The sequence below is a fragment of the Pipistrellus kuhlii genome, unplaced genomic scaffold (assembly GCF_014108245.1).
Source record: "Pipistrellus kuhlii isolate mPipKuh1 unplaced genomic scaffold, mPipKuh1.p scaffold_m20_p_60, whole genome shotgun sequence".
Classification (NCBI taxonomy): Eukaryota; Metazoa; Chordata; class Mammalia; order Chiroptera; family Vespertilionidae; genus Pipistrellus; species Pipistrellus kuhlii.
The window spans coordinates 387493-458507 of record NW_023425563.1 but is presented as its reverse complement, the minus strand read 5'-3'; the positions used below and the strand labels follow the sequence as shown (position 1 = coordinate 458507).

The 71015-nt window shown below is 51.2% G+C and overlaps 1 protein-coding gene across 1 annotated transcript; it reads right to left on the bottom strand.

The window, feature by feature from the left end:
• Positions 1-39186: 39186 nt before the first annotated feature.
• CDH26 (cadherin 26) lies at positions 39187-70669 on the bottom strand. The gene is made up of 15 exons (XM_045574995.1): positions 70297-70669; positions 62685-62741; positions 61387-61491; positions 59600-59761; positions 53374-53521; positions 50567-50733; positions 50257-50385; positions 48613-48798; positions 47431-47702; positions 45812-45954; positions 44951-45190; positions 43696-43920; positions 42942-43072; positions 39824-39901; positions 39187-39192 (listed from the first exon to the last, which is right to left on the bottom strand). The coding sequence occupies exons 1-15, from the start codon at positions 70360-70362 to the stop codon at positions 39187-39189; spliced, it is 2115 nt and encodes a 704-aa protein (XP_045430951.1). The 5' UTR covers positions 70363-70669.
• Positions 70670-71015: the final 346 nt, after the last annotated feature.

Here is a 71015-nt window from a genome sequence, read left to right as displayed (position 1 = left end):
CTGGAGCCGGCGGGAAGGTCCCGGAGCAGGTCCACTGGTGCCCAGACAGTCAGGGCTCAGGGAGCCCCGACCTCCAGTGCCGCCAGGGGCGGAAGACTCCCCTCCAAAGCCACTTCCGGGTCACACCCTGAGGTGCCACTTGGGAGCCAAGCGGCCTGAACACCACCAAAGACGCAGCTGGCCTTGGCGTCCATCCTGTGGCTGGTCCCATCAGGTTCTGAGCCCCCCCCCCCCCCCCCCCGCCTCGCTGCGGGAGATGATTGAAAGAATGGCAGCAAAGGGTTTCTGTTTGTAGCCTGTTTTAAAAAAGAAAGGGCACGGAGCCTCATGATCATCACTCTGCTGCCAGTGTGGTGACGCCAGGCCACCTCGGAGTCTGACCAGATGCCCTGGGGCCTCACAGACAGGTCATGTGGCTCCCACCTCCAGGCAGCAGAGTGAGCCTGGCCCTGTGGCTGGGCCTCCCCAGCTCCTCTGAGCTCCAGCTCACCCCGCACTCATGTCAGAAAAGCAGCCACGTCCATCAGCAGGGATCTCTGTGGTGTGCCCCTGTGCCCGGCCTCCCTTCGTCCCCGCAGCCAGCGCACAGGGCCGAGTCGCCATCATGAAAGTCCCCGGGGAGGGTCCTCGCAGTCCAGAGCACAGGCCTGGCCCCGAAGGCCCAGGGTCCAGCTCCCTCTGCCACCTCCCAGTAAGAGGCAGACTAGGAGATAGCCGGGCCCCCACTTCCTCTGCAGCTGGTGGGGATTCCTGCTGCGCTGGGGGCCACTGAGATGATGGCCACAAGCTCGTGGCTTGGTGCCTCGCAGAGAGCCATCCATCCCAACAGACTTGTCCAGGGAGGTCCCAAGAGCCACCTTTGCCGCAGTTAGGCAACCTCATCACCAGAGTGCACGATGGCAGACGTGAGTGCCCCCTGGCTGCGGCCCCGCTCCCAGGTACAAAGTGGCCACAGGACAGCAGAAGCGCCAGTCCAGCCTTGAGGCTGGTCTCTGGCCTATCCGTCTCAGGACACACAGCCTTTCTCATTTTATTTGGTTACAGGCATTGTGAGAGCACAGTACCACCACCCAGGTCACCTGTCATATACAGGAGCTGCATGTTCTAATGGAAGGTTCCTCAGGCCACCTCTGCTCAGCCCAGTGCTATTGGTTATCGAGTGAGAGTCTCCTGTGAAGCCGCTGGGAGCACTGGCTGACTCTCCCTCCCTGTGCACCCCCAGCCACACTGCCTTCACACCAGCTTTTGCTGGACAGGCTGGGCTGGGCGGCCCTAAGGATGGATCCCCTTTATTTTTATTTTACTTTTGGCTTTTTTTTTTTTTTTTTTTTTGTCTAAAGTTTTACATGTCTCCTTTTTCCCCAGTTGACACCCACCACACATACCCCTAGCCATTCCCACCCGGGCAAGTGGGTCCCCTTTTAAGAAGGCACCCACTCCAGGTGTCCCCATGGACTGCAGGGGGGAGGCCAGCATAACTGAATAAGCATGCTGACCACAGTCACTAACAGGATGACCCCGCCAAGGACCAGCTCTCCCTGTGCCCCTTCCCTCTCGTCACCATGGAGCCCCTCAAAGGTGAATGGCAAAGTGCCCACTGCTGGGGAGCGGAGTGAGGGTGGTGCCAGGCACTGGCTTCACCTGAGAAGGGTCCCTGAGGGGTCATTACCTGTCTCATCCTGGCCCCAGAGGGGAATGTCGTTGGATGGGAGACTTGGAACTGGAAGAAGGACAGCACCTGGGTGAGCAGGGAGTGGCCATCACCGTGCCAGCACCTGCTGTGTCCCAAGCCCTACAGAGACACCAGGTTCCAGAGACTGGTAAACATCAGGGATACCCTGACCGCCACCAGGTGTCCCCAGTCTACCCTCACATGCAGAATAGCTGACTGTTCCCCAGGCCTCGTGGCTGAGCCTGAAGAGCCTGAGAGACTTTCCCCCGCTCCTATCCTGACAGTTCATTCAGTGCCCGCAACCTTGGCTCTCAGCTTCTACCCTCGGCCGCCCCGGGACGAGGGCGACTATTAAAATCACAAGTGCTCTCCTCCAACTCCACCTCCCAACTTCATTTCAAGGTGGTTGTGACATCAATAAGGTCAGGCAGGACGAGCAGGTTGCAGGATGGGCAGCTCCCCAAGGGACATTCCTCACAGGCACCTTCCCAGCTCAGTGTCGGAATAGGCCTCCCTCCGAGAGGAAGGGCCTGGACTGTGGGAAGTAGAGTCCTCCGCCGCGGTGCCCGTGTGAGTTCACTCCAGGAGAGCAGGCTTCTCATCTCAGCTTAGCAGGGGACACAGACAGGTCATTTAGTACCCCTCACTTTTCTCGGCTCTAAAGTGAGGTATCAGGAAAGTCTCAAAGAGTCTAGTTGCCAGATCTCCTATCATATTATTATTGAAAGAAAAAACTTAATAAGATGATAGTTAAATAACTTATTTCTTCCATGTATCTGTTTTTTAAATATATTTTTATTGATTTCAATGAGGAAGAGAAAGAGAGATAGAAACATCAATGATGACAGAGAATCATTGATCAACTGTCTCCTACATGCCCCACACTGGGGATCGAGCCTGCAACCTGGGCATGTGCCCTGACTGAAAATCAGACTGTGACCACCAGGTTCATAGGTAGGCCAACGCTCAATGACTGAGCCATGCTGGCCAGGCACATGTATCTATTAACATGTCATTATCAACTGTTTATTTGAAAAATAACTAATCCTTAGAAAAATAGAGCAACCAAGATGGCAGCATAGGTAAATACCTAAACTGTTGCTTAGAACAACAATTTCAAAACTACAACTAAAAGACAAAATGGACATCATCCAGAACCACAGGAAAGCTGGCTGAGTGGAAATTCTACAACTAGAAGGAAGGAGAAAAGCACATTGAGACTCAGAGAAGCTGCAGAAGGCAGAGGTACTGAGAAGCACATGCATAGAGAGGGCGGACAATTGAGTGTGTGGCTACTTTTCTCAAACAAGAGAAAGACAAAAACTCCCAACCGCACTGAACTCCAGTACCAGGCGAGACTCTGGGAACCCACTCATTCAGGGGAAAACTGGACTGTCTGGCAGCAGGCAAAACTCAAGGATGGATTTCTCTCAGAGGTTCTTGCAGTGATTACTGTGGGACACTAAGACCCAGGGGCTTCTTAGGGCAGGGCTGACAGGGAAACCAATGCTGTCTGCTCCGCCCTGATACTCCACCCCATTCAAGCTGAGCACAGAGGCTTTTGCAAGTCTTTTTCCATAAGGGTGTCTCCAGCACAGAAGTTCTCCCAGTATAGACACAGCTGTTCCTCACAGCCAGTTGGCCTGGAGGTAATCCTCCAAATGATACCAACAACAATCAAGGCTTAACTACAACAAGACTGTTCACACAGCCCACAAAGGGGTGCACCAAGAGTGTCTACCTCAGGTAACTGGGGAGGCTGAGCCACTGGGCCCTATAAGACACCTAGCACACAAAACCACTCTATCAACTCAGGGAAGCAGCCAAAATGTGTAGGCAGATCACAAATGAAAGAAATGGAGGCAAGCAAACGACTAGATATAGAGTTCAAAACCACAGTTATAAGGTTTTTAAGAATTTTCTAGAAAAGGCTGATAAATTTAGTGAGACCCTCGAGAATATGAAAAAGGACAGGACCAACTAAAAATTAAGCATAAATTGACTGAAATATATATATATATATATATATATATATATATATATATATATACACACACACACACACACACACACAGAGATCTAACAGCAGACTTGAGGATAGTAAGAATCAAGTCAATAATTTGAAATACAAAGAAGCAAAAAACACTCAACCAGAAAGCAAAAAGAAAAAAGAATCCAAAAATATAAAGATAGTGTAAGGAGACTCTGGGACAACTTCAAGTGTACCAAAATCAGAATTATGGGTGTGCCAAAAGAAGAGAGAGAGCAAGATACTGAAAGCCTACTTGAAGAAATAGCCCAAGTCCAGGAAGCCCAGAAAACCCCAAACAAAAGGAATCCGAAGAGGACCACACCAAGACACATCATAATTAAAATTCCAAGAGCAAAAGACAAAGAGAGAATATTAAAATCAGCAAGAGAAAAACAGTTAGTTACCTATAAGGGAGCACCCATATGACTGTCAGCTAATCAGACTATGCAACACAAACTATGCAAGCTAGATGGGAGTGGCAAGAAATATTCAAAGTAATAAATAGCAAGAACCTACAACCAAGATTACTCTATCCAGCAAAGCTATCATTCAGAATTGAAGGTCATACAAAGAGCTTCACAGATAAGAAAAAGTTAAAGTTTATCACCACCAAAACAGTATTATATGAAATGCTGGAAGGTATTTTCTAGGAAGAGGAGGAAGAAGAAGGTAAAGATAAAAATTATGAACAACAAATACATATCTGTCAACAAGTGAATCTAAAAATCAAGTGAATAAAAAATCTGATGAACAGAATAAACTGGTGAATATAATAGAATCAGGGACATAGAAAGGGAGTGAACTGACAATTCTCAGGGAGGGGAACAGTGTGATGGGGGAGGTGTGGGAAGAGACTGAACAAAAATCATACATCTATGAACGAGGACAGTGGGGCGGGGTAAGGATAGAGGGTGGAGTGGGAACTGGGTGGAGGGGAGCTATGGGGGAAAAGGAGGAACAATTGTAATAATCTGAACAATAAAGGATTATTAAATTAAGAAAAATAAAACAACACAGAATTGCTGGGCTCTGGTATATATTAACATGGACTTTAGATAAAATGTTAAAAATTTAAAATCAATGCACAGGTAGGAACATTAGGTTTAAATGACTAATAACTTAAAACAAGTTGTTGCCTTTGGGTAAGTTATACTTATTAAATGGAATTATTTGCAATCCATTGCAGATAGACAACCATTGACATTAGTTTAAGATCTGGAACCTAAAATAACACAAAGGATAAGAAAGTCTAAATGAGCAGACCTCCAAAACTCTGGTCCCGCGCGAGCTCTGCCACACTGGGTGCTCCCCGCTCCCGGCTGTTCTTATAACTAATTCCTGCTCACTCTCTGAGCAGACCACATGTGCAGACCTAGCATGGCACCAGTGAATATCTACCCTGTTTCCCCAAAAATAAGACAGTGTCTTATATTAATTTTTGCTCCCAAAGATGCGCTAGGTCTTATTTTCAGGGGATGTCTTATTTTTCCATGAAGAAGAAAATGGTACGCATTTATTGTTAAATGAAAATAAGGGAAATTTATTACCTGTATATGGTATGATAGTACTGTAGTTGTCAACACAAACCAGACAAACTGTGAATCCTACAGTATCAAGAATTTACTCATTTATTCAATGACAATCATGTCATCATCTTCTGGAACATCATCATAACAATCCAATTCCTGAATTTCCTGGTGAATTTCTTGTGACTCCATTTCTTTCAGAATCAGTGGACCAAATCTCTCATGGTTAGCCTGGGGGGGGGGGGCTTATTTTCGGGGGGATGCCTTTTATTTCACTCAGAAGGAAACCTGTAAGTAGGCCTTATTTTTGGAGGATGTCTTATTTTCGGGGAAACACGGTAGGTGCATTCCTTAAGAAAAAACATCAATGACATGAATGACTACAATAACAAAATGTAACATCTAGCGAGTAGCCAGAGCTGCTTCATATTCACGATGGGAGACTCCGAATCCTATTGTAATGGCTACCAGGAAAGGCACAATCCTAGGCATCAACCCTATAAAAACCCACGTGCTGCCTCGTTCATAGAGCTAGGAGAGACTCTGAGGGGGAAACGCTCGCAAAAGCACTTGGTGAGCTATGACCGCTGCCCACCCCATGGTGAAATAGCCCTTCCCCAGAGAATGTTCCAGAACACCTCTGCAGTAGGTCCTAGAACACAGCAGTACCCCAGGTGGCCAAGTTTTTGCATAGATCACATTCCAGCAAGTAGAAATTAGTAGAAATGAACTGCAATATGTTTTACTTCTCTCCACAAACATTCACAGGGATTCTGTTAGAAAACCAAGGTACCCCTTCTCCAAATGTCCTCTTTCCAGTTAGTATATATCCTCCGTATTTCTCACTTGCCAAACCCCAAAATACATCTTCTGATCCACAGAGTCCCCCTCCCTGCCTCCATCTGCCTCATTATGCACTCTCTCCAGTCTCTGCAACATTCCTGTGTGACCGCAGCCGGATTCCACCTGACACAGGAAACCGGGGCCCCAGCTCCTTCATTGTCCTGCCGCTGAGTCCTGACTTCTCAGCCCCTCTCCGGAGCCATGGGGAGGGGAAGAGTCTGGGCCAGAAGGTCACAGTCATCTTTAGTGGGTGAAGGTCCACCAAGGAGGGACTCTGAGAGGGCTCAACCCCAACTAGTCACACCTCGTCACCAGCCCTCCTCACTCCACACGTGCTCTCTGCAGCCCTCGCCCTGCTGCCACCCAGGCACCCGGAGGACAGGGGCCCACACCGCCGTCTGCCCAGCCGGCCCAGCCCTGCTCTGGAGCCACGGCTGCCGCTGCCTCTGTCAGCTCACCACGGCCGGTGTCTGCGGGCAGGTCACAGGGGCACCTCTGCCTCCACCTGGTGGAGTTCCAGGCCAGGAGCAATCCCCCACGGGCTTCCTTTTCATTTACTTTAACAGCCTCAGACATTCTCTAGTTTCTCGAAGACTTCCATTTGATTAGGGAAGAGGAACAAGAAAGATGGCTTCTCCCAGGACTCCAGCACCCATACAGGTTACTGAGCTTGGCCCTTGGGGTCAGACAGACATGTGTTCAGTTCCCTGCTCCTTCCCGTGTGCCTCGAGGGACTGTGGGCAGCTGGGGCCCCCACGCTTCTGGTCCCTCTGCTGTGGATGGAAGCAGGGGAGCTTGTGAGGGGCCGAGACTCCTCTTGCCGGTGGGGCCATCAGTGGAAGCCAGCACCCATGACCCCTCCTGGGTGGGGCATGAAAGCAAGTCACATTTTCTTGTGAGCAATAACCCACCTGTTCACCCCTACCGCTCCTGGCCCAGCTCAAAACTTAGACCCAAAGCCATTCACACACCTGTGTCTCCCCCACACCCTCTCCCTCTCCCCAATTCCCATATGCTACAGTCTCTTGAAGGGTCAAGAAAGTCTTTTTCCCAATCAAAAGGGGGGATTCTTAAGTCTCGACGCTGCCTTGAGAGGTCACCTGCTGTCCACCCTTGACCACTTCTCACTGAGCCAGACAAATGGGTTTTCTCTCCACATTTGCTTCACGAGGATGCGCCTGCCTCTTTCTGTGATTTAGAAAAAGACTAATTTTAACACATCAGATGCGATATTTAAAGGACGAGCCGTGTACAGTAAGGTGCTCATAACATCTGCATGTAACTCATGATGAACAGCTGCATTTACAGGTGACCATCTGGGTCGGGTCTTCACAGACCATAAGGGTCAGCCTTTCTTGTTCTCAGGTTTGTAAGTCGGACGCTGTATTCTACACATGCAGACAGGAACCTGAAGGCATGATGAAACAGATTAGTTACATTGATCTGTACGTGGTACTTCCAGAAAAAGGACCGGGCATAATCGCTCCCTCATCAAAAGCCCCTCACTGAGCAGCGAGTGCACCTCATGCGACTGGCGACCCAAACCCTCACGTAGCTTTGGTCTTGTTCCATGAGTCCCTTAAACTCGCCCCAGTGAAGGCAGCGCGGAGCACTGGAGCTGACAGCCAACAAGAGGAACATCTGCCGAGGTCAGCACCTGCTTTGAATTAGCCCTTGGATGCCTGAGCCCTTGGACCTCTGAGCTGAGGGCCTTGGGGCTCCCAGAAGAGTGATGGACATGATAGGTGAACTGTCCCCACAGTCAGGACCTTCTGCCCCCGAAAACTGTGATCAGAACGGGCTGTGCTCAGACCTGACTCTGCAGCCGGGGGGCCTGTCCACAGCCGGACCCCCAGCAGCTGAGGGGGCATCCGTGGTGGGGTCAGCAGCCGAGGGACATCTGTGGTGGGGTCACAAAGGCTGCTTCCTTCACCTCAGTTCACTAGGCCTCTCCTGGGCTGACCTCTCTGAGTCTCTGATTGTTGCTGAGCGGCCTGGCTCTCGCCTGCACAGTCTCCGGTGGGAGGCAGTTTGGACTTCCAAGGACATGTGGTTAGTCTGGGGCATTCTGGGTTGTCACTAGAGAGGTGTTGCTATTGGCATCGATGGGCAGAGGCCAGGGCTGCTGCCCGTAAACACCCATGATGCCCAGGCGGCCCCTCTGCAAAGAACGACCCAACCCAGGGTCACGAGGGCTGAGGAGTCCTGACCTGGGTCCGGGAGCCTCTCTTCCCAGGCTCCCCGCAGTGACAGGCCGGAGGCTGGAACGCTGGCACCAGCTGTGAGTGGACAGAGCAGTGAGCAGAGGAGGGAGGCGGCCAGGCCTTCCTGCTGCCACCACAGGGACCTGGAATCCCGCGGCAGCAGCAGGGATACGGCTCTGGGCTGGGACCGGAGACTCTCCAGCCCCCAGGCTGAGACAGCTTTCTCTCTCTCTCTCTCTCTCTCTCTCTCTCTCTCTCTCTCTCTCTCTCTCTCTCTCTCTCTCTCTCTCCTCCTTCTCCTTCTCCTCCTCCTCCTCCTCCTCCTCCTCCTCCTCCGCCCCCCATTCTCTGGAATAGAAGGAAGTGGATGAATTGAGCCCCATGGGGCAGGGAAGAGGTATGATGGAGGAGGCACGGACATAGACATAGCAAGTCTCCGCGCCGCAGCCCACACCACCCGTGGCCTTGCTCGGGCAGGAGGCCAGGTGGGGAAGGCTGGCGCCTCAGAAGCCAGCCTGCTTTCTGGTGGCAGCCAGTCAGCAGGCCCGCGTGGGTGTGAAGCAAGTCGGGGGCACAGGGGCTGCAAAAGCATCCGATGAGGAAAACAGAGCGATGGAAGGCTCCGTGAATCCACTTGCTCCCAGCCCAGGCCCTGGCTGCCAGCAGCTCTGCGTGGGGCACCTGAGGGAGGGATGGGGGCAGGGTGGGGGTAGTGGAGGTGGTGGCTCCTGTGAGGCTGAGGCCCTGCTAGAGGGGCAGCTAAACTCTGAGCATCTTACCTTGGCATCTAGGAGCCTTTTCATTCCCCTGGGCCCGGGCCATGGAACTGTTCTGTCCTCCACGTTTTTAGAAGCGGAACTTTCTTGCTGTGGAGGACACCAGCTCCAGGTCAGCGCTCCGGGCTCTCAGGTGGCTGCTGTTGCCCAGCCCTGCACCCGCAGAGGGTGAGCCCGGCCCTGCACCGGCAGAGGGTGAGCCCGGCCCTGCACCCGCAGAGGGTGAGCCCGGCCCTGCACCCGCAGAGGGTGAGCCCGGCCCTGCACCCGCAGAGGGTGAGCCCGGCCCTGCACCCGCAGAGGGTGAGCCCGGCCCTGCACCCGCAGAGGGTGAGCCCGGCCCTGCACCCGCAGAGGGTGAGCCCAGCGCCCTGCACCCGCAGAGGGTGAGCCCGGCCCTGCACCCGCAGAGGGTGAGCCCAGCGCCCCGCACCCGCAGAGGGTGAGCCCGGCCCTGCACCTGCAGAGGGTGAGCCCGGCCCTGCACCCGCAGAGGGTGAGCCAGCGCCCTGCACCCGCAGAGGGTGAGCCCGGCCCTGCACCCGCAGAGGGTGAGCCCAGCGCCCTGCACCCGCAGAGGGTGAGCCCGGCCCTGCACCCGCAGAGGGTGAGCCCAGCGCCCTGCACCCGCAGAGGGTGAGCCCGGCCCTGCACCCGCAGAGGGTGAGCCCCGCCCTGCACCCGCAGAGGGTGAGCCCAGCGCCCTGCACCCGCAGAGGGTGAGCCCGGCCCTGCACCTGCAGAGGGTGAGCCCGGCCCTGCACCCGCAGAGGGTGAGCAGAGGGTGAGCCCGGCCCTGCACCTGCAGAGGGTGAGCCCGGCCCTGCACCCGCAGAGGGTGAGCCCAGCGCCCTGCACCCGCAGAGGGTGAGCCCAGCGCCCTGCACCCGCAGAGGGTGAGCCCGGCCCTGCACCCGCAGAGGGTGAGCCCGGCCCTGCACCCGCAGAGGGTGAGCCCAGCGCCCTGCACCCGCAGAGGGTGAGCCCGGCCCTGCACCCGCAGAGGGTGAGCCCGGCCCTGCACCTGCAGAGGGGTGAGCCCAGCTGCAGCCCAGCGCCAGCAGGACGGCACTCAGGTGACCATGTGCAGCCACGCCGGCATTAGCCACAGTCAGCCTGGCCACGTAAGTGGTGTTACCCTTCCCTTTGCGGAGAGGAACGGAGGCCCAGAGAGGTTACAGGCTGGAGCAGGGTCATGCTGCACGGCCACAGTGGACCCAGCAGTCTGGAGTCCAGCAGGCACCACTGAGGCCTAAGCTTGGAGACTGTGTGTGACTCTCCCTCTCTCACTGAACACACCCCTGGAGGCGTGTGCTGATGGGGGAGATAAGACAGGGTCCTAGGCTGCAGGCTATACTTGGTGTGGAGAGAGGAGCGAGAGGGAAGGTGCAGCAGGAAGCGTCACAGAGGAGGGAAGCTGAGGCCTGAGTTGGAGCCCCCAGGAGGCTGTGGGCAAAGGGAGCCAGAGGCTGAAGCAGAGGGTTGAGCAGCCCAGAGCAGGGGAACCTTTCAGCGGCCCCGGGAACGTGTGGGAAACAGAGGCTGTGAACACCCAGGGCGCCCGTGGCTGGCCACCCGCCAACACCCTGTCCTCTGCTGCGGGAAGGATGAGAGGCAGAGAGGATGGCACTGGGCAGGGCTGGAGAGCGGAGGGGAGGGGGCGGTGGCAGGGCGGTCCCACCTCCTTGTGGCTTAGGACAGAGGCCTCTGGGAGCACACGCCAAATCTTCAGGGGGCGCCATCTCCACCCAAGCCTGGAATCGCCACAGACCAAGGGGCACACCCCAGGTTGTGGCTTTCTACCCAGGCAGGTGGAGCAGACAATCCGGGGGTATGGGAACAGAGCCAAAGCGCCGATGCTGATGACACCACCTAGCATTTATTGAACACCTACTGTGCGCCAAGCACTGTGCTGGCCAACTCCAAGTACAGAAAGAGTAGCAGTGGCCACTATCTGCCTCATCTCCACATCTGAGAGGAGGGTAAATGGGAGAAATGAGGAGGCACAGGCGCTGAGGACACTGTCCTTCAGCCAAAACCAGGTGAAAACTAACCAAGGGGCAAAGATAGTAAGGCCCAGAAGACGCGATCACTGTCACCGATGCCCACGTCCCATGGCTCAGCCTGTCTGTACCGCACCTTAGGTTTAGTGAATCGAATACTACCAAGACGTTTGAAGCACCATGCCTGTGTTTCTCCATCCTGTGATACTCCAACCTGTGATTCTCATGCCTTTGATACTCCCCGATGGAAATCGGTGAGTATCCCTCCATTCCTTTCCTGTTTTTGATGATACAGGTACATCTAAAAATCAGAGATAGCATTGATTCCTGTGTTATTTTTATACAAATTATATCAAAGTTTATTTTTTTCATTTTCTTCCTCCTCTCCCCAACATTAGTTTTGAGAAGTTTCCAGGCCAGTAGAGGGAGATCTGATTCGATCACTTTACTTTCCACAAATTAGCCTATTGTGTGAACTGCCTTACCCAGTCTCTTCCTTAAGAGCATTCAGGTCCTTTCCAATTTGTTCACCAAAATAGCAACTGCAGGGAAATTCTAGGACACACCTCCTTATGTGCACAAGCAATCTCCTGTCAGGTACAGATGCGGGAGTGGGCTTGTGGGATTACAGGGCATAAATGTTTTCAACTTAACTAGATATTAACCAATTACTTCCCAGCATGGCTGAAACAGTTCGCACTCCCGGAGTGGATGTGGATGGCTGCTGCCAGAGCCTGCCTTCCTCACCGCTCGGAGGAGTGAGTCCTCCCGCATGATTTAAACAAGCCCAGACCTTCCGAGCAGACTGAGTCCCCGGCTGCATTATGAAGCCGGCATAACTGGGATGCTAGGCCTAAAGCGGAATCCCACAGTAAAGGGAGCTGGAGAAGGTATGTGCAGAAAGCTTAAAGCATCAGCAAACAGAAGCAAATTAGCCGTGATAGTGAGTAACCAATTCTCTCCATTTAAGAACTGTTCAGTTTGGGAAACTTTTAAAACTTCCTTTATTATATTAACAGGACAATTAAAAAGAAGCATATAATCAATTTGCTTATAAAATACTAGAGGTCCAGTGCACAAAATTTGTGCACAGGGGTGGAGGGGGGTGTCCCTCAGCCCAGCCTGCATCCTCTCCAATATGGTACTCCTCGAGGGATGTCTGACTGCCCATTTAAGCCCATCCCTCTCACAATCCAGGACTGCTGGCTCCTAACTGCTCACCTGCCTGCCTTCCTGATTGCCCCTAACCCCTTCTGCCTGCCACCCTGATCACCCCCTAACCACTCCCCTGCCAGCCTGATTGATGCCTACCTGTTCCCCTGCCAGCCTATTTGCCCCCAACTTACCTCCTCTGCTGATGTGGTCACCCCTAACTGCTCTCCCCTGCAGGCCTGGCCCCCCAACTGCCCTCCCCTGCTGACCATCTTGTGGTGGCCATTTTGTGTCTACATTGGGCAGCCATCTTTGATCAATGGAAGCAGCCATCTTGTGTGTTGGAGTGATGGTCAATCTGCATTTTACTCTTTTATTAGATAGGATAGAGGCCTGGTGCATGAGTGGGAGCCAGTTGGCTTGAAGGGTGTCCCAGATCAGGGTGGGGATTCCCTTAAAGTGTGGGGCGGCCTGGGCAATAGGCCTATGGTGGTTTGCAGGCTAGCCACACCACTGTGGCGACCCAAGTGGAGGCCCTGGTATCTGGGATTTACTTATCTTCTATAATTGAAACTTTGTAGCCTTGAGGGGAGGCCAGGGCAGGCCAGGGCAGGAAGAAAGCTTGGCTTCCTCCATCACCAGGGGCAACCGAAGCCTCCTGCTCTCTCCAGCTCTGTGGCTGCCACCATATTTTTGGGTTAATTTGCATACTCTGTCCTGATTGGCTGGTGGGCGTGGCTTGTGGGCATAGCAGAGGTATGATCAATTTGCATGTTTTTCTTTTATTATATATTCAATAGGATGTCATAAAATTTAATATCCACTTCTGATACTTGAAATGGAAATGGTGAATGCCTCCTATAAAGATTTTTAACAATATGCATTTCAATCCAAAAATTACAATCATCATTAATTGTAGAATTCCTAGGAGAATTCCATTGGAGCCCTGGCAGGTGCAGACAGAGCAGTGAGATAGGAATAGAAAAGCAGTTGCATGCTGAGAAAGGGCAAAGCAATCAATATATACCGTAGATGATTAAGCTGTACTCCTGGAAAAAGTCAAAATAACAGAAAAAGTATTAAAAAAATAAAAACACAGTAGTGCAATCAGTTATAACATAGAACAATCAACATAATTTACAGTCTCATCTATAAATTATAAAAAGTTAGAAATTCATTTGTAATAGAACCCAAGCCCTAAAACACCTTAGAAATAAACAAGACAGCTACGACACAAACACACACACAAATTTTCTAATGAAAACCATTAAAAAAATTTAATATGTGGAAATTCACATGTATTTTTATTGGATAAGAAGACTCATAATAAAGATATAATTTTTCTAAATGAGTCTTTAAGTTCAATATGAACACAATGTGGGATATATTTTAACTTGGGGGGGGGGAAAAACACACGAATTATAAAGTTTATCTGGAAGAATTACAAGACATTTGGTAAGATATTTATCTCACAATAACCAGCAAAATCCTCTGAAAGAGTGTTACTGAGAACCTGTCCTGCCGACAGGACAAATGTGGCGAATGGTGACCAGTGAGTGGCAGTGTCCTCTGTCCTTGAGATGAAAGGGGATCTGGAGGAGCGGCCCTCGTGCTGGCCAAGTGGCCACTTCCAGAAGTGAGAGGTCGACCTGCAGTAGCTGAATGGCCACGTGGAAAGTGTAAAACTAGGCCTCAGGTATTCCTTACCAAAAGTGAATTCTTAAAAGGAAAAAGGGTTTGCATTAAAAGAAAATAATAAAAGAAGCCCAAAATGCTAAGAGAAAACAGGACTGCTGTGAAGGTGACATAGCCGGGGATACACACTCAGAGCCCTTCAGACAGGCGCAGCGGCCAAAAAGCTGGTCGCTGGGCTGTCGCTCACCTGAGTCCAGGTTCATGTTCACAGACCACCGTGTGCTGGGCTCCCCACCTCGCCCGTGCAATGTGCATGTGTGCTTCTAGCCAGGAAGTCTCACCAAGAAACAACTTGCGCTCTGCAATTAGAACCCAGCCATGACCTGCACTTGGCTTTGCACCCAGAGCCAGTGGCTCTGCCCCAGACACACCTGCCCCAGACAGCCTCCCCGCACCGCACACCGCCAGGCCCCGTGCCAGCCCATTGCAGGGCACGGTTCATGGAAAATGCCACCTGCCAGGAGTGGATCCTCCCCCTTCTCCCTGCAGGAAGGTTTTCCTTTATTATTGGGACTCATTACTTTAAACCCCTCCAGTGTGGCTCTGCACGCTCCACTGGCGTTCTTTGAGAGATCAGAAAAAATATAATTTCTTTCCTGAGGAAAGTGGCATTTCATGTGAACTGACTCTGGGTAGCACAGCCTCGGCCCTGTGATGAAACCCCGCCATCCACAGCCTCCTAACTAGGCATGAGACGCCCAGGACTGGCAGGGGGTCCTGGGAAGGCAGGTGAGGCCCTGGGCTGGTTCTGCCCCCATTCCTCAGGAGCTCATGCAAGAGAGGCTACAGGGGAACAGGGGTGCCCCAAAGCAAGCCAGAGGCGGCCTGAGCCCACCTGCTGGTTTATTTCCCACTGTGACCTGTTCTCCACGGTGCCTCATGGAGCACTGGGCAGCCAGCGCCAGTATCGGGAGGCCTGTGGCCCCGCTAACAGCACTCCGCAGCCGCAGAAGGCACCACTTATCCTGAGTCCTCGCTGCTGTTCCGCAAACATTAGTTCCCAGAAGTGAGAACGCGGGGAAAATATAAAGGGAGCTGCCAGGCTGGCTCCGGGGTGTGATCGCCCCGCAGCTCCCACCGTGGACTTTCAGCTGCTCTGACCTTCCCTCCTCCACCCTCCCCCGGTGCTCAGCCAGCATCCCGCCCACCCCTCTGTCCCCAGGCTCCTCTGCGGAAGCCAAAGCCATATGTTTGGGGCCAACGGGCCATGGACAGACGCTGTGTGTGGCTTCCAGCTGTTAAAAGGCAGAGGCCCCATTTTTCTCTTGACTCCCCTTCGGCAAACCCGGCCCTCCACACAGTCCAGACAGGAGGTGACGAGGCAGTAGGACCTCCTTCGACTGGAGTGTGGGCAGCGCAGGTGCCTGCCATCCTCACCGAGTGGACCACGTGGGCAGAGCAAACCTTCCTGATCAAGGCCATCGATTCTTAAGGCAGCGCCGTCTACACACACAGCCTGTGAGTCCCATGTCCAGGAGGTGTTTCCATAGCAACTACCCTCACTGCACCCCAGTCCCAGCTTCAAGCTTTAAATGAGTAAATGAAGGAGAGAGGCGGAAATTTGGTGTTTTGTAGACTAAGACGAGGAAGGAGGACCCGGAGGAAGGGTAATTCCACACGTTAGCTCAGGAGCCTGAGGAGTCGCCTCCCTGGAGCAGGCTCCCTCCCCCGGAGTGGGCTCCCTCCACCACACAGTCCCCGGGCTGCACCACTCACCTGCTTTCTGTGCTCTGGGTCACAGCCCCCCAATTCTGGGCCTTTTGAAATCACTCCAACTTGTCTTCTCGAAGCAGCCAGCTCGGCCAGCCTGCGATGGTGCCAGCTCCAAAAAGCCCTCAGCCTTCAGAGCAGGGACTTGGGCCGGGGACTCCTCCATGTGACTGATGGACTCCACATACAGCCAGTCCCCCGTCACTGCCACGGCTCCCCTGTGAATCCCGGTTGACAGGCGCTGCCGCTGTGGGTGGCTGTTCCAGGGGCCAACAGGCTGCACACAGCTGCCTGCTCAGCACGTCCTCGAGCAGCTGCTCAGCAGTCCCCGGTCCTGGTTCTTCCGAAAAGTTTGGCTGTCTCCTCCTGCTCAGGCCCAGGCCCGGGGTGGGCGCCTGGTCCATGGCCAAGGCCAGCCCCTCTCCCACTCGGCCTCCAGGCACTGCGCTCAGTGGTTACATAAGCCCACGGAGTTCAGTTAGCCTTCAGCTTTCCCTGGCCGGGCCGCCCCCGTAGCACCTCCACAATAAGATTTCTGTGTTTCCTGTTTCCTGTCCCCGGGTGCCATGGCTCGATTAACAGCACCACCGAGCCTCTCCCTGCGGGCGGTGGGGAGGCCAGGGAGGCCGTGGAGGGGGAGCCCCTCCTGCACATGCCCGCATTTCAGACAAAATGACTGCAGGAGCTTTCAGCCGAGAGATTCTGGCGGAAACTGGTCCACGTCCAAAGCACCACAGGCAGGGCCGAGGCTGTTCTGTTTGCTGCGGGAGAGGCTGTGGCGAAATTCCGGCCACAGAGGCTCCCAGGTGAGCCCGTGACACTTTGGCAGGACAGACCTACCAGCCCCGAAGCCCAGCTTGAACGCCAGTCCTGAGAACAGCAAGCAGCAAGCAGCGGCCACTCTAGCTGGTGACATGCTCTGCTCGCCCCGCCACAGGCCCCTGAGAGGCAGACCACGTGCTGGTAGGCGAGGCCTCGCCATGGGCTGCCACCAGCCAGCTGTCAGGGGGACCCTAAGAGAGGCCACTCCTCAGGCAGCTTTGCCCGGTTAATGACAAGGGGAGGTGGACTCCTGCCAGCCGGGCCTCTCCCTGCTCCCAGCCTGCTTGACGCTGACCCGCCACCAGCTATGGTATCACGTGGTAGGTGGACACCCCGGTATCCGCATGCTGTCCACCCCTGGAAAGGCTTGGAGAGCACGTTCTCAGAATGTGATATGAGGATGTGATGGAGAGGCGGGTTAGATCCAGGCGGGGATGCGGCCGGTGCCCGGCGGCGGGGCAGGGTGCTGAGGAGGGCTGACCCCACAGGGAGGGTGCTGAGGCCACTGAACAGCCCGGACGCATGGTCCCAATGGCAGGAGAACAGCAGGTCTCCGCAGCGAGCGCCCAGCCTCACTGTCCCCCGGGCCCGTGTGTCTTCTCTGGGACCTCCACACGGATACGTTACGGGACATTTTTATCCTATGAGCAAATATGGATAAAATGTTTACCAGCATTTATATATGGGCATGTGTATGTGTATAATTATATGTGTGTAGGTTTCTATGTGTGCATGTCTATATCTCTATGTGTGTACGTGTGTGCGTACCTATAATACATACCTATGTGTGTTTATATATATGTATAAATGGGTTCCCATTCTCTCTGAGGCTGCCAGGACCTTCCGTGCTTCCCGTGCCATATCAGGGCCACAGGAGGGCAGGAGGAGCAACCCGGAGGCCCGCCTGGGGACAGAAGCTGCCTCCCAGCCGCTCAGTGGCAGGGACAAGGCTCTGGAAGGAAATGAAACCCCCTCACTTAACAGCCTGATGGGGCTTTGAACTTGTGTCTGCGGGGAACTGCCAGTTTGACTTTCTCCAATGTGAAGAGCCCGTGTTGGCTCCAAGCACCCGGAGAAGCTGCGACAAGCAGGACATGGGAGGTGGAGCCTCCGGCACTGGCCCGGGGCCTCGGTGTCTGAGAGGCCCCAGCGCCAATGCGGCCTCCCCAGGCTGGGGCGGGCCTCCGGAGCCGGGCACGCACAGGAGGCAGAGCCCGCTGAGGCATGACGTGGGTGGTGCAGCTGGGAGTGGGCTTGAAGAGGTTGCCAGCTGCCGTGGGTGACCTGGTGTTGGGGGGCGGGGAGGGGACCGCGGTGTCTGTGAAGCTTATGACCCACGCCTCAGGGACACCCGTCCATGGTCAGGATGAACCATGTGCCCTGGATGCTTGGCCATTGGGGTAATTTAAGTTCTCTACCACATGGAACCCCAACTCTTGGCCCTGCTCACAGAGCCGGCCCTGGCACCCACCCGCCCTCCCGTATTCTGCTCGGCCACAGGGCCTCCTTTTTCGTCCTTCAGTCCTTCAGTGCTGGCAGCCCTCCATCCCTCTGTATGATGCCCTTGCCCCTCCCCAAGCCTCGCAGCTCGCTCCTTCTGCTCATGCTGGTCCCAGGCTTCCCTGAGGTGCCCCTCGAGCCCCCATGTCACCCTCTGCCCCTGCCCCTCCCTGGTTTCTCTCCTGCACCTGGCACCGTCCTCCTCTAACTTCACTCCTTCCCAGACATTGTCCTTCTCCCTGGTGGCTATAGTGCGTGCCGTTCCTGCTGCGCCCTCAGTCTGGAAGAGCCCGGGCCGATGGCCGCAGCTCCCTAAGTGCTCCCACCCCCGGGACTGGCCTTGTCAGGAGTCCCTTACTCAGTGACAGGGACATCTGTCGCCACGTCTATCCTGGGCCTTGAGCAGCCCTGGAGCAGAGAGAAGCCGCAGCCTCCCTACAGGCCGCTGGGTTGTGGGGACAGGTGGGCATCAGGGCCCACTGGGCACCAGTGGGAGCTCCTGGCTGCCCATGCCAGCCACAGCGCCAATGCTGGATTTATTGAGTGCCCTGCCTAGAAGGAAGGTTGGCTCTTAAGCTGCTGATCTGATACAACCAACACAAAGGCTCTGGCACCCCTCCCAGGTGTGGTCCAGGCTCCAGTTCCTGGCTTACGTCTGCCATCTGCTGGCCACTCATTAAAATGCACCCGAGAAGAGTTATTTTTCCAGTCTAACACATGCTTTTGTCCCCTTCTGAGGACTGGTTGCCACCTTTACTGATCTCTTGGCAAGAGCTGCCTGGCTGACCCAGCCCTTAAGTAGGGTGGACTCTAGACCCCAAGTAGGTTAGGGAAAGTCACCTGGTCTTATCTTATGCGTTTCCTGCATTTCATATAAATTAACTCTACTAACTCTTGATATGAAACATGTGTAAGGGACAATTTTCATCACTATTTACAGATGAAGACATTAAGACACAGAGAGGTTAAGTAAGTTGTTCAAAGTTGCACAGCACAGGTGGTAGAGCCACAATTTGAACCCAAGCAGGAAGGCACCTGAGGGCACGTTTTACCAACCGCTGTGCAAAATCGCCCAGGCGCTCCCTCAACTCTGCTTGGGGTGCATCACACACACCCCCCCAGCCTCAAGGGGCCCAAGCAGAGCACCCAAGAGAGATATTGGGAGACTGGGTCCAATCAAAGCTTTTGGCACTTAGTCTGAGTGCTTAATAAATGTCAGCTGTCATTCTAGCTACACTAACGGCCCTGAGAAGCCCTGCAGGAAAGAACTGCTACTTTGGCTCATTCTTTCTCCAACCTGGCTGTCACAGCACCCACTGGCCCTCCTCAGTCTAAACTGCTTCCTAAGAGGGGTAAGAGCCTCAGGGCCCACTGAGGCAGAGTGAGGGTGCGAACCCGAGAGGCCTGACCAACAGCTCTCAGCTCTCTGCTCTTGCCTCCACAACCTCTCTCTACCCAAAAAGCAGCTCTTTTTTCAAAAATATTTTTTATTGATTTCAGAGAGAGATAGAAACATTAGTGATGAGAGAGAGTCATTGGTTGGCTGCCTCTTGCACACCCCCAACTGGGGATGGAGCCCACAACCCAGGCATGTGCCATTGACTGGAATTGAACCGTGACCTACTGGTTCATAGGTCAATGCTCAACCATTGAGCCATGCTAGCTGGGCTAAAAAGCAGCTCTCCTGGCTCCTGGGATTAAATGTCACATTCGAATTCTGTGCTAATTTGTCAGCTCTACAGGCCAGAAGCAATGAAGTCTGAGACCAGGAAGACTGTTCTAATAATTCCGTCATTATTCTCAATTTTCACCAGCACCAACATGAGAACCCCATTTCCTTTTTTTTTTTAAGCTGCTAAATGGCTTCACACTGTTGTGAACGTTTACATCAGCCCAGTGGTTGCAAAACAGGCGTGGTCTCCAGGCCCTGGGCCGTGGCAGCATCTGGGCAATGCTCTCCATGTTCCGTTCCCAGCACAGGCGATTTGCTCATTGAGAACTTCTGGGCAAGCGCTGCTGTGTGTTGCCATTCGCGGGATTTCACAAGCCCTGGGCTTAGAGACTCAGCCGGCCGATGCTCCGCAGGAAGTGAACAGGAAGCCAGGCTTTCCTGCTGGGTCAACACCCCAGAAACTGATGGAGAACCTCGGTGACCGGCTTCCCTGACAGTGCGCAGAGTCCAGAGGGGGAAGTGAGTCGGCACCAGTGGGGCCGCTGTGAGGAAGGCACTCGAAGAAGGCAGGGTCAAGGTGGCCAGGCCCTGGAGGCCACTGCGGGGAGCCATTCCTTTTCAGGCATTGAAGCTCCGGGACCCAAAACCTGAGCTTTTACAAGGGGCCAAAATCTGGGAAAGGCACCAATGAGATAGGAAGACAAGTGTTTAAGTGAGTGAGTGAATGAGTGAATGAATGAATGAATGAACAGTCTGACAAAGAATGAGCAAAGGGGCTAAACTCCCAGGGCCAACCCTGCAGCTGCCTCCTGTGTGTCAGCCAGTGTCCCTGTCACTCACCAGCTATTTTAGAAGCACAACGTGCAGAAAACCAGGGCTTGTTTGTGCTGGCGCCCTATGTGTTTGCCTTCTGGATCACAGAGTTGGCTCATTAAGAGATAGAGTGAAAAGGAGGCAGCACCTCTATTTGGTGACAACATAAAGTAAAGAGAGGGGAGGATGGCCAGGGCACCCTATTCCTGCTCACAGTCTTAAAGAAGTGTCTGGTTTTCCTTGAGAATTTTTTTTTCTCTTTTCACGCTCATCCTTAGAGACAAGGGACATGGCTGATGTCCTCTGGAGTGGCAGTGAGCTTCCCAGCTATATTTCCCTGCCCTCCCTATTCCCCCGAGTCTGTGCGGGTACATCTCAGCTAACTTGGTGGGACCTGATGTGAATTTAGTTAATCCTCAGGACACGCCCTCCAAGTGGAAATTATTATTGTCCATCTTACCCAGACAGGAAAGCTGAGACCAGAGAGGTGATACACGCTGCTCAAGGTCACACAGCCATCAGGGGCAGAGCAGTCAGTGGCAGGGCCTGGATTTAGACCTGGCAGCCTACTCCATAGCCTGGACACCAGTTAATCCTCAAATGTCAGCATGCTGACTTCTGAAGAAATGTCAGCACATTCCTGCACCTGCTATTTCCAGGGGTAAAGTGCCTGTAATTTAGTGAAACCTGTTATTGGAGGTAATACAGCAAGATCATCAAGTTCAGAAATTAGGAGAGTAAGGTGCAGTCACAGTGTGGCTTGAATCAGGGGTTGGCCTTCTTGGAAGTGGGGGTGCTAGTTAACGGAGGCTCTGAGAAGACAAGGAGCTATGGAGGATGGCAGTTTGAGGCTGCAGTGGGCCTGGGGATTAAGGCATGCAGATGTGCAGGCATGCAGGTATACATGTGTGCAGGTGTACATGTGTGCAGATGTGCAGGCATACAGGTGTGCAGGTATGCTGGTGTTGGGTGGGCCCAGGATCTCTGCAGACAGAGGGTTCAGTGAGCCTGTGCCTGCCGGCTATGACGTCACTGCTGTTCCTCAGGCCTTTCCTTTCTGCTCAGGTGGGACCAGACAGGTAGAGGGGCCGGAGTGGGGTGTTTCCCTTCCCAGTGAGGCTCGGATAACCCCAGGTCAGGCTCAGGTTCACTAGCCCACTGAGGGCACACTGAAGAGCAAAGTGCTCGGGCAGTTCAGAATACTCGCTGGGCAAATCTGCCCATGCTCCCGCGGTGAGATGCACAGCAGTGCCAGGGCCTGGTGACTGGGTCCTCCTGGAGCTCTTGTTTCTTGGGCTCGTCCCTGCTGAGCCTCCAGCCGGCCTGGGGTATGGCTGTGTTCTCTGCACAGGCACTGGTTCCCATGGAAATTTCTGCTTCGTAGGCTGTGACTCTCGGCACATGTGTGTTGGGCTCTCTAACTGGGAGCCGTGGTTTGCCCTGCGACCTCACTTCGCTGGTGGGTCTGAGAGAGAGTGGCTTCTTGTCTGCCTGACCAGCAACCACAACTCTGGCTATATTCTTTGAGGTTTACGCCCATTCGTAGCATGTGTTACTAGGTTTCCATTTACAAGAGCATTGGGCAGTCTACTTTTAAATACACTGACTTTAAGAAGATAAATAAGTTGGTTTGCTTTAATGAAGTAATTAAGGGGACCAGCATTCCACAGACATGGCAAAGATCTTGAAAGTGGTTTGCATGACAGCAGCTCGGGAAGCAGAGACAATCGTTGTCATGAGGGAGAGGCATGGTGAGGGCCTGTAAATCCGTCCTGCCATTATTCTCAGTAGCCCGTTAGCCTCCCAGTGTGAGGGCAGGGCCCTTTAGGCTAACTGCCCTTCAGCGGGCACCCCTGACCTCCAGCGGGCACCCTTCAGAAAAGAGACGGAGAGAGTGGCTCTGACGCAGTGTGTCAGTGGGGATAATTACTCGGACCCTTGCTGCTCTACCTGGCGACTAATCACCTGCTCTCCAGAAGCTTCCAAACCACCCCTGCTGAGGGTCGTAATCAGATCCCACAAGCGGGGCTTCCTTCCAGCCACAAAAAGTACCCCTTGTGGCTCAAATGATGCCCCTTGGGATTCAGACTGAGGCAAATTAGTGGCCTAATCCATCTAGCTCCCTCGAAGAGAGTGTTTCAATCCTATCAACAGCCACAGACTCCCCTGGCAGGTGAGACCACCCACTGCTCATGATCGCCCAGGAGGCAAATTGCATCTTTTGCCTGTGATTGTTGAGTGGAACCTTTGGTGAGGAGCCTGAGGGGGTGGGGGTGTGCAGGCTGAGCTCAGGTTCAGCCCCATCTCCAGGGCTCAGTGCCAGCCAGGTAAGCCCTGCAGCCTCAGCCAACTCAGCCCAGGCAGGAGCTAGACACGATGTCCAAAGCACAGCTGGGCAGGGCATCAGCAAGGCTGGTTCTCATGACACTGGAAAGCAAAATGGCTCTATCTACGCAGCAATAAGAACTGGTAAGGAGAAAGCAGCAGGTGAGGCGTGCTTGGTCTGGGCTGAGGGACGTTTACCCCAGCGCAAGAGGTAACGTCACTGCTACTCCTGCTGTGACCCAGAGGGCTGTATGCGGGGACTCTTGCAAGGGTCTTTTCATTATGATTTTTAAATGGTCCAGGATTCAGTATCTCAGTTATAGGAGGATGCCATTGAAGCAGTGAAAGGACAGAAATATAGACAAAAATAAAGACAAAAAAATAAATAAATAAATAAAGACAAAACTGGGATTCAGGCTGGGAATGAGAAAGTGGGTACTCCAGGCAGCTATCTTTGACCACGTGGGGCAGCCATTTTGTGTGTTGGAGTGATGGTCAATCTGCATATTACTCTTTTATTAGATAGACTAGAGGCTTGGTGCATGCATGGGGGCCAGCTGGTTTGCTCTGAAGGGTGTCCAGGATCAGGGTGGGGCTTCCCTTGGGGTGTGGGGAGGTCTGGGCCAGGGGCCTGTGGTGGTTTGCAGGCAGGCCATGGCCCCTGGTGACCCAAGTGGAGGTCCTGGTATCTGGAATTTATTTATCTTCTACAACTGAAACTTTGTAGTCTGGAGCAGAGGCTAAGACAGGCCAGGGCTGCAGAATCTTGGCTTCCTCCATTTCCAGGGGAAACCCTGGCCTTGTGCTCTCTCCACTTCCATGGCTGCCCGGATTTATTTATCTTCTATAATTGAAACTTTGTAGCCTTGATTGGAGGCCTGGGCTTGTCAGGGTGTGTGGAAAGCTTGGCTTCGTCCATCACCAGGGAAACCCAAATCTCCTTCCTGCTCCCTCCATGGCCGCAGCCATCTTGGTTGGGGTTAATTTGCATACTTGCTCCTGATTGGCTGGTGGGTGTGACTTTGTGGGGCATGGCTTGTGTGTGTAGCAGAGTGATAGTTAATTTGCGTATTACTCTTTTATTTGTTAGGATGTGCTGAATTTTAAAGCCACGTTCCCTTTGATGTCCAGTGTGCTGAGGGTGTGCTGGGAAGCATCAGAAAACAGCAGGTGAGGCAGTTTGTTTCCTATTTCTCCTGACATTCAAATAAGACTTGGGAATCTGTCCCCGAAGTAGAGAAAAAAACTCTTATATGTGTTATACTTTTGACCCAGAGTGATGGGCTGGGTGTCTGGGTGAGCTGTGGTCCTTGTCCTAACACATGGCATAACCTCAAAGTTAACCAGATCACCATCACAGGAAGAGAAAGCTGTGAGACAATGACACAGTGCAATGGAACACAGCCAGCTGGCCACATTGAACAGGAGGAGCACGGGTGCCCAGAATGGAGGCCACATTCCCTGCTCCCCACGGAGTCCCATTCTGTATGCACTCAGGGGACTGAAGTCAGGCCCTGCTGCCACCAGGCGTGACCCCTGGATGGAGGACCAGCCTCCTGAGGACCAGCGAGGGGCTGTGCTCCCTGGTCTGTCACTTTAACGCACTGGTGAAGTGTCTACCTCATGCCAGGTACTGTGTAAGTGCAGAGGCCACAGAAAAGGCTAAGAAAACTTGCCCCCAAAGGGCTCCCCTATAGCTGGAGGGAAGGCAAAGGCCAGGAGGGGGTACACTTGCCCAGCACCATGCAAGGGGGCACGGGAGGAGCTCTGGGGGTCAGAGGAGAAGCTGATCTAGGCCTGGATGCTGGCTGAGGCCACCTCAGCTGCACCTGCAGGTGGCGGAAAAGGGAGCCCGAGAAAGCTCAGCTTGACTGGGAGACACAGGCTGGAGGGCATGCCCGCAACCTGGTCTTCCACCTGAGAACACGCGACGCTGGGCCTCCCTGCTGAGCTCCTGGGCTCCTCCTGTGAGTAAGGTGCCAGCTGCCTTGGGAAGTGCTGGAATATCACCCAATCTGTAGAACCTGGATGAATATCCATCTGAAGACAATCGGCAATAAAATAGTCTTTACACTTACTGAGAGTTTGCCCTGATCCTGCCAAGCTCATGCTTGATTTATAATCCTTCCATCTGGAATTATTAGTTAAAAGTGAAGATGGATGGGGTAAGGAGACTTCACTGCTGGCTTTTGGGGAAACATGGCATACCCTAGCAGTTCTTTAATCACGGTTGATTGAAGATTAGAGGCTTTGAATTATTAGCGAATGGCATCTCTGCAAAGGAATGATTTATTGGGCCAGCAGACGCTGCAAAGGAGCGCAGATCCTGAACTGCTGGGAGCTTCACCCTAAGCTGAAAGGCACATCATTTCAACTCTGTCTTCACAGCGGAAGCTAAACCCAAAGCAGCCGCTAACATTTAGCCTTGATGTCAGATCTCTGTGCGTTTGCCATGGTAAGGAGACAGAAGCCGGGGCATGGGAGTGCCTCTGTTTGTAGGTTTGCCTGCACCCCAGAGAGCTCTCACGCAGCAGGCCTCACCCCCTTGGAGCTCGGGTTCCTGATCCCTGTGAGAAGGAAGCGAACTTGCAGCAGCCTTTACAAGGGGCCTACCCTGAAACACCGGACGGCCAATGCCACTCACAGGCCTGGGCCCACTGCCACCCTCTCAGTTCATTTGCTTGAGAGCAAATTGTATTGGTTCCAAAGGAACAGAATGTGCTGGTTTTGTGACTGACTTGCCCCACTTCTTTCCCTCCCGCTTCCCAGGTTCAGCCTCAAATGCTCTGAAGGGCAAGGCCAAGGGGAAGCAGCATGTGGACGTGGTCAGCCCGCTCCCTGGCCTCTTGGGCCCATGGGAGGCCCTGAGCTCACTCCTGCCCTGCTGGGCTCCCTGCCTGGGGTGCCACCTCCCTCCCTCACACTCAGTCCGACATCACTCACGGGCTGTGATAAGGTCATCCGACCCAGATAAGGTCATCCCCTTTCCTGTCAGCACCTCCTTTCCTCCTCACTCACAATTCAATGTCCTCTTTTTTCTGTTTGTTTTTTGTTAATCCTCAGGTGAGGATATATTTTCCATTGGTTTTTACAGAGAGTGGAAGGGAGGGAAGGAGAGAGAGAGAGAGAGAGAGAAAGAGAGAGAGAGAGAGAGAGAGAGAGAGAGAGAGAGAGAGAGATATCAGTGTGAGAGACACATCAATTGGTTGCCTCCCTCATGCATCTCAACCAAGGCTAGGGCTTGAGCCTGCAACCCAGGTCCATGCCCTTGACCAAGAATCAAATGGGAGACCCCTCTGTGTGGGGGGTGGCACTTTAACCACTGAGCAACACCGGCCATAGCATCAAGTCCTCTTAAAACCATAAAGGAAATGCCTAATATATATATATTAGAGGCCCAGTGCATAAAATTTGTACACTGGTGTGTATGTGCAGGGGGTCTCACAGACTGAGAGCCCTCAGGAAATGTCCTACTGACAGGGATCGGGCCTAAGCTGCAGTCTGGCCTTCCTCTGTGGGAGGTGACTGGGCTGATCAGGGGAAAGCACCAGCCCCATCACCCCACTGCTGCTGCCACTGTCACAGCGGCCAAGGTGTTCTTTCTCATTAACAAGGACTCCAGTCCCTTCCCCAGGAAAAAATGACAACTTTCTTTAGGCACTTTCAAATGTGTCTTTCATAAAATATGACATTTCTTTCTTTTTTATCCACATCTGAGGATTTTTAGAGAGCTTGGAAGAGAGACGGAAAGACAGAGAGAAACATCAGTGTGAGAGGGACACTTCGATTGGTTGCCTCCTGCATGAGCCCTGACCTGGGCCCCGGCCAGGAAGGAGCCTGCAACCTAGGTTCATGCCCTCGAACAGAATCGAAACCAGACCCTGAGATCGGCAGGCCGAGGCTCTATCCACTGAGCCAAACCGGCTAGGACAGGATATGACATTTCTTAGCCCCTCCAGCAGCAGACTCCAGGAGTGCGGTAGAAAAACCCTAGATCACCTTCTTGGATTCTTATTACTCAAGTTACTGAGAACACTGTGAGAGGCAGCTTACAGGGAGCTTAGCCAACGAGCCTTCAGAAAAGGTGTTTCCGCCCTAACGGATTTGGCTCAGTGGTAGAGCGTCGGCCTGCAGACTGAAAGGCCCCAGGTTCAATTCCAGTCAAGGACAAGTACCTTGGTTGCGGGCTCATCCCCTGTAGGAGGTGAGCAGGAGGCAGCTGATCGATGTTTCTCTCTCATCAATGTTTCTAGCTCTCTATCCCTCTCTCCTCCTCTCTGTGAAAACTCAATAAATTTTTTTTTAAAAAGAAAAGGTGTTTCCCCTGCAGCTCATGCACAGAGGACCCCCTGCATTGTGTCTGGGGTGGGGCCTGAGAATGTGCACTGTAGCAAGTCCCTGGGGCGCTGACGCTGAGGACCACCACAGCACCCGCTGGGAAGACCTCAGCACCCGCTGGGAGGACCACTGCTCTGGTGGTCAGTCAGAGCTTCTGATCTGGGGCAAAGGGCACCAGGAGCCCTGGCTGCGGCCCCACGAGGATCACAGGTGCAGCTTCTATTTCAGCCACAGGGCCCTGGCCAAATCCTACCCTGAAAATAACCAATCCCGGGTCACGACCTTGCCTTTGAATGGGGGCCCAGAGAGCGGTGCCATGAGATCACTAGCCCAGTGCCCAGGGCCGCCTCCTGCCAGACCGGAAGCCTCCACCCCAGCAGGTCAGCGGGGCCAGTCCTCACTCCCCTGACCCGCTGTGTGCGCCTCAGCAGCTCCTCTGCCCCGAGCATCAGGGCCCTGGTCAGAGAGCAGAGGCTGCTGCTCCTGCCGTGGGCATCGGACAGGAGGGCAGGGGCTCCGTGTGCAGTGCCCAGCTGGTGCGAGCTCAGGAAGAGTGGTGTCCCAGGAGACAATAGAAAGGCCTGCTGGGCCAGTTCTGCTGAGGCAGCTGATCAATGATTGTCTCTCATCACTCTCATCATTGATGTTTCTCACTCTCCCTTCCTCTCTAAAATCAATAAATATTTTATTTTTAAGAAAAAAAATGATGTCCTGCTTGCATCTGCCCTTCCTGAGAAGCAGGAACACGAAGCATGGGACGCAGAGAATTAGGTGGAGCTGGCCCCGACCTCGCTGAGGGGCATGACTGAGGCCCCTGGGTCTGAGCCCTGCCCTCCACGCCTGTGGTCAGCGGCTACCTGGCCAGCACAGACCTGCTGTCAGGACAGGGGACAGAGGCCTTGGCTGCTCTGAAAGTCTCATAAGCAGAGAAGGTGAAAGGAGCCTTTCGCTCCTTCAGCTCTCCAGGTCCAGTGCCGCATTGACCTCTGCGCCAGGCTGGCTGACCTTTACAGCCTGCGGCCGGGCTGGCGCCCAGGTGGCCGTCGGCAATCCCCGGGTGGCCTCTGCAAAGCGGCTTCCTCCGTGGGAGTCGGGCCCTCGCCCATGGCATTGCGAGCCTCTCCGAGGTGGCCACGCCCAGAGGTGGCCCCGGCTCTGCGGCTCTGAGCAGGGAGGGACGTCATGGCAGCAGCCCTAGAGAATGTCCTTCCGCGGGTCACACAGTGTCCTCAGCTAACGAGGAACTTCCCGGCTTCCGGGTGACTGTTTCCCCAGTGCCCAGAGCTCTTCTCACCAGCGCGGTTTCATGAATTTGAAGTCAGTAGCTGACACTCCAGGGGCCTGTATTTTAAATATATATTTTTATTGATTTCAGAGAGAAGAGAAGAGGGAGGGATAGAAACAACGGTGAGAGAGAATCATTGATTGGCTGCCTCCTACATACCCCACACTGGGGATCAAGCCTGAAACCAGGGCATGTGCCCTGACCAGGAATCTAACCATGACCTCCTGGTTCTTAGGTCGATCCTCAACCACTGAGACACACTGGCCGGCAGGGGCTGCATTTTAAAGGCTCACTCCATTTGCCAGTCTTTCAACCAGAGCGTCTTGGCCCCAGGGACACCCAGCAATGTGTGTGTGGAGACGTTTGTGGGTGTTTCAGCTGGGGGAGGGTGCCCTGGCATGAGTGGGTGGAGGCCAGGGATGGCACCCACCGGGCACAGGAGGGTCTCCACCACGAGTGACTCAGCCCAGAGGGTCCTAGTGCTGAGGGGAGGCCCCATAGACCCACTCCCCCACTCGGAAACCTGCTCAGAGGCCAAGAGGCTCCCGGCCTGTTTAAAGACCTGCCCTCAGCTGGGCGAGGGCAGCGGTCCCAAGCAGCGGGGTGGCCTGTGCCTCTGGCGGCCAGGGCCCCGCTCTCCCGCGTGCCCGGCCTGCCCACCACCGACTCCGGTGATGCTGCCCTTCGCCTGGAGTGCTGCTGAGCCCGGCAGGGGCTGAGGACAGAATGAGGATGACTACAGAGGAGTTGCTTGCTCTCATCAAAGTGGACGGAGCGGAGAGGACCCAGCACAGTGCCCTGAGTGTCACGCGCCGTGGGGAGCAGGAAGTCTCCGGACCCAGCATTGGCAGAGCCCAGAGCAGGCTCGTGCCTGAAAGAGGGTCCGTCCTGACAGAGCCCAGAGAGGAACTGCCTCCTCACCACCTGCCGGAGCTCTGACTGCCCGGGTTTACTGTTTCCTGTGGAGGCAGGACCCTAACGATGCCCCGAGACCAGTCACTCCGACACACTCTAACCTGGCTCTGCTTAGGGTCCAACATCCTGAAACTGGATAACAAGCTCCCGCCCTACACCCGCCACAGGGCAGGTTGTGGGAGCAGCACACCTGCTACAAACACACCTGTTCCCATCAACTCATCACCACGGTCCACACTTGCCACATGAGCAAACAGGGGGGGTGGGGAGATGGGAGACCAGAGAACTCCAAGGTGGCCCTCACGCCCTGCCTGCACCCTGCCCTCCCCACACCCAGCGGACACCGTGCAGGCTTCACTCCGTTCCCCAGGTTGGAGGTTCCAGAGACGGCTCTGGGGCTGGGCCACCACGGGCTTTCTCAGACCAGGTGGTGGTTTCATTTGGAAGAGCAGATTTTTCCAAAACGTAGACTTTTTTAAAAAATAGATATTTTATTGACTTTTTACAGAGAGGAAGAGAGAGGGATAGAGAGTTAGAAACATCTATGAGAGAGAATCTTCGATCAGCTGCCTCTTGCACACCCCCCACTGGGGATGTGCCCGCAACCAAGGTGCATGCCCTTGACTGGAATCAAACCTGGGACCTTTTAGTCTGCAGACCGATGCTCTATCCACTGAGGCAAACCGGTTTCAGCCCAAAACGTAGACTTTTGATCTATGTGTGTGCAGTGGCCTGAGCCCATCGCCCTCCCAGAATGCATTTCTCCATTACCGATTCTTTCCTGTCCTTGCTCGAAGCATGCGCTGCCTGTCAGAAAGCACAAAGGCTTCGTCTGAGTGGTGAGGCCACCAGTCCTCTGGCCGTGATGTGGGACCCCACGCATTGAGCCCACACCACATTCTACCACTGGAGGCTTGTTCCTCTTGTTCCTGTATTTTGTCTCAGTTAAGATTAGATTTCACCACAAGGGACAGAAAATCCAAAATAGCGGTGACTTAAACAGACATTTTTAATTCTCCTTCATTCCGAGACTGGAGTTAGGAGGACCAGGAAGAAGCCCATGGTGCTCCTTGGTGTCAGAGACCTACCCCTTTCTGTCCTGCTGATGCACCAATGTCGAGAATGGCTGCCACAGCACCAGCCGTCACACCTTCACTCCAGCTGCTGGCCAGGAGACGCGGTAGAGAGACACAGCTCCGCCCTCAGGGACACTCCCTGGAAGGCATCTTCCGTTGGCCAGGACTTGGTCACTTGGCCATACCTGCCTGCAGCGGAGGATGGAATGTGTCATGCGAGTTCTTGGTGGCTGACAGGGGTCTGTTTTTGAGGAAGGAGAAGTGGCAGATATGGAGACGACTCTCAGTCACTGCCGCCTCATGTTCGTGTCAGGTTCCAGGGTCAGAGTCCATTCTGGGGAAATTAGGGAAGTGCCTCTGCTGTTGCCTCAGAAGTCCTTATCCTCCTTCTCCTCACGGCAGATTTGTTTGACACACACTTCAGAGGCGACGCTGGCCATACAAGGTCTGTGGCCCACGTGTCTGAGGGGCCTGTGACCACACCTGCTCTGAGGGGCAGGGTGAGGTTTTCCGGTGTGCGTTCCTTTGGTGCTCTCTGTGTTCACAGCTCTGTATTCACAAATCACAGGAGTAAGCAGGACAGACACCTCTGATGAAAAGCTTCATGCAGCAAACGAGAATGTTAAAGCGAACAGAAAACCACAACTGATGAAACACCAAATCAATACTTAACTTAGGAGGCTGCAGCTGTCCGTGGGCTGCTAAGTAATTTGGAGACTCCTTAACACAAACCCTTACTCTTCGGTTACATTGCATAATAGACTCGGAGTCATTCACAGGTAAACCCCACTGGAGGCCTAGTCTTTCACCAGCAGTTTCCCACGGAAACCTTCTAAGCGTGTGGACAGACGTGGGAATGAACTAGTAGGGAGATGCAGCCACATGCAGGAAGATTCAGTGCAGACATCAGCTGGGGAAGGTGACGCTGCCTCACAGACTGGCATCTTCAGGAACGCCAGGTGAGCTTCAGAAACATGCCCACTGGGCTCTCTACCCCCTGGACACAACCATCCCTCTGAGCTGTGAACTTAGCCAGGGACTGAACTATGCTTACTTATTGGCTCCAAAATACATAAAGGCTGCAAAAAACAAAAATTAATCTATGTTTAACTCAGTGTCCACAAAATATAACTGTGCTTCTTGTGAAATAACTTGGGCATCCATGACTTTTCCCTGAGTCTTTTCTGACTTTTGAAAATTGGTTGGAGAGTGTCCTAGGGCAGAAATTCTCCAACATGCACGGCGGCCAGGATTCACCCCACCAGCTGCTCACAGCCAAAGCCAACTTCCTTCTAGCCTCCCATTGCCTGGCCGTGGGTCTGTTTGTAACCAGGGCTGTGGATCCATCTGCACCTGTTGATTCCATATGAGGTTTCCAAAAAGCATGCCTTCAACAGGGTCAGCACTCCTTTTTCTGTGAAGAGGGGAAAGGAAACAGGTCTAGCTTTGTGGGAACAGAGGATCTCTGTCGTGACTACACAGCCCTGCTATGACAGCACAGAGCAGTCATAGGTGGCACATTAATGATACATGAGCATGGCTAGGTGCCAATAAAACTTTATTCACAAAACAGATCGTTTTCTGTCCCTTGCCTCATATCCAGGAAGGCCTAAAACCACCTATTTGATCCCTGCCAACACTTCACACTCAAAAACTGCACTTTTTAAAAAAGCACTTTTATCATGAACTAGAGGCCCAGTGCACAAAATTTGTGCATAGGGGTGTGTGTCCCCTCAGCCCAACCTGCACCCTCTTCAATCGGGGACCCCTCAAGGGATGTGTGACTGTCATTTAGGCCCAATCCTGAAATGGGCAGTCGGACATCTCTCTTACAATCTAGGACTGCTGGCTCCCAACTATTCACCTGCCTGCCTTCCTGATTGCCCCTAACCCCTTCTGCTTGCCAGCCTAATCATCCCCTAACCATTCCCCTGTCAGCCTGATTGATGCCTAACTTCTCCCCTGCCAGCCTGTTTGCCCCTAACTGCCCTCCCCAACAGGCCTGGCCACCCCTAACTGCCCTTTCCTGCAGGTCTGGTTTTCTCCTACCCCCCACAATTGCTCTCCCCTGTAGGCCTGGTCCCTCTTAACTGCCCTCTCCTGCTGGCCATCTTGTGGTGGCCATCTTGTAGTGACCATCTTATATCTACACGGGAGGAGCTATCTTTGACCACATGAGAGCAAGCCACCTTGTATGTTGGAGTGATGGTCAATTTGCATAATACTCTTTTATTAGATAGAATAGGGCCTGGTGCATGGGTTGGGGCCAGCTGGTTTGCCCTGAAGGATGTCCCAGATTAGAGTGGGGGTTCCCTTGAGGTGTGGGGCAGCCTGGACAAGGGTCCCGTGGTGGTTTTCAGGCTGGCCACACCCCCCTTGTGAACCAAGTGGAGGCCCTGGTGTCTGGGATTTATTTATCTTCTATAATTGACACCTGTAGCCTTGAGCATAGACAAGCCTCCTGCTCACTCAGTGGCCACAGCCATTTTTGTTGGGATTTATTTATCCTCTATAATTGAAAATTTGTAGCCTTGAGCGGAGGCGTGGACCCGCCAGGGCAGGCAGAAAATTGGGCTTCCTCCATTTCCAGGTGCAATCCAAGCCTCCTCCTCTCTCTGTGGCAACAGCCATCTCGGTTGGGTTAATTTGCATACTTGCTCCTGATTGGCTGGTGGGCATGGCTTGTGGGTGTGGTGTAGGTATCATCAATTTGCATATTACTCTTTTATTAGGAAGAATTAGATATGTCCTTGATTCTCCTTGGAGCCCCAGTATTCACACAGCTGCTCTACTGTCCTTTGGAGATGGCTCTTCTCTTGCAACCGCTCAAAGCCCCAGGTGAGGAGTGAGCAAACTGTGTACTAACACCGAGGCTTTGCAGTAAATGTTTCTGCCCCTTCTTCATAAGAAAGAGGAGGTTTTAACCCCGAGACCACTAAAACACCATTCAGTAGACTTCACTCATTCATCCCAGGGTGCGGGAGGGCACTCACAGACCATGCTCATCCATCATGTAAGGTTTTCCAATTCCCTTTAGCCTTTTAGGTCTACATTATGTGCATGTGAGTGTCCTGATGGCATTTAGTGTTTTGCTGAGCCAGACTCTCATCTGTTGCTCAGGCCAGGAAACTCACTTTATAGAGCACACGTCCTACTGTTAAAAATTTTTATCTTTTTAAAAGAAACCATGCTCCCCCCAACACTTATCCTAACCGTAAGTGGACGAGTAAAAAATGAATCAAAGCCTGTGATTTTGTTTAAAGATACAATGTAATTGGAGTAACATGAAATGTCTTCTTTAAGAAAAAGAAGAAAAAAAGATAAAATATATAAACAATAAAATGGCAATAAATACATATCTATCAACAATTGAATCTAGAAATCAAAATAAATGAACAAGCAGAACAGGAAGAGACTCCTAGATACAGAGAATGTTTTGACAGTTGCCAGGTGGGAAGGGCTGGGGGACGGGTGGAAAAGGTGAAGGGATTTAGAAGTACAAATAAGAAGCTATTGTGTAGCCATGGGGTGTGAGTACAGCAGCGGGAATAGAGTCGGTGATATTCTAACCCCTAGTATGTTGTCAGATGGGTATGAGAGTTGGGGGATAATCATTTAGTGAGTTACATAATGTCTGATCGCTGGGGTGTGCACCTGAAACAAACATAGTATTGTATGTCCACTGTAATTGAAACATAAAAAATGATTTTTAAAAATATACAACCTAGCCTTTCATTAAAGGCTACTAAATTATTTTGTGTACATAATCCATGCAAGTTAAAATATCTCTGTTCATTTTTAAAGCATGCACTGCTTCTAAAGTTATAAGAATAATCATTTCTTTCATAATATTTTAATTATGTGTACTAAAAAACTGGAAAGGATTACTATTTATTTTTTTAATCACTAAAAATACTGAGCACTAATCTTCTAGAAAACATTTTCCTATTTACCTATTTTTTCACTTATACATATTTCTGAATCATAATTACAGAAATATGTATAATGACTAAAATGTATTTTCATTTCATCCCCAATATTCCCTGCTATTAACAAATTGCTGGTTAACCTATAGATTATATTTCACTTCCCTCTGAGCTGGGCTGCTAATGAGAGCAAGAAATTACATTCAAGTTTAATTTAAAAGTTTCTCTAGAAAATCTATCTGATGAATCAAATTTTTAAAAAAGCATAACCTGCTATTTTGTTCAAGATATGTGGCCTGAGAATATCAAAACATCTCGTCTGAACTCAGAGCTTATCCTGAGTTTATGACTAGGAGGGAAGGAAGAAAGAAAGAGAAAAAGAGAGAGAGAAAGGGAAAGAGAGAGAGAGAGAGAGAGAGAGAGAGAGAGAGAGAGAGAGAGAGAGAAAGAGAGAGGAGAGGAGAGGAGAGGAGAGGAGAGGAGAGGAGAGGAGAGGAGAGAAGAGAAGAGAAGAGAAGAGAAGAGAAGAGAAGAGAAGAGAAGAGAAGAGAAGAGAAAAGATTTGTTTTGTGTTTTATTTGAAGGAGGAGGGAGGGAGATGGGATACGGTAGTTCAATGGTTAGTTCAATGATTAGTTCGATGGACCATACGCCTTGCACTTGTAGGAGACGGCCTGGGATGTGTTTCTTCTGTGCTGGGCCCCAGCCAGTCCAGCAGGTTGGGCAGTGACATGTGTTCTGAGAAGGCTAGTGAGCTCAGACTTTCTGCCCCTTCCAGCTCCCCCTCCTCCATGTAGATGTGAGGCAGGGACCTTGGGGCTGCAGCCAGCGGGTGGAGCCCACAGAGCTTCTGGAGAAAAGCCAGGGAAAGAGGGGGTCAAGGCAGGTTCTTCCCCACAGGACTCATTCCTACAGCTCCATGAGGGACGCCAGGTCACGAGGATACGGTGGCCGCCCCTCTGTCCCCAGCTGAAACAGGTGCTACGGACTCAGGACTCAGTTGACTTGCCGGTGGCAGCCAACTGTGGGACACAGCACCTTACACTGAGTCCTGGGAGGAAGTATAAGGGCCCTTGACAGTGCCGCGCCCTCTCACGGATTTATTTTGGGGATTCATCTCTCCACCACCTGTGCCCTGACCCCTGCTGTCCCCTCCCCAAACAGCCATCCCCATCTGCCAGCCTCCACTCAGCAAACTCAACTCCTCAGGGCCCACGTCACCTCTCTGTGGAGACTTTTCTGCATTTTTTCTGGTCTGAGTGGCTCCATAAATGTTTGTTTAATGGATGGACTGACGGCCAAGGTAAAGGGCATCCCCCTGGACACCTTCAGACACCTTTGGGCGGGACCGGTGCAAACCAGAGCCATTTACCACACCTCAGGGGCAATAGGTCAGCAAGATCCTCTGACCATCACCAGCTAATAGGGGCCCTGAGGGGTGAGCTCACCCAGGGCCTGAAGACACTCAGAATGGAACATCTCAGAGCTGGAGGAGGCAGGCAGTGGGGGCAAGTCCTGGAAAGAGGAAGCCGAGTAACCCTGGAGCCCACAGAGCTCTCAGCCGTGCCCTTCCCTTCATCAGCTGCCGGCTGTCCCACCCTCCAAGGCTCTCTGTTTAGCTGGAAATATCATGGCCCTGTGGTTACTGGTGCCCACAGGGGAACATGGGAGCTCCCCTATGCCTGCTGTCTGGGTGCACTCATTCGGGGACTGAGGCCACTGTGGCATGTACCCGGTGGGGGATGGGGCAGGAGAGGCAGCTCAGCCAGTTGGCCAATGGGTGCACACATCCCAGCTCATCCTCGGGTGCAGTGGGGTGCATTGTTAGTGTCAGGGTGGGGTACAGAGCCAGACACACGCCGCCTCGGCTGTGCCGGGCAGATACCAGTTCAGCATCCTGGGCTGATGACAGTGCTGGTTTCTGCACCGAGTCAGCATTTTTAGAGTCCCCCTAAGATCAATAATTCATCATAAACTTCCAACGAAGCCCAAAGCTCCCCAGGGGAGACCCAGGCCTCTGCTCTGCTCTGAGGCCCAGCAAGTGCTGGCCCCGCCTGCTGCAGCCTCTCCTTCCCTGGGCGGCCGCTCCTGAGCCACCAGGCCCCCAGGCTCAGCTGCACAGGGTGCACAGGTGGAGGAGGAGCAAGCCAGATGCTGTGGCACAATGACTTCGTGCTGTGCTTATGCGCCTACCTCACTTCCGAGCGCATAGAATTGCCCCTGTTGCAGGGGGCTTTCTCCCTCCTTTACAGACGGGAAGCCGGGGAAAGAGGATAGCCCAACGCTGCAGTGGGATCAGGCAGGCAGGTCTGCAGCCGGCTGACTCGAATGCAGCCTGGCTCTGCGTCCTGGTGGCCTCGCCACTTTGGGCAGCCTTCGAGAGCCTCCCCTCTGCTCCTCTGCCTCATCTGCCCAGAGCACAGCTTGTCCATTCATTCGGTCATCAGCCACCATGTCAGGCACCAGTAATGACATGGCCTGTCCTCCGGGAGGCGACAGTCTGCTCCAGGAGAGAAGGGCAGACGCTCCCCTCTGTGCTGCTGTGTCTGCCTCCCCAGCGATCAGGACACAGGGCGCGTCCACAAGGCCTGGGCTCTCTGGGCTCAGGGTTGACTCTGCACTTGGGGAGAGGGGTTTTTTGAGCAGCCACTCAGCACTGTCCACTCTGCAGGACTTGGGAGCAGGTGCCAAAGGTGGGGTCCTTGTGATGAGGGACCAAGTGCACATCTACCTCACTGAGGCACAGAGCCCCCCCCTTCCCAGCACTGGGACAGGCCCAGGAGGAGTGACTTAGGGGCTCTCTACCCTGCCACCATCTCATCTCACCTGTCAGTCGCCTGCCACCTGTCAGTCGCCCACTCTGACAGCCATGGGAAATGTTCTTGGATTTCACAAAACAGAGTTCCAGGACCTCAGGTCAGACACTCCGCTGAGCACCCAGACCCACAAATGCAGGGTCTGGAGAGTTGGGCCCTGGGAGCAATGCTCTTGAGCAAGCTCCCCAGCTGCCCACACCCTGGAGCCCAGCCCCCTGCATCTGACTCCATTTCCACCACGTTCTATGGCTGTGACCTTGGGCATGTCACCTAATTCCTCCGTCCCTGGTTTCCTCTTTTTATAGTAAGAAAAAGGATAGTTCCAGCTCAGGCAGACTGATGGGAAGACTGAATGAGTTACTCTCTTTCAGGCCCTTAGAGGTGTGCTTACAGTCAGTCTGGGCAGATGGCACTTCCACGGGGCTGAGCCCCAGCTTTCCTGCAATAACACATGGAGCCCCTGGGAGTCAGAAGTCGCATCTGCTGCTTCTGTGTGCTCCTGCATCTCCGAGTGGGGAGCGTACAGAGCTCACCTCAGTGACACGGTTCTGCTCGGGCTCCTTCTGCCAGAATCACCCACAACTTTGCCCAACCCCTCAAGAGCACACAGGCCTGCACCGAGGAGCCTTCCAGGAGAGAGCTACTGTTATCACCCAACAAGCCTTAAGCCTCGTCAACCACGCGGCTCGTGAGTCCACAGAAAGAAACGTTCACTCTTGTCTTGGGTTGTGTTCTGCGGAAATAGCCCCTGGAATGAGGATCCTGTGAAAGTGCTTGCTCTGGGCCAAATCATGCCTCCCAAAGTCCTACCCTGTAACTGCCCACCCTGGGGTGGTATTTGGAGGTGGGGCCTTTGGGAGATGAGGTCACGAGGGTGGGGTCCTTGTGATAGGATTAGGGTCCCTTTAAGAAAAGACAGGTTTCTCTCTGCCGTGTGAGGACACAGCAAGGAAGTGACCATCAGTGGAGCAGGAAGGCTCTTACAGCATCCACCCATGCTGGACCCCTGATCTCAGACCCCAGGCCCAGAACTGTGAGAAGCAGGTCTGTGCTTAAGCCTTGTCTCAGCTGACAGAGACAGTGGTTTAGGTGGAACCATCCCCAGCTGGGCCCCGATGAGGAAGCCGACACAGGGAAGCCTCTACCTGATTCAGGATCTCCGCCATCACTCCTGGTCTCGCATCCAGGGATTGTCTGAGCATCCCAGTGCCAAGGTAAATCTGCAAAGCAAAGGGGAAGAGCCTTAACACCTCTGAGGAGCCCTCCTTGAACTCCATATCAATGGTAAGAAGATGAGGGACCACCATCCAGGTGGAGGTGGTCAGAGCTCTCCTTGAGGGGGAGTAGGATCAAGGGCAGCTTGGTCACAAGTCACCCACATGTGGTGGAAGAGAGAGGAGGAGACCCTGCAAGCACATAAGTATAAATTCTTACAATCATATTGCCTTTTCTTTTTGCACAAAATATATAAAAGATATAAAGACCATGTAGGTAGTCTTAGCAAAGATCCATGGGCAAGCTTGACAGTTGTTTTATGGGGATGGAGCATGGGAATGTGGTTTGCGAGCCCTGTTTGAGTCCACAAAAGCTTAGTAAGACTCATGTGTGCCATGGGCATGGCCTCAATATTTGTGAATGAGGCACATCCACAGCTAGGGCCCAAGATCAGCTACATAATTTGCAGGACCCAGTACAAAATGAGAATGTGGGACCCATTGTCCCAATAGTAACAAGTTCAAGATAGTGACAGTAGAGCATTAAACCAAACACAGGGTCCTTCTGTGCTACTGACCAGGTTCCATGCCCAGAACACTGGGCCCACCAGGACTAGAGGGACACACCTCTCAATGCACAACCCTTGAAGGGTGGGTTAGTAGCATCATCTCTGTGCAAAACACAATAGTACATTTCTATCTTAGCTCAAACATAGGCTGAGAAGTGGTAATGAAATTATAGAGTGCTGGAATCCAGTTCCAGCATGTCAAAATTGCAAGAATTTCATTAGAAGGTTGATGGAACTTGGGGACTCAACAAGGGCTGAGTCACATATGTTATCACCCTTTGGAAATGGCTAAAGGCGTTTCCTCAAACCTGAAAAGGATACATTAAATAGATTGCTTGCTGAAGACAGATCAATCTACATCTTAATCTACATCTTATTACCTCCTGCTGGCCAAACAGTTGAACAGCCAAAGGCAATTCCCCATTCTGACAATGCTTCTGTACAAAACCCTATCCTTTGAAGTGTATATCTCCACCTTGCCTTAAGACAATTTGTGTTAATAAAAAGCAAGAGGTCCTGAGAAAAGGAGAACTTGGTTTCTTTAGCCAGGCTCCTCTCCTTTTCAGGGAAGGAGAAAGAGATCCTTTGGCAGGCAGCATTTTCCACCTGGGATTATGGGCTGCTATTCCTATTGCATCTATTTTCCATTCCACAAAAACACTGGGTTTTCATTGACAATTGAAACATACCAGCTCCTATCTACAGTAAATATACTTTATTTGGACGCCAGTCCATCTAAGGAAAACCATTTGAAAGTACACTAGTACAAGCAGCAGATCACGTGGCAAAAGTCACGAAGATGGCCCTGGACAGGTGTGCAGGGGCCTTGCGGTGGGCGTGGCTGCATCAGGGTTGGGGGGACAGTCAGCAGCTCCGGCCCGCTGACACTATCCGTGAAGCCACCTACCTCTCTGCTTAAACCCCAGCAGCCACACTTACCTTAGCACTCTGCTCAGCGCCTCCTTCCGCCGTGTGGGTTGGTAGGGCTGGCATCTGACTCCTGACCTCTGACCCAACCTGTGAGATACAGGGCTGAAATGAGTGATGGTAAGCATAAAAGCACAAAGTAAGCAATAGCATCTCCCCAAACACGAGCATATGCCACCCCAGAAAACACCCAACAGCTGCCCTGAGACGAAGTGCAGTTATTTCGGGAAGGGGCTTCTGTAACTGATGGCAGGGAAGGGGGGTTTCTGGTTCAGTGTGTCACATCAAGCAATGGTAGAAACCCTCATTTCAACAAAGCCTCATCATCACCAAGGCAGTCCTCTGAGGCTTGTGACGATGGCTCTGGCCGGGCAGTGGGCATCATCTCCTTCATTCTTCAGCCAGCAGCTATTGCTGAGGGGCTCAGACATTGATGGGGCTGCATTTCTCTCCTGAGAGCCTACCGCTTCCTAGGAGACAGGAAGCATCTAGGCAATCTTACAGGCTTTTCTCATCTGTGTCCACAGGCCAATGGACACCCTAAGCAGGCGGGAATTGGGCAGGCCTGTGTTGGCGGAAAACCTGTGTGAGGAACCGCCCACATCTTTGCTTCCGCTTCCTCTTCCTTCTTGCCAGGACCGCGCTGTGAGGTCCTAATCCTTTCTTTTTCCTTTTTCCTGATGGAATATGTGACCAGCTTTTGTTTGCGGCTGACAGTGGATGAAATCAATGGGAGGCATCTCGGATGAGGCGAGTCCTCCCAAGAGCACGGAAGGCCCCAGGTGAGTGTGCACAGGTGCAGGCAGTACATTCAGTGAGATGATAATGGAGAAGCATGCTCTCATGGAGATGGCCTTACTTAACCAGTGGTTACAAAGACATAGTTAGTAACAGCTGTCAGTAATTCTAATATTGGCAGTCACTGTTGATTGTGTGTCTGCCATGCCCTAGTCTAGGGGTGTCGAACTCAATCAGAGAAGGGGCCAAAATCTAAAATCCAGCCTAAATCGCAGGCCGAATGGTTTACAGAACAGTCATAAACTGTCATTGTGATGGAAATGCAGCGGAGTGCAGTGATGACAGCGCGGTGCGGGCCACATTGCAAGGCCTGGCGGGACGGATTTGGCCCGCGGGCCTTGTGTTTGACACATGTGCCCTAGTCTGTGCTAAAAACTTCACCTGTGTCTTTTGTTATTTGGTTAAATTGTCCAATAAATTTAAGAAAGAGCATTATTAATCTCACTTTATATGTGAAAGTTGGAGTCACTTAGATTACGTATCTAAACCACAGTTTTGTGATCTAAACCCAGGTTTGCTGTGTCCCATGTTCTCAGAGCCCTAAGGGAGAAACGGGGCATAAAGCCAACGCTAATCAGAGGATACCGAGCTGTGAGTTGGAGGTGAGGGGAAGGATGTCTTGAGATTAGACGAGGACAGAGAACCCTTGTCCTGCATGCGCTCCTCCCTCTGACAGCTAGTGCTTGGCCAGTGCCATTGGCCACCAGACTCCCTCCACCTGCCAGGCCTCAGCGCTGCCATGACAAGCTTCCCTTGCAGGCGCTCTGCTTCTGTAGCTGCTTCCTCCTTGCAGGAGAGCACCCTGAGCCACTGGCCAACAGGAACAGCACTCGCAGCACCATCATTACCCTTCCACCTCACTGGTGCCGGCGGCCAGTGCGAGGGGATTCCAGTTCCCCCAACTCCTCCAAGCTCAGCAGCCTCAACTTCACCCCACCAAGCAGGACACTACGCTCAGACCCTGTGGGGAGCCATTTCTGTTGTCCTGAAGGATGAGCTTCAGAGCAGAGTGAAACTGCCCGGGACAGGGTGGTTTATCTTTTACACAAAGCACTGCTGGTGGTCAAGACAGTTTCCTCCTTCAAATGACACAAACTGGGTAACTCCTGCCCTAATTGTTGGGGTGGGGGGACCCAGCTCCGCGAATAGTCTGGTCATGCCTCCTGCTTCTCATCCCAGTACTAGGAAGAGCTCAGTGGGCCTGTGTGGAGGTGCAGGCATGTACATCCGCAGCATGACCCAAGGCTGATACTCCTCCCTGGCTGCATGCCAGTAGGGAAGAGAGAGCGGGAAGAATCCTAGGAGTCTTGGCGGACCACCAGCTTCTCCAACCACCTTCATACTTGAGCATGAAGCCAACATTGATCAGCCATCTTTTCCCAGGAGCATGTGGTGTTGCACCCAGTCTCCTCCCAGGAGAACGCCGTGGGTGAGGTCCAAGACCACGGAAGGTGGCCGCCTGCGGCCTCGGTGAGCGGGAGGTGCTGCCTTTTGACATCTGGCTTTTATTTTTCAGGTCAGCCACCTTCGTTCTTGATGAAAACGGACAGCGGAGTTCACTGTGCTTTCAACTCACGGCCAGCTTCAGCCCAGGGCGGCTGTGAGGACAACTGAGCTATGGCAGGGTGCTTCCATGGGCATCGTCTTCTCTGATCTTCAAGAAATCTGTGGGGTGGATTTCCATGCCTGATTCGCAGTGGAGGAAGTGGGGTTAAGTGATGTGCTCAATACAGCAAAACTAGTAAGATGCAAAGCCCAGGTCTTGTCTCCTAAAGTCCAGCAAGCTGTGCTCAGCCTCTGCCCTTGAAGAAAGGGGTCGGGGGCAGCTCTGCCTTCCTTCAGGCTGCAGCCAAGAAACTGATGTGGCCTCACTGAATTAGTAAGCCCAGCACATTGTCCACTGAGAAAACTACCTGGTTAAACCATTTCTCCTAGACAAGCTTTCTCAGTCCCGGCACTGCAGACACTGGGCCACATCCTCCTCTGTGCAGGGCCATGGTGGGTGCTGAAGGGTATTTAGCAGTATCCCTGGGATCCACCTGCTAGGTACCAAAAGCATCCTCTCTGCCCCTCCTTCCCCCCTCATTCCCCCAGACGAGTATGACCATCAAAATTGTCTCCAAATGTCCCCTTGGGGGCAAAACCACCCCCATCAAGAAACAGTGACCCAAAACAATAAATCCACTTAGTTAGGTTGGACAGCATTCGGGGAGGTTACTGCTTTTGCTCCTCAGATAAGAGTGAAGACAGGAGAGGTGGGCACAATGAGTGGGAAACAGGTAGATTTATTTTCGACGTTGTTGTCACCAAACACAAAGTGTGGTTTCCTTACCTGGCCTGAGAGGGCTCTGCTCTCGTCGTTGTACCTGATGAGGGTCTGCTGGCCCTCTCCGTGCAGGGCCGAGTGTCTGCGCCTCTTGGCTCCGTTCACATAATCACATCGCAGCAGGAGAAGCAGAGCCACTGCGACGAGACAAAGGGGAGTGAGTGAACAAGCTCGACTGTATCAGAGGCTTCAGTGGGGCCTGTCTGTGAACTTGTACCTCAGTCATGAATGGCAGGGGCAGGAACAGGGGCAGGAATGGCAGGGTCAGGAACAGGGTCAGGAACAGGGTCAGGAATGAGAGGGTCAGGAACAGGGTCAGGAATGAGAGGGTCATGAATGACAGGGTGAGATGTGCCTTTATCATCTTAGTAGCTACAGAGCTTTGCACAGCCTGGGGCACAGGTGCTAGGTAACTACTTGTTGACGTGATGACTAATGCCATGTGACTGGAAATAGGGTATTTATTTGAAAACCCAGTTTTCTTATTTGCCTTCCCCAAGCTCAGGAGCCCAGACAGACATCTGTGTATCACTGCCTTGTTTACAGACCTCGGGTCTCCCTATGGCTCCTTTACTGTAGATGGCTACTCACTGAATAGAAGCTGCTTTTGCCAGACAGACTTGTCTGACCTGCTCAGCCACCTTTGATCTGAGTCTGGGACTCCATGAGCCTCCAGGTCATTCTGGAGGCACCCCCACTGCTGTCAGCCACCTGCTCCCCACACCAGAGGGCTCCATGGCTTACAGCCTGGCCCACTCACCTGCCAGTGCCAGGAACACCAGGACGAGAGGAACAAGGACCCCCACAGAGCGTTCTGGTTCTGCAGCTAATGGCTCCGCCGCACACGTGGCTCCGCCAGGACAGGAACAGACCCGCACGTGGACAGTCTGCTTCTGGGAGAGTCCCTGTCTGCCTCCGATGGAGAGCGGCACTGCGTAATCGCCACGAGGCAGGCTTCTCAGCATTAGAAGTTCAACCGACCGACCTGCAAGGGAGGGGAATCATGAATGCAGGGACTCGCACGTTTGCAGCTGTTGCATAGATATTCACAAAGGCCTGCAGGTGTCAGGGCTCTATGGAGCATTAGCCAGATGCAGGGTTAGAGGGGCAGCTGAACACCACCCTCACTCCAACAGCAGTGCCAAGTCAGGGCTCCCGTGCCTGTCAGCCGAGGGCAGAAGCACGCAGGGCAGAGCCTGAGACATGGAGCCAGGACACCGATGAGTGACCATACACATGGACTGTTGTCAACCAGGGTCTCTGCCACCTTGAATCTCTATTGGCCTCCGTCGTATGAGCCTGGTTGGCTGTCCATGTGACACAAAGCCCCACCTAAGACACAGCGTTCTGTTGACTGACACAACCCCTAGGTAAGCCCTCTCATTGGGCACGGCACTCCCAGGGCTTAAGGATGAGCTCCCAGGAGCCAAGGCCAGGCCAGATCTCTTGTGGTGAAAGACACACTGGGTCTGAGAATGCAACTAAAAAGACAAGCTGCATCCACAGTCCATTCTTGCAGCCCGAGAGGGATGCTGATGCAGGTGCCAGTGGCTCCTCCTGCCAAGAGCATCCCGGTTCTCCTCTGGAGAAGCCCACATTCCTGAATGCCCAGCCCGTGTGAGTCAGGAGGGGCTAAGGCCAGTTCCCAGCCCACTCCCGGTGGGCTCAGTACCAGCCAGTAAGCGTGTCTCCTCCCCACTGCCGCCCACAGTGATGGGCAGGGCAGGAGCCCCACACCATGCGGGGATGTATGTACGTGCTCAGGTGCTGGGATGAGCCTCCAGGACTCCTAGTGGCTACCCTTCGGCCCCCAGAAGAGAACCTTCCCGAAAGTGAAGGGACCCAGAGAGCAGCCGTGCAGAGGGAGGCCGGGCAGCGCCAGGATGACTGGACACGGCCCAGGGGGACACAGGAGGCCTGCCCCTCAGTGACATCCGCCAGGAAATCCCTTTGGGCCCAATTCTGAGTCCCATTTCTGTCACTGCAGCCCTTTACCCCCCAATCCGTGCACTCACCCCGATTTTCCCCCAGTTTCCACGTGTCTCCTGTATGTGCCTGCGTGGGGTCCAGTTCAAAAGTAAGCGGGTCCGAGGAAGGTTCCCCGCCGCCATCCTCCGCCTCGATGAGGAGGGGCTCGGGCTCCGGGGACTCGCAGACCACCAGGTACCGGGAGCGCGGGTGCAGCCGCGGGGCGCCGCCATCGGTGTCGGCCAGGAGCAGCGTCAGCGTCCCGGTGCCCGTCTGCGGCGGGTGGCCTAGGGGGTCCGGAAGGGCTGCTTATCAGTTATGGAGCCGGCTGCCTGCCCACAGCCCCGGGCCAAAGAGACTCAGCCTCCGAGGGAAAGAGCTGCCCGCGGGCTGCCGAAGCCGTGTCCTGTCCTCGCTGAGACTGCTGGGAGGCAGATTTACTATAATATTTCCCAACCAGCACCGGCCAGCCGGTTTTTCTGAACAGGACACACAGCTGCATATCCTCGCAACTGGGGTTGTGAATTCTCAGGGGCCCTAAACACAATTCCTGAAGTTTCTTGGAAGCTGCTTTTTCTTCAGTTTCAGGTCCTGGCAGGTTTAAAGCGTCTGCCTGGGGGCCTCAGAGAGAAGTGCGGAGACACGCTCTCACAGCCAGCCCTGTCCTGGGCACTGCTCTTACCAGCCCAGTCATGGGGCCTGGGCCTCAAGAGCAGATGGCAGGCGCTGGGCTGCCCTCTGAGCCCCTCCCCATCCCGCTGCGGCCCGGTGCATGGCCAGAGCTCTGTGATGACTGGTGTGTGCACAGCACTGAAAGGTCGGCCTTTCCCCACGGGGGCTGAGAGCCCCTGACCCTGTTTTCCCGCAGGAGCAAGGACACACTTCCCCCGACCGGGGTGAGCACTCACCCTCATCCACGGCGTGCACGATGATGACATACACGCCGTTGTTCACATGGGGGGACTCTCGGTCCAGCCGCTGCCTGGCGACCACCGCTCCAGAGCGCTCGTCCACCGTGACCCAGTTTGCGGGATCGTGAACCAGCTCGTACCTCGAAGAAGGAGACCGCAGTCTTTAAAGTTGCAGCTGCGTTGGAAGTCAACTCCCGTACCACCTCCCACAGACACCAGTCCTGTCACAAGCCACATGGGGATGCCCAGGCCCGCGACGCTGGGCTGGGTGGACACTCACTGCGGACTGAGTGTGGGTCCTCGGTGGGCTGAGCATGGCTCGGACCCGCTCCTCCCACCCCAGCCCAGGAGCCGGCAGCCGCCAGCTGCTCTCTCTACGATTTTCTGTCTCTGACGTGGGCTGTGGTGAGGAGTCTCACAGTACTTGTTGTTTTGTGACGGGCTATGTCACTTACGCCATTGTCAATTATTCACAAAACGTGGAAGCAGCCTAAGTGACCACCAGCCACCAGGTGAGTGGTCAGTGAAATGTCTCTCTGTGCAAACATCCTCACTGAGGACAGGGTGGGGCAAAGCAGGGCTGCCATTGCTCATAAGGAAGGAGAAACAATAAGTAATAAGTAATAATCATTCAAGAATAAATTCAGGAACCCACAACTGTAAGCCTGCTTTTGCCCTCTCTGTCTTGTTCAACCTTCAAAAGAAGGGGAGACTGCTGCCTCATGGGCGGGCCTCAGGGGCTCAGGTGCCATCGTGTAAGCCAGTCCCAAGAGGGCAAGCTGGGTGAGTCCTCGGGTTCATGGAAGCAGAGCGGAGTGGTGGGGCCCAGGGTTAGGGGGCTGGGGAGAAGAATGGGGTTATTTTTAATGGGGCAGCGTTCCAGTTTTACAAGATGAGAGGAATTCTGGGATGGATGTGGTGATGGTCATGCAACATTGAATGTGCTCAATGCCACTGAGCTGCGCACTGGTAAGCAGCTGAAATGGTAAACCTCACATCATACACATTTTACCGCAGATTTTTTTTTTTAAACACTCTGTTGTCCAGAAGCCAGAGGCTGGCCAACTCACACCCTTTGGGAAAGAGGGAGACAGAAGCATAGGAGCAAGTATTCTAAGACAAGAAAAGCACTATACAAGAGCATATTCCAGCCCTGGCCAGCGTGGCTCAGTGGCAGAGCGTCCACCTGAACATTGTTTTCGAGTCCTGGTCAAGGGCACGTTGCAGGTTCACCCTAGCCCCCCGTCAGGGCAAGTGCAGGAGGCAACCAGGCAATTATGACTGACATTGAAGTTTCCCTCCCTCCCTCCTTCCCACTGCCTCCATCTCTCCCCACCCTCTCTCTAAATCAATGGAAAAACATGCTCAGGTGAGGACCAACACAACAACAAAGAGTGTATTCTAGGTGCAAAGGGAATGAGCCAGTCAGTCCCCTGGTGGTCAGAGAATGCTGCGGAAGGAAGAAGGCACGGGTCCTGGGCCAGGCACCTTCTGGAATTTTCATTACAGACAGAGTCACCCAGCACTGCGCCAGAGAAACCGGTTTTCTGACAGGACTGTTCCCAGCTGCATGGCTGTTCTGCTTCAACAGCCCCCTTCCTCCTTCCTCTCCTCACCTTATCTGGCCGTCGCTTCCCTCTGGGTCCGTAGCATTAAACCTTCCCAAGTGCATCCCGGGCCTGGCACCTGCGACCTCGCGGACTACAAGGCTCCTGGGGTGGAAGACAGGTGGGTCGTTGGCGTCTGTCACCTGCACGAGCACCGTGGCGCTGGCTGCGGCCTTCCTCCCGGGTGTCCCCAGCATGCCGGCCTCGCAGGGGATGAGCATCTCCTCGTTCTCCACAGTGATGACCAGGCTGCACGCGGGACGAGTTTCGTAATCCAGAGCCTGCGGCCGAGGAGAGGGTTTCGTTAGCACCTGCTGCCCCTCGCGCAGCCAGGCCCCTCTGCCTCTGCACTCCACTTGCTATTTACGGTGTCTTTGATAATGATCAAGACACAGTCCTCAGCTCACTGTCAAATCACTTATGCAGTTTCCCCCTTCCCCCCGCCCCCATGCTGGTTGGAAAGGGCCACCATTCGTCGGGGTCATGAAAAATGCAACAAAAACTGTAGCCCAATGAAACATTAATGTGACAGCCTGGCTGAAACCAGTCAGAGGGCCTGGAGGAAATACGCATATAGAACGACATAGTTACTCAGGGCTCAAGGTGGCCAGTGACCTAAAGGACAGAGGGGCTGGACTCAGCAGGCAGGTCAGCAGCATGTGGTATCTCACCTGGGACCCTGTCACCCTCCTCCCACTGTGTGACTTCCCAAGAATGGCCCAACCTCTCTGGTGTCCTTGTCAATAGAGACAATGACACGTCACTCAGGACCAGCTCCGTAGGCACAGCAGGCTGAGAGACAGCACCTTCAATGCTCTCGGTGCTTGTGGAAATGTTCTTATTTGTTTAGACTCAGAAGGAAACGGATGAACTCAGGGTGAGATAAAATGGTTGGGATATTTTTATCAGAAAGAAAATATTTAAGGCCTATGTAAGTCTATTAAATTTTGTTTTAAAGTATTAAATGTCAAAGTACTTAAAGTCTTATCAAAAATAACTGTTATTTTTTATATTGATATTGATTTGGTAGGAGGAGCCAGGACGGCAAAGGGCCAAGGGCCCTCTTCAGCAGTCCTGGGCCAGCCTGGCCCCTCGCTGGGGCCTCCAGTGCACCAAACACTGCGAGGCCTGGAGACTGGCTCTGCCTCAGCATCCTCGGCCACCACCCGCGTGTGCTCTGTGCTGCTTTACCTTGATAACGTTTAGTATTCCTTCGTTGGTCTCAGAGTCAGTTGAGATGTCAAAATGTCCCTCTTCGTTGCCATCGGAGATGTTGAACTTGGTTCTCCAAGCTGATGTGAATGGCAAGTCACGGTCCTGGACCGAGAGACGCAGCACGCCTGGGCTGACTCGGCCTTCGGGAATCTGAATCTGGTACTGAGAAAGGAGCCACATGTCCATGTCATGGAGGCGAAGAAATGCAATGGGAAAGGAGAAGGGGAAGACGTGTCAGCCCTCACGCTGCAACCTGGATATTTCTCTTGCTGGTGAATTTAACCTCACGGGTTTGAAACTGCCTGATGCCACGAAGAGCGTGGATAACAAGCAGCTCCCCCTCCTCCTGGGCCGGGGCCTCCTTTCCATGCAGCAGAGGGGCTTTGCAAGTGCCCGCTCTTCACCCCGGCGCAGACACCACTTGTCTGAGAATTTTTTAAATGACAACCCATCCGCATTTATGCTGCCCCGAATCCTGGCCCTCCTTGGTCCTGTAGGTCCTTTCTAATGCAGCCTTTAGTGGAGATCGCTATTTAACACTCCAGGGACAAGATGCTGCGCCGGCAAGCCCATCCCCAGGCAGGGCTCGGCTCTGCAGCCTGGCTTTTGAAAGCACAGCTTGCACCGAGCCAGAGAAGAGCCTAGAAACAAGGTTCACGCGTGACCAATATGACTCTTCAGTTTTTCTGTACCATTTGGTGTTGTGCTTTCCTTATAAAATGTCAGTTCTAGTTCATACAATTTTTAAAATGTTTTAAGTGGCGTGTTTTAAGAAGTTATTTGTAGCCTTTTTTCTGTTCCAAATTCTGTTTTAGGTGCCATGAGGAGACTAACAAAAACCCCATCCCCAGGGAATGGATGATTGGTGGTGGCGGGTATTTTCTTTTATAAATTCATATGGAAAAGTAAAAAATGGGGCTGAAAGGAGAACAATGCTGGGTAGCTCTCACTGCCCACCCCTCCCCGGCGGTCCTGCAGGCCCGCAGTGGTGTGGCATCTCCCCCGGGGCCAGGCAGGCCCACACGTCCAGCCTGAGAACTGTGGAGCACGTGACATTCTGCCTGGAGCATCACTGAATGGGACGGAGGCCAGACTCAGCACCCTCCTCCTCTTGCCTTCTATAGCCCTGAACACGGGGATAGCCCAGGGTTAGGCTTCTCACCGGGGCAGCTCTCCCCTCCAGGGGACGTGTGACATATCTGCAGACACTTTTGGTTTCCATGACTTGGGGGAGAACTGCTGGCAGCTAGTGCTGCCCTACAATACACTGGCCAGTCTCCTCCTCAGTGAAAACTTCCCACCCAAATGTCAATAGTGTGACCTTGAGAACCCCTGGGGAACAGGGAGTGTGGCGTCTCTGACCTCCCTGGAGGCTCAATGTCTGCATGTGAGGAACAGAGATCACGAGGAGTTCCAGCAATTAAGAATGAAATTATGCACGAAAAAGTTCTGAGCACAGTTTCTGGCCCAAAGTACCAAAGCATGCCAGCTCATTAAACGAATCTCTAACCACATGGTCACTTCTTGACTCTTAGTTTCCATTATGGGACTCCCTTGGGGACTGAGCCTAGGACTTGGGCCATCACAACGGAACTGGGGTCAGGGACAGCCAAGTCTTACGTTCTCCTGGGTGAACGTGGGCCTGTGGTTGTTGCCGTCCTGCACGCTGATGTGAACCATGGCCGTGGCTGACAGCGGTGGTTCCCCGCAGTCCCTTGCTCTGATCAGTAGTGTGTACTGAGAAGCAGTCTGTGGGGAGGAAAGGGAAGTCAAGCTCTGGTGCAGGAAAGGGGACAGACGTCAATAAAGGAACATGCCGTTTAGAATCTCAGTAGCAAGCCAGCCAGAGGGCTTCCAGGAGCCACATCAATCCCGTGCCCAGGGTCAGAGATATAACCATTTCGCTGTTTTGAAATAAAATCCACATAACCTCATAATCCAAGCATCCCAAGAGTCGGATTTCTCCACTCTCACGGTCGATCTCAAAGCCACTTTCCTTCAGTAACGGCGTTTGTGAAATGAGGGAGTAAAGGACTTGAGAATTTGGAGTGTTTTCTTCATCCAAATCAACCGTTAACATCTGAAGAACAGGCTGACCTGGAAGAATTTTTAAATTGTTACTAATGGCCAAAGGCAGCCTATCGGACCCATGGGAAGGGGACACTTTGCTGACCAGCATTGGGACGTACACTAGAGTAGCTGAAATATTTGCATATAAAATCAAACTGTAGGTGGAGCAGACAAAACAAAAAGGGATATTCATATCATCATATGACTATGATTGCTAATGCAGAAGACTTAAGGGCAGAATTGATAGGTAGGCTTTTAACTGCATGGCTAACAAAAACTACAGACAAAATTAAAAAGGAAATGATAAACCAGAAGGACATATTTAAAATATTCATGGCAGACATAGACATTCTTTTTTTTTTAATTTTTAATTGATTCCAGAGAGGAAGAGAGAGAAAGAAACATCAAATATGAGAGAAAATTATTCATTAGCTGCTTCCTGTATGCCCCACACTAGGGATTGAGCCCATAACCCAGTCTCAATCAAACCCTGACCTCCTGGTTCATAGATCAATTCTCAACCACTGAACCATGCAAGCTGGGTGATATAGACATTCTTAAAACAGAGTGAGGAGGTTAAAATCGAGAAGAAAAATGAGAAACATACTAATGGAAATGGCAAAGAAAAAAACAAGCAAGGGGAAGAAAAAATGGAAACAGCCAAGAAGCTTACAAAGCATGCAAGCACCTAATCATCTAAGGTGAACCATCCACTCCCATAGGTGCTGGTGGAGAAGTAAATTGGAACACAGACTGTGGGTGCACTTTCCACCACATGAGAAATCACAGTGATGTTCAGGAACTCACTGCCCAGCTCTGTCTTTCTCCCTCATTTGGCTTTATTTTAGACTAGTGCCCTGGTGCATAGATTCATGCACATTTAAAGGAAGTTAATTAGAAGAAATATGTTAACATTGCTATTCTCCCTTTATAATAGAAGTGTCAACCAAATTCATGATCAACAATGACAGGTAAAAACACATGCGTGCAATTGGCACCAACGAGAGCTTTATATGTATCGTACATGTGAGTCAATTTAGCCTTTTATAGATATAGAATAAACTTGCTTAATTAGACTTGCTTTCTGACTTGGCTAAACTTTTTCCAACTCAGTGAAGCACCCCAACTTCTCTTTCAGGTAATCGTCAACAACAGAGCAGTAAATATCAACATGAAGCAGATTATTATTATACTAGAGGCCCAGTGCATGAATTCGTGCATGGGTGGGGTCCCTTGGCTGGCTGGCATTTGGGGCCTATCAGTGCCATCTTGACCAGTCCTGATTGGGGCCATCTGGCCTGGGAGAGGGACCACAGGAGGTTGTCCAGCCAAAAAAAATTGGCTGTGGGAATACACTGAACACCAGGGAGCAGCTTCTTCAATGAGCATCTTCCCTCTGGGGGTCAGTGTACTTCATAGCTACTGGCCAGTTATCTTGTCATAACAGTTGCTTAGGCTTTTATATATATAGATATCACCCAGGGAGAACAAAGGATAAAATATTTAACTGTATCAGTGTTTAACTGCGCAATGAGAAAACCTGAAGTCATTTTTAAGGTCCACCATTTCTTACTTCTTTTCAGCCCCAGCTCACACTCCCACCCTCGCAGCCCCACAACCCCACCTGGCACCCTGCCTTGGCCTGGTGATGCCCCTCATCTGCTCCACCATCATCCCACCTGCAGGGCAATCTATTGGGGCCAGGATCCCACCCATGCACTGGGCCTCTAATTTTATATATATTGAGTGGCCAGATTATTATGTGTTCAGAGATCATAATAATCTCCCTCAGTTCCTGAGAGCTGGATGGTGGCCCCACCACCACTGCTGGTCACCATGTGCAGGGTGATTAGCAAAGAAGCTGGGCCCTTGCTCACACCTACCTTGGCCTGGCACTGCCTGCTCACCTGCTCCACCATCCCACCATGGTTCAGCTCTCATTGGGGCCTATCAGTGCTGGTAGCATCTCCACTACTGCTCACTGCTAGTGCCACATAGCTAACACCTGCCATGTTCTGGGCCACCCTTTGGTAGTCAACGCTTGTTATAGCAAACAGTCAAATTCCTAGTCTCCTGTCAAAAGACTGCCCAAGGGGAAATTTGCATATTAGGCTTTTATTATATAGGACTAGTAGCCCTGTGTACCAATTCATGTGCCAGTAGCTTGTTGCCACCCTCCAGTAACTCTCTACCTGTTGCCCCACCCTCCTTTAGCTCCTCCCATCCAAATATACATTTTAGAGGCCCAGTGCATGAATTCATGCATGGGTGGGATCCAGCCAGCCTGGCCAGGGGGAGGAAACATGGGTGGTTGACCCGCCTGCCTGCTGGTCGGACTCCTGGTTGAGGGGACAATTTGCACATTAGCCTTTTATTATATAGGATATACACTGAGTGGCCAGATTATTATGCGTTCAGAGATCATAATAATCTGGCCACTCAGTGTATAGGATATTGGTATTTACATATTGGCTCTTCCAGAGAACTCAGCATTATATCACCAACAGTGGCTGCAGATCTCAAGGATTCACTCTGATCCAGAGCCTAGGCCCTCTGGATGTGGCCAGTGAACTGCCTCTTTGCAGACAACTGGGAGCAAGTGCCCCAAGTATTGGCAGAAGAACATTCAGGGGACAGGATGGGCAGCCCACAGCCCAGCACACACACCTGCTGCGTGGCTCTCTCTCACACTGACATTGAACTCATTCTTGGGGAACAGGGGTGCATGGTCATTCACATCACTGATCTTGATGATGAAGATCAAGGAGTTGTCCACGTGCTTTCCTGTCAAACGACTCACAACATCGAAGTAAATCTGGGAAGCAGAGAACTGTGTTAATGTGGAAGAGACCTGGCTTGGTGATGCTAATCAAATAACCACCAGAATCACAATGGAGAAAGGAGACATCAGGGATAATTCCTGCATATGGAAAGGGCTTTAGCCTTGTGTTATAGCTGGAAGACTGCCATCCTCGGAGAAACATGGTGCATTGACATGGTGGGTTGGCATCTGGCTGTTTAAAATTACACATGCAAGGTCTATGCTCTTAGACTCAAATGAGCAAGAAGAATCATTCTATGTGCCAAACACATACACTATCACTTTGATGCACAGATTGTGAGTAGGTCAAAATAACTGTTGGGATCAAGATCAACAAAAAGCTATTTTGAGGAATATAAAAGAATGGATTAAAAAAAAAATTAGTTTTTTTTTTTTTTTGCATCCTATGAAATTGAGCATGTTTTGATATGAATAGATAGGATTCCTGCACAGGGAAAAAAAAGGGGGGGAGGCCTTTTCCCTTTTCAACTTTATCTTAATCTTACAGCAGTTCTAATCTGGTGTCACTGCTTCTCATAGGTTCATAGAATTAACAAGAAGTTACCTCTCCACATCCCACACCCAGATCCCGCCACTTCCCAAACACGACTTTGAAGTGTTGAGGCTGGTTCTGGTGACTCCGTCATTGTCCAGTGCCATGAAAAAGGTCTTTTTGCCACTGCAGTGAGCTCACTTAATGTTTAACGGCACCTGTCTTTGTGGACAATGACCAGCATTTTTACACCAAGGCCAGTGGTTGAGCCCAAATGCTCAATTTGTATAGTGCTACCATGACACTTGACTGTCCCACTTTTTTTTTTTTTACATCTTTATTGTTGAGAGTATTATAGATGTCCCCTTGCTTTCTTCCCCTCATTGCCCCATCACCTTGATCCTGCCCCATCCACAGCTTTCACCTCCCTATTATCTATGTCCATAGATTATGCTTTTATGCATGAGTTAATTGGTGGATCTTTTCCCACCGCCTCTCCCCACTTCCCTCTGAGATTCTTCAGTCTGTTGCATGTTTCCATATTTTTGGTTTGGTTCTATTTTATTCATCAGTTTATTTTGTTCATTAGATTCCTTGTTCATTTACTTTAATTTTGAGATTCAATTGTTGACACATATTTATTGCCATTTTCTTTTTCTCCTCCTCCTCCTCCTCCTCCTCCTCCTCCTCCTCCTCCTCCTCCTCCTCCTCCTCCTCCTCCTCTTCTTCTTCTTCTTCTTCTTCTTCTTCTTCTTCTTCTTCTTCTTCTTCTTCTTCTTCTTCTTCTTCTTCTTCTTCTTCTGCTTAAAGAATGCCCTTTAACATTTCTTATAATACTGGTTCGTGGTGATGAACTCCTTTAGTTTTTTGTTTCGTTTTGTTTTGTTTTTTGTCTGTGAAGCTCTTTATCTGACCTTCGATTCTAAATGGTAGCTTTGCTGGATAGACTAATATTGGTTGTAGGTCCTTGATTTTCTCATACTTTTACTATTTCTTGCTACTCCCTTCTGACCTGAAAAGTTTATGTTGATAAATCAACTGACAGTCATATGGGTGCTCCCTTATAGAAATGTTAAAAGACATTCTTTAAGGGAGCACCCATGTGACTTTAAGGGAATTGAGGGTCAGGTCAGATAAAGATCTTCACAGACAAAAAAATAAAATAAAATAAAATAAATAATAAAATAAAGGAGTTCATCACCACCAACCAGTATTACCAGTATTATAAGAATGTTAAAGGGCATTCTTTAAGGGAGCACCCATGTGGACAACCTGTGCAGGACTTGCTTCAGTGGGCTTTGGTATTGTTTTTCTCTTGCTACTTTGAGATTCTCCATTTGTCTTAACCTTTATCATTTTACTTATGATTTGTCTTGGTGTGGACCTCTTTTGGTTCTTCTTCTTTGGGACTCTCTGGACTTGTATGTCTATTTCTTTCACCAGGTAAGGGAAGCTTTCTGTCACTATTTTTTTCAAATAGGTTTTGAGCTTCTTGTTCCCTCTCTTCTCCTTCCAGTACCTCTGTGATGGGAATATTGGTACTCTTGAAGTCCCCCACTGTCTTCATTTTCTTTTTTTTATTCTTCTTTATTTTTGCTGTTCTGATTCAGTGTTTTTTGCTTCCTATATTCCAAATCACTGATATGATTCTCAGCATCCTCTCCTCTATTATTGGTTCCCTGTAAATTATTCTTCATTTCAGTTAGTGTATGATTCATGTCTGACTGGTTCTTCTTTATGTCACTGATATTTCTCTAAGTTCCTTGCAGTAATCACTAAGTTCCTTGATCATCCTTATAACCATTGTTTTGGACTCAATGTTGGTAGTTTGTTTGCTTTCGTTTCATTTACTTTTTTTTCCTGCTGATTTCTTCTGTTCTTTCAATTGTGAAGTTTCTTTGTCTCTGCATTTTGGCCATTTCACTGTGTTTGTTTTTAGTATTAGGTAGAGCTGCTATATTTCCTCAAATTGATAGAGTATGTAGTAGGTGTCCTATAGGGCTCAATGGCTCAACCTCCCCAGTCACCTGAGCTGGGTACTCTAAGTGCACCTCTTTGTGGCCTGTTATAGTTGAGCCTTACTTGCTGGTGGAATCACTGGGAAGGATTGACTCCCAGGTCAATCAGCTGTGTGGACAGCTTGTGCAGGAGATGCTCCTGTGGAGCAGGACTTGCTTCAGTGGGCTTTGATACTCACCGAGTCTGCTCCTTGAGTGTGTCACTCCTAGACGTGGTAGGGTTGTAATCTGGCATGGTCTGAAGCTGATAATCAGGTCCCCTGGCTCTGAGGTCTCCTAGGAGTTGCAAAGTCAGCTACTTCCTGTGCCCTGCCTGGGGCCACCCAGCACAAGCTACAGAGTAATCTTCAGATGGCTGCTATTTGTGTTGGGCTTGGCAGTGCCCAGGAGAGGCCAAGCTGTGAACCAAGGCAGGCTGCTGCTAGTGCTGGGCCTTGGGCCTTCTCTTGAGAGGTATGTTGCATTCTGAAGCTAGTTGCTGCTTGTTTGAGAGATTTTAGAAAAGTCTGAAACCTCACCCAGGACAGGATATTCACATCGAAAGACCACTGCAAACAGCTTGAGTGGGGCTTCAAATTGGGTGGGGCAGAGTCTCAGGGAGTTACCAGGACGGGGCGCACAGTGTGAGCCATGTTGATGGAAACTCAGACATGCTGCCTGCCAGTCAGCACTGTGGTGGGAGTTCTCAGCATAGGAATAGTGACCTCTGCCAGCACTTTTGTCTAGGAGAAAGCTTCCTCTTAGTTCTTTGCTCTTATTCCAGACAATTTAGTTCCTCCCCATATGTCCCTGGTTCCTTTCAAGGTGCTAAAGCTCAGAGGGAGTGAGTCTGAGTAAGTCTGTGTGCTGGCCCTTTAAGAGGAACAACTGGGACTCCAGTAGTCTCTGTGTCACTCAGCCACAATTCCCACATGAAGTTACAGGCACTTGATCCCTGGGCTGAGGGGCCTAGTATGGAGCTGGGACTCCTTGCTCCTCATGTAAACCTTTGCAGACAAGATACCCCTCCCCAATTAAGAAAACACCATAGGTGGGTGTTGGACCAACCTGTTCCATGCCTCTGTCCCTCCTACCAGTCTCATTATGGGTTAATTCTCTAGTTGTATGATTTCTGTTCAGCCAAATTTCAGGTGGTTCTGAATGATTGTTGTTCTGTGCTTTAGTTGTAATTTTGATGCGTTTATGTACACTGCCATCTTGACCGGAAGTCTCTCAGCTGTCACACTTCTGAAGGTTGGCATCTTCCTTGTTACCACCACATCTTCTAACCCCTGTGTGTTCATTTCCTATGACCACTGGAGCAATGGACTACAAACTGTGTGGCTTAAAACAAAAACTCAATCTTTCACAGAACCGAAATTGAGGTGTGGGCAGGGCTGATGCCTGCTGGAGGCTTTGAGGGAGAATCTGTCTCCAGTTTCCCTGATCTACAAATGCACCACTGCAGTCTCTGTGCTGAGCTTTACATGGCCTTTCCCCATGTCTTTCTCTGAGTCCAAATCTCCCTCCTCTCATGAGGATGTCAGTCATTGGGTTAGAACCCACACACAACAGTAACCCAGAATGATCTTGTCTTAATTTTTTTACATCTATGAAGACTCTATATCCAAGTAAGCTCGCATTTGCAGTACCAGGGTCAGGACCTGAACCCATGTTTTTGGAAGATACAGTTCAACCCACAATACCATGGAAGGCAGAGCCTGCATTTTTCTGTGTGCATTTATTCATCCAACATGATTAACTGAGGACCTACTATGTATAGGGGTCATGGCAATGAATAAGACAGGGTCTCACTGCTCTTAGGACCTACATTCTAATGGAGAGTGACCTTCAAAAGGCATTCAAACACAGAAGTACACATTTCATGGAATGCAGAGAATTTGAGAGAAAAACCAGAGTAATGGGACAGAGAGCCATGGGGGTAGGAGGGGAGGGAAGGGGAGACACGCCTCAGAGTTCCCACCTGTATCTTCCTTCCTGCAGGTTTTCAGTTAAATAAGAGGACCAACTAGCTAACTGGTGCAAAAATCCGTGTGAAAGAACATCTGTGAGCAGGTGAGTAAATGGGATTGATGAAGCCAGGGAGGAAATCTCAGGGCCTGGAAATCTCCACAGGAAGGACCATGGGGATGTCTTTCGTGTCCCCACATTTTCTCTTTCTGATATAAATGGTGCCTAGGACCCATCTGCGACATGCCAATCTTTTCCATCTGAACCTCAAGTTTCAGAAAACAACCCTAAAGCTGTTCAAAGCAAACAACACCCAGAAAAGAAAAGCCACGGGCACTAAATGTGTGCTCTGCCCTTACACAGGTCACTATGATTGCCACATTCTAGTCCTCTGTTCTCAGTGTCTAGACACATCTACTGGATGAAGCTTGTCAGAGATGCAGTCTTAGGCCCTGCTGGCCCAGCATCTGCATTTAACCAGCCCTCTGGGTGATCTTCACTCATTGGAGACGAAGACTCACTGTCCCAGGTCCCCCGTGACCTCTGTTTTCCTTCTCTTACCAGACTCTGCAGATTCTGTGGATAGGACAAGGGTTTGTGTGGAGTTGTCTTTGCATGTCTTTCAGAATTTGGGGATACTTTCTGCCTGTTTATAAGTTAGAGATGCAGAATCTGCCAGTGAGTTAAGGGAATGTATTTTCTTATGTATATAAATATGTTGAGGTCACTGAAGAAAAGCTATTTATATCGCTTCTCTCTGATGTTAACACCTTCCCACTCTGAAGGAGTTAAAGGGTAGCCAGGCAGGCGGAGGAACACGCCCGGTTTCTAGCAGAAGGCAAAGCAGAAAAAGCCAGCTTGCTATGATTCTCCTAGAACACATGTGTCAAACACAAGGCCCGCGGGCCAAATCCGTCCAGCCAGGCCTTGCAATGTGGCCCGCACCACGCTGTCATCACTGCACTTCGCTGCGTTTCCATCACAATGACAGTTTATGACTGTTCAGTAAACCATTTGGCCCGCGATTTAGGCTGGATTTTAGATTTTGGCCCCTTCTCTGATTGAGTTCGACACCCCTATCCTAGAAGGTTAAGCAGCAACGTGATCCACCTCCATGTGCTTCAGGCATTTCCCTTTCCCATTGCCTCTTCTGGTTTAGAACCTGAATTTCAAGGTCACAGTAGACCATGGTGTTGGAGTGGTAAGAGCATAAAGAACACCTGGATTCACACTAAGAAACTGTCACCAGGTGTGGAGTTGCTCACTCATCAGTTACTAGGCAACTCTGGGGTCTCTCTGTGCCTCTCTCCATAGATTTCAACTGTGACTCCTCAGAGGGTAAATTCACTCATTTAATGCTGTGAAATCCTAATATGTTGGTATACTAGTCAGTTGAAGGCAGGAGGGTAGCAGTTCACATAGACACAGAAATAGTTAAAAGCCAACGTCCAGACTACAGATGACAACATTCACCTCTGGGTCCCGTGCACACTGCTAAAGCTCTCCAAGGTGTAGAATAACACATCCAACACCCGGAACCTGACACACAGCTCAGATAATGCTACACATACATGATCCCAGCCAGAGATTTACAGAATCAATTTCAGGTACCGTAAAAGATGGCGTCGTCTCTCGGTCGACAGAGCGGTGAACATAGATTTTTCCATTCTTGTGATCTTCTATAGAAAACAAACCAATCTCGGGATATTGATCCACACCAGGTCCACTGATTAAATACATCAGAGCCATGTTATCTGACATATTATTTAACAGCTAGAAGGAGGAAAAATTAAGAAAAACAGAATGAGCATAAACCACTTTGCATGTCATTTACCAAGGCTGAGACTCAGAGGCATCGGTGAAGAGCCACACACAGCAAGTCCTTATTTCTTTAGGACAAGCAAAGGAGGGTTTGTCCTAAAGAAATAATCACACCTGCAAAGGTGCAGGAACAAGGAACAAGGTGACTGTTGATAGTGAGAAGTCACAAGCAACATCAATGTGCAACCACATGGAGATAATCACATGACCTGGATGAGCATGAAGCAGAAGTTGCTGAGGAACAGTGGGCAGAGTGTGGCCCATTCTGCTAACACGGATTCCCAGGTGAAACTGCAGAGAAGTGTCTGAAAACATGCATACCCGTTTGTGGATTCTGGTTGTCCGGCCAGGGGAAGACAAGTAAGAGCTATACGGCTGACATTTAGGAGAGTGCAGCATGAGCCGCGCCCTGTGTGCCTCACTCGTCCTGACCTATAATACTTAATACTATAATACTTAATACTTCATCTCAGAACAGCCCTTAATGGAGGCACGTCATTGGCCCTGGTGTACCGCTGAGGAAGCCACGAGGGTCTCTAGCAGAGGGAGCACGTGGTACGTCTGGAACATGCGCTCCAACTGCTGGGAGTTTGCCCTTTTAACCACTGGGCCTTGAAAACTCCCTGTAGGCCCTGAGAACTTCCTATAGGTTTATTATAGTAGGCATATGCTGTTTTTATAACATTGTGGAAATGAGTCATTCTTAATTTTCTTTTTTCTAGGAATCGGGCAGAGGGGACTCAAGCACTCCGTGTAACTCAGAAGCCCATCACGGCCAGGAAGGCGGTGGAATACACGCCTGGGCCATGTGCAGGAATTCTGGCATTCTGACAGCACTGTATGTCTTCTTCGGTGCCTTAGTTGACCCTCAACTTCAAAGTGAGGGAGACAGGAGGGAGTGGTGGGGACTGTGGCATTCTGGATACCTCAAACCCCATCTGATTGTTGCCATGTGAAAATGGGCTCCATGTGGTCAGGTTTTACAGTTTTTAAAAAGCCTCTAGAAGATAGAGCTTTTAATACAGTCTCCCTATTTTTCCTAATATTTATATTGTGCTGAAATAACAACATAAAACTTACTATTTTAATTGCTTTTCAGTGCACAGTTCAGTGATAAATGCATTCATGTCACTCTGCCGACTCAGCACCATCATCTCCAGAACATTTTCATCTTGCAAAAGTGACACTGTCCCGATTAAACACTCTCCTGAGATGCCCTCCCACATCCCTGGCACCCACGGTTCTACTTCCCTTTTTTATTTTAATCTCACTTTTATCCCCAACCCCCAGCTTCTGGTGACCACAATCTCCATATTTTTAAATAATGAATTTTTTAAAAGGACTCCACATGGGTTAATTAACCAGTCCATTGACATATGTGACCCCAACTTTCTCAGCAACCTCCCATGGAGAAGTCACCCCTCAGGCAGAGGCAGGCATGGGGAGCACTGCCCAGGTCTCTCTGAGCACCACCCCTGACCTCACGGCCACATGGCCACCACCACTTCATCTGCCTGCCCAGGCCCTGCCTCATCCGGGCCGAGGGGGCTTTTCCCAAGGAGGAGCAGCTGCCTTACCTCTCCAACCAGTTTGGGAAAGGGTCCGGGATCTTCCTCCTGCAGCTCCAAGGTGGTGACAACCCATCTCCTCTTGCTTCGCCGCAGAGGCCGGAGGATCTCCCCCTGGAGATGCAGTGACAGTGCTCAGGAGCAAGGTGGTGACTGGAGGTCCCCCCACGCATCCTTTCTCATCCTCACAACAGCCTCTGATGCTTAGAAATGAGACTCGCCTGTTCTCTTACCAACCTCAGGGCCTTCGTAAACTGCGAGGCAGGGCCACCAGTGCCCCAGGGTCCATGCGGTCATTTTAGGGGTCACGGAGACAGAGCCTGGGAGACCACTGCCTGTCGTGTACCCAGCCCTGGCCTGTGGCAGACCGAACAGAAGGAGCGAGAACGGTGCTCTGCTCTGTCTGAAATCACTGAGGCGGAAGCCTCCATCCAGGGCTGACGGGTCTTGACCACCTCTCTCTCTGCTGATACCCCTGCTGACCCAGACTGAGAGAGCAAGACGTAGGCGCAGTATTAGAGTCAGGGACTTGTCAGGCAAGAGAATACAGGTAGAGTTTAACATCGCGGTCTTGTTTGTGTTACCTATATATTTTACAGTTACTGCCTACTTATGGCAAGTAAACCTAGTTTATTGCCACATTAATCTTTATGCAGAAAAATATACTTTTTTAAAATCCTCCCTCAAGGATATTTTCCCATTGCTTTTAGAGTGGAAGGAGAGGGAGAGTGAAAGGGGGAGAGAGAAACATTGATGTGGGAGACACATAGACTGGTGGCCTCCCAATGTGCCTCTACCAGGCCAGGGATCCAGCTTGCAACCGAGGTACGTGCATGCCCTTGACCAGGAATCGAACCTGGGCCAAAACACCACTGTGCACAATTGTCCAGGGCCAGAAAAAGGCATTTAAAAAAAAAAAAAAAAAACTCATTAGAAGTGAGTTGATCACAAGAACAAGAGGAGAACATGATTCTGAGGTGGCCTGGGATCGGGGTGAGTGCCTGCCTGCAGCCCTGTGTGCCACAGCACGCTGGGAATATTAGTCCCCCCTGCATAAATGCCACAGAGAAGATGGTATGGATCGCCTGGGCTGACCTCCAATGCTCACCACTTGCTCCTATTCTAATTAGACATCAAGGCCCCATCTGCAACCCTTTGGAGGTCCCTCTGATTCTGAAAGCCCACATTGAGTTCCGAACTCATTTCTGCCAACCAAACATCCCTTGGGTATGAGCAGCACAAACCACGCTGCCTCCCAGGCCAGGGGAGCCGGTGGGGTCGGTAAGGGCGCTGACTTCCAGGCCCACCTGCATTTGCTTAGCCAGATCCTCGGTTTCTTGTCGGAGGCTGTTGATGAGGCTGACCTTAGAAATGAAAATGATATTGATTAGTAGGGAACATGCTTACCAGAATCAGGTCAGGTATAAAGACAAATCATGAAGAATTAGGGGGGGAAAGAACTGATTTTAGTTGATAAATATAATTTCTTGTTCATGGCATCTCAATTTATAATTACCACTTTCCTTATGTAATTACAGAGAACTGCCCAAAGACTTCCGCCCTCCTGTCACCAATGCTGGTGACATGTAAGCCATGAAATGAACAAAGGGGTTCACACTGTCTGCTGAGATGCACTGACATGTGCATTGGGGCAATACACCAAGTGTTAATGTGTGGTGGGATTCCCGGGGGCTTCTTTCTGTTTTATTTTGTTTTCTCTCTCTTTTTTCCTTTTAATTTTGGACTTTTTCTTACAATCTATACTAATAAAAGGATAATATGCTAATTAGATTGGACATCTTCCAGACAAAGCCACAGTGGCAGGAGCTGAGGCAGAGGTGGTTAGAGATGATCAGGCCTGCAGGGGAGAGCAGTTAGGGGATGATCAATTCAGCAGGGGCGAGCAGTTAGGGGGCAATCAGGCCAGTGGGAAAGGCAGTTAGGGGATGATCAGGCCAGCAAAGGGGGGGGGGGGGGTCGCAGTTAGGTGGCAATCAAGCTGGCAAGGGAGGGGACAGTTATAGGCAATTAGACCAGCAAGGAAGCAGTTAAGGGGAGATCAGGATGACAGGCAGAGGCAGTTAGGGGCAATAAGGCAGGCAAACAGGTGAGTAGTTAGGAGCCAGAAGTCCCAGATTGCAAGAGGGATGGATTAGAGAGGGTGAAGGCAGGGCTGAGTGACACCGCGCCCCCCCCCCCCCCCCCGCTCCCGTAGATGAATTTTGTGCACTGGGCCTCTAGTCCTATATTATGAAAGGCTAATATGCAAATCAACTGAACAGCAGAATGACCGGTCACTATGATGTGCACTAACCACCAGAGGGCAGATTCTCAATGCAAAAACTGCCCCCTGGTGGTCAGTGTGATTCCATAAGGGGAGCGCCTCTCAGCAAGAAGCCAGGGTCATGTCTGGCCATTGCAGCAGCAGTGGTGGGAGCCTCTCCCACCTCCATGACAGTGCTCAGGCCCACTCCCCAGGAACAGTGGGCCTAAGCCATCAGTTGGACATCCCCTCAAGGACTCTCGGACTGTGAGAAGGTGCAGGCCAGGATGGGTGATCTTCCCCCCGCCCCCCCCCCCCCACCAAGTGAACAAATTTTGTTCACCGGGTCTCTAGTCTATAATAATAAAAGTGTAATATGCTAAGTAGACTGGCTGTAAAGGAAACCCAGGTCCCAGGTACCAGAGGGAAGCTGGTGCCAACAGTCTGATGGAAAGAAGGACTGCTCTTGCACAAATTTCATGCATTGGGCCTCTAGTAATCAATGAAATAATAGAACTTGGTACTTTATGTTTACAATAGAGGCCTGGTGCATGAAAACTCATGCTCTGGATGGGATTCCCTCAGCCCAGCCTGCTCCCTCTCACAGGAGCCCTCAGGGTTGAGAGGCAACCAGACAATCAGGGGAAGGCAACGCCCCATCACACCTCTGCCACTGCCACTGCCGACAGCACAAGCCTTGGCTGGCCCTGGTTACCTGAGCCTTGGGTGCCTCTGAGCAGCTAAGTAGCCACCATCCAAGGCTTGCCTGCACCTTGGGCTGGCCCTGGGCAGCTGGGGGGCTGAGGGAACTGGGCTCCACCACCTTGTGGCTCTGGATGCCACCATCTTTGAGGGCAAGGCAGTAAAATAGCATATTGCCACCTTATTGGCTGTGGGTGCCACCAACTTTGAGGGTGGGGCAGCCAAATAGCATATTACCTCCCTATTGGCTGTAGGTGCCACCAACTTTTGCGACAACATGAGGGTCAATTATCATATTCCCTCTTTATTAGATAGGATAATGATTTACATTGAGGATTATGTATTATCCATCCCCTCAAGAAAAATACATGTATACAGTAAAACTATTGAAAATGAGTAGGAGAAACCAAGATGGCGGTATAGGTCAACACCTAAATTGCTGCCTTGCACAACAATTTCAAAACTACAACTAAAAGACAAAATGAACATCATCCAAAAACCCAGGAAAGCAGGCTGAGTGGAAATTCTACAACTAGAAGAAAAGAGGAAAGCTCACACTAGAAGGAAAGAGGAAACTCAAAGGAGCTGCAAAGGGCTGAAGTATGGAGACACGCACATGGGCAGCTGAGTGCTTGACTGGCTTTCTCTATCAAGAAGGAGACAAAAGTTCCCGACTGTGCTGAACCCAAGTTCGAACTGCACTGAACCCCAGTTCTAGGCGAGACCCTGGGGACCCAGGCTTATATGGGGGGAATCTGGACTGTCAGGCAGAAACTTAGGGGAGTTGCAGAAGGCAGAGGTCTGGAGATGTACACACAAGTACCTGAAGAGAGGACTGCCAGCACAGAAGTTCTCCCGACATAGACATAGATGATCCTCACAGCCAATTGGCCTGGAGGTCAATTCCTCCCTTGATACCAACAACAATTAAGACTTAGCTATAACAAGACTGTACACACAGTCCACAAAGGGGTGCACCAAGAGTGTCCACCTCAGGTAACTGGGGAGGCCGAGCCACACAAAGCTACCCTACCAACTCAGGGAAGCAGCGGAAATTTGGAGACAAAGAAACAGATCACAAATGAAAGAAATGGAAGAAAACAAACAACTGGATATAGAATTCAAAACCACAGTTATAAGGTTTTTCAAGAATTTCCTAGAAAAGGCTGATGAATTTAGTGAGGATATGAGAGAGGCCCTCAAGGGTATGGAAAATGACCAACTAGAAGTTAAAACATACACTGACTGAAATAAAAAAATAATATACAGAGATCCAACAGCAGACTAGAGGATCATAAGAATCAAGTCAAAGATTGAAATACAAAAAATCAAAAAATACTTAACTGGAAAAGAAAAAAGAAAAAAAAATCCAAAAATATGAAGATAGTGTAAGGAGCCTCTGGGACAACTTCAAGCATACCAACATCAGAATAATGGGTATGCCAGAAGAAGAGAGAGAGCAAGATACTGAAAACCTATTTGAAAAAATAATGACTGAAAACTTCCCCCATCTGATGAAAGAAATAGAATTACAAGTCTAAGAAGCACACAGAACCCCAAACAAAAGGAATCCAAAGAGGACCACACCAAGACATATCATAATTAAAATGCCAAGAGCAAAAAACAAAGAGAGAATATTAAAAACAGCAAGAGAAAAACAGTTAGTTACCTACAAGGGAGTATCTATACGATTGTCAGCTGATTTCTCAACAGAAACTATGCAGGCCAGATGGGAATGGAAAGAAATATTCAAAGTGATGAATAGCAAGAACCTACAACCAAGATTACTCTACCCAGCAAAACTATCATTCAGAATTGAAGGTCAGATAAAGAGTTTCACTGATAAGAAAAGGCTAAAGGAGTTCATCACCGCCAAACTAGTATTCTATGAAATGCTGAAAGGTATTCATTAAGAAGAGGAAGAAGAAAAAGGTAAAGATAAAAAATATGAACAACAAATACATATCTATCAACAAGTGAATCTAAAAATCAAGTGAATTAAAAATCTGATGAACAAAATAAACTGGTGAATATAATAGAATCAAGGGCATAGGAAGGGAGTGGACTGACAATTCTCAGGTAAAAAGAGATATGGGGGGTACAGGAAGAGACTGGACAAAAAGCATACACCTATGGATGAGGATGGGGATGGGGGAGGTAAGTGCATGGGGTGGAGTGGGAACCAAGTGGAGGGGAACTATGGGGGGGAAAAGGAGGACCAATTGTAATAATATAAATAATAAAGATTTATTAAATTAAAAAAAATGAAAGACATCTCTGTTGTGTCTGTCAAAACCAACATTAAATGTATGTGTGCATCCATGTGTGAGTGTGTATGCATGTGGGGGGGTGCATGTGTGAGTGTGTGCATGTATAAACATATGTGTGCATGCAAGTGTTTGTATGTGTATGTCTGTGCATGTATGTGCTGACACCTCTAGTTCTGATCACCCGTTTTCACTGTGTATAGCAGTTCCCTAAAGAGCATGGGAGAGTTATTTATCTGTTCTCTTGGACATTTAAGTTATTTCCAGTTGTTGTTACCAAAAAACAGCCATGGCGATAAACATCCACATCCTCTGGAGCAGCCGTTTCCCAAGAATCACCCACCGGCTCTTCTCAGAGTCCTCAGGCCAACCACTCAGAAGCTACTGGGTACTTGCGTACTATCCTGTGTGATGTTGGCACTGAGGGCACCAGGGCGCACCTGGAAACCTCTAGAGCCGCAGCCCCAGGGGAAGCAAAGGCCCAGGCTCCACTAGCTGTCGTGAACTCTTCACCTCATGCCGGGCAGGAAGGAGACAGACCAATAGAAAAGAATTCCAGTGTCCTTGAAGAATAAAGTATTGGTGCATTCACAGAATTATTGAAATCCCTAGAGAAACAACTGAGCTGGGAAATGATAACTCATTGCATTGCAGCTCTGGAGTGGGCGTCTTATCAGCACCCTGTGGCCAATGAGAAGTTTGCACAAAGCAGGACTAAGTGGGCTGCGTTGGGGGAAGCAGGGTGGTGGTTAGTGTGACTGACCAGGCCACTGTGTCTGTGGAACAGCAGCTCACTTGACAGAATGGGGGCTGTGGCTGTTCAGGGGGTGTCTGATAGGCAGGGAGCAGACCGAGCCTGTCACTAAAGAATAACAATGGGCAGTGTCACATTGCTGATAATAAAATGCAAGCTTTCAAGGAAAAAAATAAGGTTTTGGAAAACAGATGTCTGCTACTATGAACTTGACAGCTTGCCTGATACTTAGCAGTGTTTCTGATAGATCCGTTAAGACATTAATAAATGTGATTTTTAATTGATTTGAGGCAGAGAGAGAAAAACATAGCTTTGTTGTTCCACTTATTTATGCATTCACTGGCTGCATCTTGTATGTGCCCTGACCAGGGACTGAACCCATCATTGGCATATCAGGATAGGATAACATTCTAAGCAACTGAGCTACCTGGGTGATTTTTTAACCTTGTGGAATGCAATATGTCCACCTTTGGGAGATCTGCCTGGTTCAGTAGCCAAGAGTTTCCTATCGGTTGACACATCATGTTCCAAAACCCTGCCAGGGCAGTCACCCAGAGCTAAGAGGCCACTGGTGTCCCTGTCACAGTCAGTCTATTCAGATGCCTTCATGCCCACATTTTGAGCAAGGGTAAAGAAACCACTGCCACTGGCCCATGTAGCTCAGTGAGTTGGGCATCATCCTGTGCACCTAGAGGTCACGGTTTGAATCACGATCAGGGCACCTGCCTAGGGTTGGGTTGCAGGCTCTATCTCCAGGCAGGGGTGTTGTGCAGGTAACAGCAGATTGATGTTTCTCTCTCATCAATGTTTCTTTCTCTCTCTCTCTCTCTCTCTCTCTCTCTCTCTCTCTCTCTCTCTCTTTCTCTCTTTAAAGATCAATAAAAAAAACACACACACACATAAAACTTGTCAAGTTCAAGGCTATTAAACATTCTTCCCTTTGTAGGTACATATCTGAGTGAGCCAGGATTCTTCACGTGCTCTCACCAAGCACATTTCCCAAGGCCAAACGCAAAGTCAGGAGAGCCCCGACATCCACTCCTAAGCAGACATCCAAGAGATTGGCAAAATATGGAACAGTGCCACTCCTCTAACTAAATGGAATTTTTAAAATGACATTATTTTTCATAACATATGTGATTTATATTGATGTGTAATGGTTTACCTTCTCCTCCTCCTCCTCATTCTTCTTCTTCTTCTTTTTAATAAACTGTGAGTGTGTTTACAGTTCCCCGGTGAGTACTGGCCACACAGGCAGAAGCCCTCGGTTTTGTTCTCAGGAGCATCCCGAGTGTGACGCAGACCTGAGCGAGAGCCACAGCTGCGGCCCTCGCTTCCTGCGGAGCCACAGGACCAGGCTGTGGGGCTTCGGGGGTAAATGGGCTTCCAGGGAACATGGCAGCTCTCTGCAGAGTGGGCCCAGCTCCAGACTTGGAGATCAGAGGGGACAGTGGGAAGCCATGGTGACCTAGCACTGTTTCGGCAAGGGCACTCACAACTCGCGCTCCCAATGCCATGCACTGTGCCAAACAAGGCAGCCTTTTCAGTCCAGCTCCCCTGGAGGGCGAGGGCCTCGTGTCCAGATTGCCAGCCAGGGTGAGGAAACCACAGGGGTTTCCCATTTTGTTTATGCTACGTCCCAGGGCTCCCAGAGCGAGCATCCAATCAGCGATGGCACCATGGATAAGGAACCAATGTCACCAGCCGTGCTGGTGGCTAGGAAAACAGAGATGGAGACGTACAGGCTGGCCCTTCTGGGCGTTTCCTCATCCCCTCCCACAACCTCAGGTGGGGCAAATTCTGATAACATCTTACTTTTCGAGGGGAAGAAGATGAGGCTGACAGGCTTACATTCAAACCCGCCCCGATGCCTGGGTCAGACTCCATACAGTTCATCATGGGCCTGGCATTGGGAGTTTTACAGCTCCCTGATGAGTCCAATCTAGGCGAAGGTGAGGACCAAGGTCAAGTCATTAACCCAGTTCTGCAGCCAGACCTTGATAAGCCAGATGAGGACAGGGAGCAACCCAGTCCAGCCCCACAATCTTTGCCCCCGATGACAGCTGGCTGCCGCCCTCGGCTGGGTTTTAAGGGAGAACTCAGCAGCAGTAGCCTCGTACCTCTTCCTCCCTCTACAGAGAGCAGAGTGAGCAAGCCACCCTGGCAGGCCTGTGCAGTGCCAACCCACCCACTGGTACAAACGGAACAGCCATGCTAGCCGAGTTCATTCCACATTTGTATTCCACTATTTGTGTTTATTTTCATTTGCGCAGTGAAAATGGGAGGGGGTGGTGATTTGACCTCCACTCCAGTCCGTTTGCTCAAATTGTCACACTCAAACAAGAGACAACAAGCCCAAAATGGAGTCACTTGTGCTCAGTCCTACATCACCAAATGAAGGCTCAATACCGTAACACCCGTAATACTGACTGACAGTCCTCTCCCAGGAGTGGACCCTGCATGCTGGTCAGCACCCTGAGCCCAGCTGCCTGGCAGACCCCTGGCCCTAGGGGAAGGTGCCTTGCCTCAGTCAGCCCTTTGCCAGCGTAAGTCCCCTGCTGCTCCTCTGCCTGTACAGTTCTTCCTTCCGCTCACTCCCTGGAGCTCCTGTCTGCGAGATGGGTGCTGCCGGCAAGATCTTTAAAATGTGCCTATTTGGCCTGTGTCCTTTAACAACCTGCACAGTTGAGATTGTCTCTGTCTCCAGGAAAGCATGAACAGAAGCATCGTTGATATAAATGTAAATGAAGTGGTGTGTTCAGGATAACCCAGTTTTGAATGGCGTCCCCTTAGCCCGGCCCACCACCCTTCAAACAGATTGTGACCTGAGCCTGGCTAGATCTCTGCAGCCCATTCCTGCCGCCTGGCCAGCTCACAACCAGGGTGGTCCCTGACCCAGCACCAAGATCATCACAGGGGCCTGGGCAGCTCACCTGCAGCAGCAGCAGCGACAGCAGCAGCTTGAGGAGCAGCAGGGAGGTAGGGGCCCTGGAGCTCATGGCAGCAGGGGATGCCGAGAGGCCTGATCCTGAGCCTCTGGTGGTAGCAAGTCCTCCCGGGCTGTGGTCTCACCAGCCAGGTCCGGTCCTCTCAGCAGAGCCTTCTCCCTGGTTACTGGATCACTAGGTCCCAGCCACTCTCTCATCCCAGTCATCTCAGCCCTGCCCTCATGGTCCCTGGCCACTCTTGTTGTATCAAGGTGGGGCTGGCTGAGCCTTGACCTCATAAGCAATGAGCAAACTTCCTAGGAAGGGTGTGGAGGAGAATGAAATTGCCATAGTCACAGGCCAACACCGATCAATGGACCTGCCCGGGATGAGGACTCGGTCAGAGAAACTGAAACCAGCATCTCGGGGAGCAGGGCTTTGTTTCTTTGTTAGTGTCAAGTTTCCAAGTCCAATGCCCCGCAATTGACCTCTTTCCTGTAGCAGGATATTTTAAAGACTAACTCCCAAGCCAAAAGAACTTCAAGAAAGAATAACTTTATTTAGAGAAGAAAAAACAGAAAGGACAAGAGGAGAGAGAGAGAAAGTATTTTTCTTTCCTGAAGTACTGACCAGCTTCATCCTAACCATGTCTCAGGGCTCTGGGGTTTACACGCATTTTCTACCAAAATCTTTTTTAAGCTCAGAGGGATCTGCCTTTCAGAGTT

Coding starts and splice junctions, on each gene's coding strand:
- CDH26 (XM_045574995.1), bottom strand. CDS start 70,362: ATGAGCTCCAGGGCCCCTACCTCCCTGCTGCTCCTCAAGCTGCTGCTG. Junction 61,492..62,684: donor ATCTGGCTAAGCAAATGCAG/GTGGGCCTGGAA, acceptor CTGCATCTCCAG/GGGGAGATCCTCCGGCCTCT. Junction 45,955..47,430: donor GGAAGCGACGGCCAGATAAG/GTGAGGAGAGGA, acceptor TCCTTCTTCGAG/GTACGAGCTGGTTCACGATC.